At 34.9% G+C, this 72,089-nt stretch overlaps 1 protein-coding gene and 1 long non-coding RNA gene across 2 annotated transcripts; one reads left to right on the top strand and one right to left on the bottom strand.

The window, feature by feature from the left end:
* Positions 1–12,250: 12,250 nt before the first annotated feature.
* LOC142234284 (GTP-binding protein Rhes) lies at positions 12,251–71,538 on the top strand. Its single transcript, XM_075305376.1, has 4 exons — positions 12,251–13,586; positions 38,753–38,946; positions 70,174–70,357; positions 71,140–71,538. Exons 1-4 carry the CDS (start codon positions 12,970–12,972, stop codon positions 71,534–71,536), a joined length of 1,392 nt encoding a protein of 463 aa, XP_075161491.1. The 5' UTR covers positions 12,251–12,969; the 3' UTR covers positions 71,537–71,538.
* On the bottom strand, positions 40,058–40,306 carry LOC142233863 (uncharacterized). Its single transcript, XR_012721500.1, has 2 exons — positions 40,232–40,306; positions 40,058–40,168 (listed from the first exon to the last, which is right to left on the bottom strand). It is a non-coding gene; the product is annotated as an uncharacterized LOC142233863 (long non-coding RNA).
* Positions 71,539–72,089: the final 551 nt, after the last annotated feature.

Here is a 72,089-nt window from a genome sequence, read left to right as displayed (position 1 = left end):
TAACTGCTTTCAGTTTAGGATTTTTTTACTGAAACAAGTAAATTTTATTATTTCACACAAAAATTTAACTGAATGGAAATAAAATGGCTAATCCAAATTGATGGACATTTTTTCCTTTAGTTTCGAATACACTTTTTTCTGGGTGTGTGGACTAACTTACAATTTAGAAGACGGTGTTAAGAAGTTTTAAGATACCTTTCTATCGGCAAGTGTTACCGCAACCCAAGTAATTCGATTGTGGATGACAGTCTGTAATAGAAGTTTCTACGCAGTCCATGGTGGAGGGTACATAAGATTCGGCCTGGCCGAACTTACGGCCGTATATACTTGTTTCCTTTCTTTTTAATCCCTATTAGTACACATAATTCCCAGAAAAAAAATTGTATCACGTACAATACTGCGTCAAGTACATATTTCATAATGGAATTCAAAATCTTGCTAGCGCAATGTCATGCTAACACTGATACAGTACATAACATCCGCTAATATCCTTCCTTCAGGTAACCACTGAACATGACAAGCACATGGTGCCATGAACACCCAACATCGCTTTTATTACACTTGGTTTACATGCATTTGGCGGAAACCATACAGATACCATGTACCTACCATTACGGCGAGAATGTCCAATGGCTTTTGGTTTTACTTCCACCGAGATGTTGCCGGTTACAGCTTTTACTTTTTATGTAAGCTGTTTTTTTGTTTTTAGATTTTTCGATGGCATTCAGAGGGAAGTACCTCTCTACATCATGTTTGGGGCTTAATTGTTTGGGGCTTAACTGAATTCAAACGTGATTTTTTTTCTTTAAACAGCATCTATGATAGTAAGACAAGTAAGGAAAGCCCAAAGTCGGACTGGGCCGAATATACCTTTTATACTCTGCAACATTCTGTAGATCATAATTTTCGATGCGTCTTGAAGTCTTTAAAATTTGTTGGGAGCTATATATAATTTACTGTTTTAAATATCTTCTTACCACCCAAAATATCTGTTTATTTCATCTTTTTATTTTCGTTATAAAAACTAATCGTTTTACTCCAAAATAACAATCCATTTAATTTACATCTAACACCGTTCCCTTCTGACTAATAGGACACATTTTGAAGTTTCGTAGAAAAATTTTAATGTGCAATATCAGAAATCCTTATAGAACGATCTCCCGATTTTACTTCTTGGGCTTCTAGAATCAGTAGGTTTTATCCAATTAGCCCGAAATTGGAAATCTAGAGGTATTTTAGGACCATGAAGAAGTGTGTTGAAAATGGTGAGTATCGGTCCATGTTTTGGTATAACCCCATATAGACCGATCTCTGGATTGTACTCCTTGGGCTTATAGAAACCGTAGTTTTTATCCAATTTTCCTGAAATTGGAAATCTAGAGGTATTTTAGGACCAACAAGTATATACGGCCGTAATTTCGGCCAGGCCGAAGCTTATGTACCCTCCATCATGGATATCGTAGAAACTTCTTCTACGATATCCATGATCACTGCCATCCAGAATCGAATTACTTAAGTTGCGGTAACGCTTGCCGATGGCAAGGTATCTTAAAACCTCCTAACACCATCTTCTAAATTGTATGTAAGTCCATACGTGGTATATATTAAATCAAAAAAGATCGATCCAATACGTATATAATTCAGTTTGACAAAGTTAACAAAATTTTCTATAGAAATAAAATTTTTACAAAATTTTCTATAGAAATAAAAATTTTGACAAAATTTTCTATATAAAGAAAATTTTGACAAAAATTTCTACAGAAATAAAATTTTAACAAAATTTTCTATAGAAATAAACTTTTGACAAAATTTTCTATACAAATAAAATCTTGGTAGATTATTTTTGGCTCGAGTGGTAACCATGATAATGAACCGAATAAAATTTGAACAAAATTTTCTATAGAAATAAAATTTTGACAAAATTTTCTATAGAAATAAAATTTTGACAATGATGACAATTTTATTATGAACCGAATAAAATTTTAACACAATTTTCTCTAGAAATAAAATTTTGACAACATTTTCTATAGAAATAAAATTTTGGTAGATTATTTTTGGCTTAGCGGTAACCATGATTATGAACCGATGTAGACCAATTTTTGTGTGATTAGACCAATTTTGGTATGGTTTTTAGCGACCATATACTAACACCACGTTCCTAATTTGAACCGGATCGGATGCATTTCGCTCCTCCAAGAGGCTCCGGAGGTCAAATCTGGAGAACGTTTTATATGGGGGCTATATATAATTATGGAGCGATGTGGACCAATTTTTGCACGGTTGTTAGAGACCATATACCAATACCATGTACCAAATTTCAGCCGGATCGGATGCAATTTGCTTCTCTTTGAGGCTTCGCAAGCCAAATCTGGAGATCGGTTTATATGGGGTCTATATATAATTATGGACCGATGTGGACCAATTTTTGCATGGTTGTTAGAGACCATATACCAACATCATGTACCAAATTTCAGCCGGATCCGACGAAATTAGCTTCTCTTTGAGTCTCCGCAAGCCAAATCTGGGGATCGGTTTATATGGGGGCTATATATAATTATGGACCGATGTGGACCAATTTTTGCATGATTGTTAGAGACCATATACCAACACCATGTACCAAATTTCAGCCGGATCGGATGAAATATGCTTCTCTTAGAGGCTCCACAAGCCAAATCTGGAGATCGGTTTATATGGGGGCTATATATAATTAAGGACCGATATAAACCAATTTTTGCATGGTTGTTAGAGACCATATACCAACACCATGTACCAAATTTCAGCCGGATCGGATGAAATATGCTTCTCTTAGAGGCTCCACAAGCCAAATCTGGAGATCGGTTTATATGGGGGCTATATATAATTAAGGACCGATATGAACCAATTTTTGCATGGTTGTTAGAGACCATATACCAACATCATGTACCAAATTTCAGCCGGATCGGATGAAATTTTCTTCTCTTTGAGGCTCGGCAAGCCAAATCTGGGGATCGGTTTATATGGGGGCTATATATAATTATGGACCGATGTGAACCAATTTTTGCACGCTTGTTTGAGACCATATACCAACACCATGTACCAAATTTCAGCCGGATCGGATGAAATTTGCTTCTCTTTTAGGCTCCGCAAGCCAAATCTGGGGATCGGTTTATATGGGGGCTATATATAACTATGGACCGATGTGGACCAATTTTTGCATGGTTGTTAGAGACCATATACCAACATCATGTACCAAATCTCAGCCGGATCGGATGAAATTAGCTTCTCTTTGAGGCTCCGCAAGCCAAATCTGGGGATCGGTTTATATGGGGGCTATATATAATTATGGACCGATGTGGACCAATTTTTGCATGATTGTTAGAGACCATATACCAACACCATGTACCAAATTTCAGCCGGATCGGATGAAATATGCTTCTCTTAGAGGCTCCACAAACCAAATCTGGAGATCGGTTTATATGGGGGCTATATATAATTAAGGACCGATATGAACCAATTTTTGCATTGTTGTTAGAGACCATATACCAACATCATGTACCAAATTTCAGCCGGATCGGATGAAATTTTCTTCTCTTTGGGGCTCGGCAAGCCAAATCTGGGGATCGGTTTATATGGGGGCTATATATAATTATGGACCGATGAGAACCAATTTTTGCACGCTTGTTTGAGACCATATACCAACACCATGTACCAAATTTCAGCCGGATCGGATGAAATTTGCTTCTCTTTTAGGCTCCGCAAGCCAAATCTGGGGATTGGTTTATATGGGGGCTATATATAATTATGGACCGATGTGGACCAATTTTTGCATGGTTGTTAGAGACCATATACCAACACCATATACCAAATTTCAGCCGGATCGGATGAAATATGCTTCTGTTAGAGGCTCCACAAGCCAAATCTGAGGGTCCCTTTATATGAGGGCTATACGTAAAAGTGGACCGATATGGCCCATTTTCAATACCATCTGACCAACATCGATAACAACTACTTGTGCCAAGTTTCAAGTCGATAGCTTGTTTCGTTCGGAAGTTAGCGAGATTTCAACAGACGGACGGACGGACATGCTTAGATCGACTCAGAATTTCACCACGACCCAGAATATATATACTTTATGGGGTCTTAGAGCAATATTTCGATGTGTTACAAACGGAATAACAAAGTTAATATACCCCCATCCTATGATGGAGGGTATAAAAAGAGGTGTGCCAAAAATGGTGAGTATCGGTCCATGTTTTGGTATAGCCCCGTATAGACCGATCTCCCGACTTTATTTCTTGGGCTTATAGAAACCGTAGTTTTTATCCAATTTGCATAAAATTTGAGATCTAAAATTTTTTTAGGACCATTAAGAGGTGTGCCAAGAATGGTGAGTATCGGTCCATGTTTTGGTATAGCCCCCATATAGACCGATCTCCTGATTTTATTTCCTGAGCTTATAGAATCCGTAGTTTTTATCCAATTTGCCTGAAATTGAAAATCTAGAGGTATTTTAGGACCATAAAAAGATGTGCGGAAAATGGTGTGTATCGGTCCATGTTTTGATATAGCCCCCTTATAGTCCGATCTACTGATTTTACTTCTTTGGCTTATAGAAACCGTAGATTTTACCCAATTTGCATAAAATTTGAAATCTATAGTTATTTTAGGACCATAAAGAGGTGCGCCTAAAATTGGAAATCTAAAGGTATTGTAGGACCACAAATTCATGTACCGAAAATGGTGAGTATCGGTCAATGTTTTAGTATAGTCCCCATATAGACCGATCTCCCGATTTGACTCCAAGAAACCGTAATTTTTATCCGATTTTCCTGAAATTGTAAATATACTGGAATTTTAGACTCGTAAAAACGTGTATCGGATTTAGTTTTTATCGGTCCATTTGGTAAGGCCTACATATAGACCGATTTCACTTCTTGAGGGTATAGAAGGCGCACTGATCATGAAAATAGCTTGAAACTGAATGTAAAATTTCCACATTTTACTTCTCGTAATCATTTAAATAATGGGGGTGGAAAACTACAGATTCTAGATTTCAAATCAAGACGTTATTTCATCATTTTCTTGCACACTTACAAGAGATGTTAATGGTTCCTCTAAAACTCAATCAAAAATGGTTTTTTTAAATTCAGAGTTTGATATAGTCTTCATAGCTAAAATCTTTAAATTTATCTTCGAGAAGTGTACTAGTTGAACTGCTCTGTTTGGGAGAATATCTGTCATCAAATCCCCGTGACATTTCAAATAATATTTGATTCATGGTGGTGGGTATTTAAGATTCGGACCGGACGAACTTACTGCGGTATATACTTGTTTTTATTCTTTGCGTGTATGTGTTAGAGACATGAGCAAATCTGAGAAATTCCTGAAAATTTTTCTACACCCAAAGTAAAAATACTTTTCTCAGGAACGAAATTTTAGACAACTGAAATACCCCTTTCTTATAATGTATTCTATTTTCGACCAAACAAACCCAAATTTATGATATGCGACTCAACGATTGTCCCTAGTTCTTTTTTTTTTTGCCTTTAAAGAGAATTCTTTAGAGTCAAAAGAAAACTTTGCTTGTCTAAAATTTCGTTCCTCAGAAAAGAAAACTCTTCTTTCAGTGTACTTGACAGATCACCACTGTGGTATCATAATGGACTGAATAATCCAAGTGTACCTTAAATATCGGTCTGTCATTATACATAACCTAACCTATCCTTCTGGGGAGTAGCGATTTCACAAGGATATGAGCTAGATCTCGTCCAACCATGTTTCATGTTCCCCGTTCAAAAATAACATTTTGATCTTAAAATATGTTTGAGGTGATCATATTCTCTGGGTGTGGAAAAATGTACAAAAAAAAAAACATTATGTTAGTTGTCATTAAATAATCAAACTACTGAATTTTGATTACTAACAAGTATATACAGCACTAAGTTCGGCCGGGCCGAATTTTAAATACCCACCACCATGAACCAAATATTAGGGTTTCCTTTGAAATTTCAGGAGGGCTTGAGGAATTAAGGACGCTTCCCGAAGATAAATTTAAAGATTTGACCTATGAGGACTATATCAGATTCTGGATTTATAAGAACCCTTTTTGTTTGAGTTTTAGAGGAATCATTAACATCTCTTGTAAGTGTGCAAGAAAATTATAAAATAACGTCTTGATTTGAAATCTTAAATCCGTAGAAGTAAAATCTGGAAATTTTACATTGAGTTTCAAGCAATCTTCATGATCAGTGCGCCTTCTACACCCTCAAGAAGTGAAGTCGGTCTATATGGAGGCATTACCAAATGGACCGATAAAAACTTAATCCGATACACGTTTTCGTGAGCCTAAAATACCAGAATATCTACAATTTCAGGCAAATCAGATAAAAACTACGGTTTCTAGAAACCCAAGTAGTTAAATCGGGAGATCGTTCTTATGGGGGCTATACTAAAATATGGACTGATACTCACCGTTTTCAGCACACCTCTTTATGACCCGAAAATACCTCTAGATTTCCAATTTCAGGTAAATAGGATAAAAACTTCGGATTCTAGAAGCCCAAGAAGTAAAATCGGGAAATCGGTCTATATGGGGGCTATACCAAAATAGGAACCGATACTCACCATTTTTGGCACACCTCTTTATGGTCCTAAGATACATCTAGATTTCCAATTTCAGACAAATTGGATAAAAACTACGGTTTCTATAAGCCCAAGACCCCAAATCGGGAGGTCGTTTTATATGGGGACCATACCAAAACATGGTCCGATACTCACAATTTTTGGCACACGTATTTGTGGTCCTACAATACCTCTAGATTTCCAATTTCAGGTAAATTGAATAAAAACTGCGGTTTCTATAAGCCCAAGAAGTAAAATCGGGAGATCGGTCTATATGGGGGCTATACCAAAATATGGACCTATGCTCACAATTTTTGGCACACGTATTTGTGGTCCTAGAATACCTCTAGATTTCCAATTTCAGGTAACTTGAATAAAAACTGCGATTTCTATAAGCCCAAGACCCCAAATCGGGAGGTCGGTTTATATGGGGACTATATCAACACCTGGACCGATATAGCCCATCTTCGAACTTGACCTGCCTGCAGACAAAAGACGAGTTTGTGCAAAATTTCAGCACGATTGCTTCATTATTGAAGATTGTAGCGTGAGTACAACAGACAGACAGACAGACGGACAGACGGACATCGTTATATCGTCTTAGAATTTCTCCCTGATCAAGAATATATATACTTTGTATAGTCGGAAATCGATATTTCGATGTGTTACAAACGGAATGACAAACTTATTATACCCCGTCACCATTCTATGGTAGTGGGTATAAAAAGTCTGTAAGTTCTAATAGAATTATCTAACCTCCATTTTCATAAAGCTCCGTTAGTGCTACATTAACTAACGGGATTTTAAACGGTACTATGCGCATATCTGTCATCTTGCCAATATACTCCGTATTCCAGGAAACGATTTGCTTCGGCCGATTACTGTTTTGTTTTTTTTTTTTTTGCCGTATATTGGCTTCGGCCAGTAAAAACCTGCTTCGGTCGAGCTCTACCGGCCATATTCTTCTAAATTTGGCGAAAAACTAAATCTTAACCGATTTGAACCAAATTCGGCACGCCTTGCGAAAATGTTAATTTTATTGTCTGAGCAAAATATCACGCAAAACGGAGTGAAACCTTGGACCCCTCTTGTTGTACCCCCCACCATAGGATGGGGGTATATTAACATTGTCATTCCGTTTGTAACACATCGAAATATTGCTCTAAGACCCCAGAAAGTATATATATTCTGGGTCGTGGTGAAATTCTGAGTCGATCTGAGCATGTCCGTCCGTCCGTCCGTCTGTTGAAATCACGCTAACTTCCGAACGAAACAAGCTATCGACTTGAAACTTGGCACAAGTAGTTGCTATTGATGTAGGTCGGATGGTATTGCAAATGGGCCATATCGGTCCACTTTTACGTATAGCCCCCATATAAACGGACCCCCTAATTTGGCTTGCGATTGCTCCAAGACAGGGTTGGCCTGTCACAAACTGTGACTTTGCGACGGTATAATACGTATGTCGCAAAAATTGTAAACCTACACGCTCACAAAAAATCGCTTCTGTAACATATACTCCCAAACATATTTTGCTTCAAGCATATACATTTTTGGGTATTGCCCAAACATTTATATGTTTGATCTCTACCAATATATAATATGTTTGAAAGCATATTGGTCTAAACAATATATGTTTGGGTAGTCTAAGTTCCAAACATTTTGTATTTTTGCATCCAAATTCAATAATGGTGTCTTCCAAAAAACAATATGTTATTATGTGAACATATAATATGTTTGGAAGCATTTTGCACCCTAAAATATTATATGCTTAAAAAAATTCTCCCAAACAATATTGTGCTCAAAATTTTATTTATTTATTTATATATTTACAATCATAATGAATTATGAAAATAAACAGGTAATCTAGGTGCTAACAACATAGGTTTTCGACCTGAATGCCCAAATTTTGTTTCTGCCCAATTGTATATTCCCCGACATCTTTCTCACTTCCACGAGATTTTTTAGTTCTTAGCACCTTTTTCTGTAATACAAACATTGTAGAAGAAATTATTCAATTGTATGATTTTTTTTTGTTTTAATTTTACCTTTTGCCGGACGGGGATTCGAACAGCGGACCACACAGTTTGTAAGGATCAAAGAAGTAGCTGATCAATTGCCCAAGGAAAAATAAAATGTTAATTTTGTAATAACAAGCAACAACCACCAACTTAATTCAATATCGCTCCCTGTTAAATAGCGCTCCAAGCTACTAAACACATATATGTTTATAGGCTATTTCTAAATTAATATATGTTTGCATCCAAGCATATTATATTTACAAACATTTTATGTCCCAAACATAATATGTTCTAACATATTAACATATATGTCCCAAACATGTTATGCTAGTTTATGAACATTATATGCTTGTACTCAAAAATATTGTGTTTAAAAATTTGTGTTCCAAATATATAATGTTTATAGCCAAACATATGAAAAACAGTCTTTTTCATCCGTGTACTGTAGAAAACCAATTTTTGAATAGAAGAAATCCTGAACATTTTTTAATTTAGTTTGACAGTATTCCTTGTGAGTTTCTGCAGAAATTTGTGAAAGTTTTCCCATGGTCAAGCCTATTTTCTTAGGTGGTATCGAAATTCCCGTTGGTGAGTGTGCAAAATACCTTGGGGTTATATTGGACAGGAGACTGAACTTAAAGCTAAGAAAGGACGAAAAAATCACGGTTACCCTCTACTCGTGCAAAAGGCAATAGGGAAAATGTGGGGACTAAACCCGAAAATTGTGAACATTCCTAAGAATTGAAACTTCTTCGCACATACCATCGTCTTGGATATCATCGAGTTTGCTGCCTAGCTGACGCGACTAAAGTATTTTCAGTTTGCGACTTTTGTTACTTTTTCTACATTTACGACGCGTATGTGACGTTTACGACGTTTACGACGTTTACAACATTGCGACAGTCGCAAACCTAAAAAAGTTTGATACAGACCATCTCTGCCACCGTGGTGCAATGGTTAGCATGCCCGCCTTGCATACACAATGTCGTGGGTTCGATTCCTGCTACGACCGAACACCAAAAAGTTTTTCAGCGGTGGATTATCCCACCTCAGTAATGCTGGTAACATTTCTGAGGGTTTCAAAGCTTCTCTAAGTGGTTTCACTGGAATGTGGAACGCCGTTCGGACTCGGCCATAAAAAGGAGGTCCCTTGTCATTGAGCTTAACATGGAATCGGGCAGCACTCAGTGATAAGAGAGAAGTTCACCACTGTGGTATCACAATGGACTGAATAGTCTAAGTGAGCCTGATACATCGGGCTGCCACATAACCTAACCTAACCTAACCTATCTCTGCTCTAAGAGAAGCAAATTTCATCCAATTCGGCTGAAATTTGGTACATGGTGTTAGTATATGGTCTCTAACAACCATGCAAAACCCACATCGGTCCATAATTATATATAGCCTCCATATAAACCGATCCCCCGATTTGGCTTGCGGAGCCTCTAAGAGAAGCAAATTTCATCCGATCCGGCTGAAATTTGGTACACGCTGTTGGTATATGGTCTCTAATAACCATGCAAAAAGTGGTCCACATCGGTCCATATTTATATATAGCCCTCATATAAACCGATCCCTAGATTTGACCTCCGGAGCCTTATGAAAGAGCAAAATTCACCCGATCCGGTTGAAATTTGGTACGTGGTGTTAGTATTTGGTCTCTAACAACCATGCAAAAATTGGGCCATACCGGTCTTAATTATATATAACCCCCATTTAAACCGATCACCAGATCTTGGAGGAACAAAATTCATACGATTAAAATTTGGTACGTGGTGAAATTTGGTACATTGCGCTTGTATATGGCCGCTAAAACCCAAAATTGGTTCATATCGGTCTATAGTTATATATAGCCGATCCCCAAAAATAATCTACCAACATTTTAATTCTATAGAAAATTTTGTTAAAATTTTATTACTATAGACAAAAGTGTCAAAATTGTATTACTATACAAAATTTTGTCAAGATTTTATTTCTATAGAAAATTTTGTCAAAATTTTATTACTGTACAAAATTTTGTCAATATTTTATTTCTATAGAAAATTTTGTTAAAATTTTATTTCTATAGAAAATTTTATCAAAATTTTATTTCTATAGAAAATTTTGTCAAACTGAATTATATACGTATTTAATCGGCGTTTTTTTGTTTAATATATCCCCGTATGGACACTTACAATTGAGAAGACGGTGTTAATAAGTTGTAAGATACCTTGCCATCGGCAAGTGTTACCGCAACCCAAGTAATTCGATTGTGGATGAAAGTCTATAGTAGAAGTTTCTATGCAATCCATGGTGGAGGGTACATAAGATTCGGCCTTGCCGAACTTACGGCCGTATGTACTACACTAAAAAAATATTGTCGTGAGGTCAAAGATTTCATGTCTTTCAAATAAGAATGCAAATTTTGCTTAGCATAGAAGACGCATTTCTCTAATATTAAGTTTTTTTCCTTGTCATGTGATTTAATCGGGCGAAAGGTATATATATGAGAGCTATATCTAGATCTGAACCGATTTAAACCAAATTTAGCGCTCTTGACGGAACTTAATTAAAGTTCTCTTTATATAGAACTTTAATTAAACCAAAGAAAAACTCTGTCTTCCAGGGACAGTATAAATGCATATCGGGTAAAAGATATATTTATATGGGAAGTATATTTAAATCGGAACCGATTTCTTCCAAAATCAATAGTGATCGAATCTGATCCAAAACACATAGTTTTGCCAAATTTTAGGTCGACTGAACTAAAATTGAGACCTTTGATTACCAAAATGTGTTCACAGACTGACGGCCATAACTAAATCGACGTATGTTTTGTCTTCTTCTGCGTTTCCGATTTGCCAAGTATGGCCCCAGAACTATTTTTCTGAGATCTAGCTTGTGCCAATTGAAGTTGTTGGGGGAGGTATAATTTTTCTAAAGGCGCTTTAGTCTCCGCAGGGCTATTCCATCAACGCCTGAAAGTATGGAAAACATAGTTTTTTGTCTGTGTAGGTTTATGTTTATCTCTGCCCGGACGAAAAAGACTGTTTTTCATATGTTTGGGTGTAAAAATTATATGTTTGGAACTCAAATTTTTTAACACAATATTTTCACAAACTAGCATAACATGTTTGGGGCATATATGTTAATATGTTATAACATATTATGTTTGGGACATAAAATGTTTGTAAATATAATATGCTTAGATGCAAACATGTATTAATTTGCAAATAGCCTATAAACATATATGAGTTTAGAAAGAGAGACCTAGAGAGTATGCTGCATGTAAAATAATGGAAGTAACCAATTGGCGTCTTAAAAATAGATCCACACAAAGAAAATTTGATTAAAATTTGTTACCAGCACTGTATGCTCTGAGGTGAAACATAATATGTTTGAAAATACAAACAATATTTTGTTTGGACCAGTCCTGAAAATATATATGCTTGAAGCAAAATGTGTGTGGGGTATATGTTACAGAGGCGATTTTTTTTTTTTGAGGGTGTGGGTGTTAGCAACTTAAGTCCATCGTCGGTGGTGGATATCACAAAAAAGGTTTATCACAATAATTCACTCAATTCGGTACAATAAAATTGTTTCATCTATAAAAAAAATAAATTTAATCTCTTAATTTTTTTTAGTTCAATTCCAGCTCTTAGACAATTCGAGGAATACCACCTTGGGATATTTCCAACTCTTGATAACAAGGAAATACCACAAATTGATCAACCACCAAACAACATCCAATAATATAACCTATAACCATCCTAATATAAGGATTTTGATAGAGCTTAGGAAAATAAGACCAAATGACAATTCATGTGTGGTCCATCGTTGGAGCCTTGCTAAACTTTACAATGAGACCATGGCAAAGCTAATAGGATTTTAGTTGGACCATGACTACAGGAAATGAAAACTGGCAATTATTTCCACACTACCTAAGGCATTAATGACAATTTGATGGGAAAATCGAACTAACAAGAGTCAGAAATCTACGAACCCAGTACCCCTGAAGAGGGGAAGTGCTAAAATACAGTATTCGAAGAAAACAACAACATAAATGGGCCATTTGGGTGGCCTTAACTGCAGTCAAAACGAAACCATAGTCATGTGTACAAAACAAAAACAATGGAGGTGCAACTTCATGGAACATTAGCACACAAGATGGACATTTCCATTTATATATATTAAGCCAGCACTGAAGACTTCATCCTCCCTTAGCTATTCAGTAGTTACTAGCATAAAGCTTCAGTAGATGCTGTGGTAGGCAGTCACTGAACTTACAGTCACTTCATCACAGATCGAAATATTGAAAGGATATTTTACGCCAGCCGGCAATACAAGAGCCCCCACCCACTCTCCCATCATGAATGCCAATATGATACGCTGCAAAAATTGGTTTTGTGCCCGCAACAATAACAATGACTATGCGGATGTATTGTTTGGAGACTCCAATAAGGCAAGCAGCTCCACCACCTCACCACAGCAGCAACAGACGGCGACTACGACAACATCATCAGCTGGCGCCATTACAACAATACCCCCAACATCCAAAAATGATACAACAATAACAACAACAAATGCAAACATGACAAGGCAATACCATCAGCCTGTCAATGGGAAAATACCTACGGGAACCGGAAATATGGGAAACCACACATCTGCCTCAGCCTCAGGTCATGTTGGTAATGCCGTAGGTGCTGTCCCAGGAGGAACGGGTGGTGCAAGTGGTAGTGGCAGTGGATCACATGTTGTTACATTTCTCGATGATGTGCCAAGTGGCAGTAATGGCGTTGTCAATACCACAACACGTTTGATGAACCACTCCGACCTGCATTCATCTGGCCAGGAGCATCATCACTTAGCCGATGATTTAGATGTCATGGATGATGACTTTATTGCTAACCATGTTGTCAGCTCGTCCTTGTTATGCGACGATACATTGCCAGGATCAAAAAATTGTTATCGCCTAGTGATACTGGGGTAAGTTGCTTGACATGTAATAATCTGACGATTAAATGCATTCCAAAAATTTACATAAGGGTTATATTAAAATTCCGCAAAATTCCACACTGAAAAAATTCCACACAGTACAGTAAAATATACGATAGGAACTTTGCGGGGAATACACGCACAGAAAAGACATGGTTACCGCAGGTACGCAGTAAAAAATGTATTTTGGTTTCAGTGACGAAATTAATTGGTGCAAAATGTTCCAATTGAAACTGCTTCAATCTCGGAAATGATTGTGTCAATCATTACGACCAATTAAAAAATTAATTGATCCACTTAAAAATGTAATTAATCCAATTGATTTTTTAATCAATTAATTTCTCAATTAATTATTGATTAAAATTTTAGTTGACAATATATTGGAGATATTGTTTTCTGTGTATCTAATGCATTATTATTAAAATATATCGATAAGAGCCCATGACATTGTCAAGGAAATGGACATTCATCATCAACTGGGGTTGATACAATTAAATAGAAACGGAGTTCGATGTTGGAATACTACATGAGGTATCTGTAAAAAAAAAACAAGTAAGAAAGTCTAAAGTCGGGCGGGGCCGACTATATTATACCCTGCACCACTTTGTAAATCTAAATTTTCGATACCATATCAAATCCGTCAAATGTGTTGGGGGCTATATATAAAGGTTTGTCCCAAATACATACATTTAAATATCACTCGATCTGGACAGAATTTGATAGACTTCTACAAAGTCTATAGACTCAAAATTTAAGTCGGCTAATGCACTAGGGTGGAACACAATGTTAGTAAAAAAATATGGGAAACGTTTAAATCTGAAGCAATTTAAAGGAAACTTCAAAAAATTTTATTTATGATTTATCGCTCGATATATATGTATTAGAAGTTTAGGAAAATTAGAGTCATTTTTGCAACTTTTCGACAAAGCAGTGGCGATTTTACAAGGAAAATGTTGGTATTTTGACAATTTTTGTCGAAATCAGAAAAACATATATATGGGAGCTATATCTTAATCTGAACCGATTTCAACCAAATTTGGCACGCATAGCAACAATGCTACTTCTACTCCCTGTGCAAACTTTCAAATAAATCGGAGTTAAAAATTGGCCTCTGTGGTCATATGAGTGTAAATCGGCCGAAAGCTATATATTGGAGCTATATCTAAATCTGAACCGATTTCAACCAAATTTGGCACACATAGCTACAATGCTAATTCTACTCCCTGTGTAAAATTTCAACTAAATCGGAGTTAAAAATTGGCCTCTGTGGTCATATGAGTGTAAATCGGCCGAAAGCTATATACTGGAGCTATATCTAAATCTGAACCAATTCTAACCAAATTTGGCACACATAGCTACAATGGTAATTCTACTCCCTGTGCAAAATTTCAACTAAATCGGAGCAAAAATTGGCCTCTGTGGTCATATGAGGTAAATCGGCCGAAAGCTATATATTGGAGCTATATCTAAATCTGAACCGATTTCAACCAAATTTGGCACACATAGCTACAATGCTAATTCTACTCCCTGTGTAAAATTTCAACTAAATCGGAGTTAAAAATTGGCCTCTGTGGTCATATGAGTGTAAATCGGCCGAAAGCTATATACTGGAGCTATATCTAAATCTGAACCAATTCTAACCAAATTTGGCACACATAGCTACAATGGTAATTCTACTCCCTGTGCAAAATTTCAACTAAATCGGAGCAAAAATTGGCCTCTGTGGTCATATGAGGTAAATCGGCCGAAAGCTATATATTGGAGCTATATCTAAATCTGAACCGATTGCAACCAAATTTGGCAAACATAGCTACAATGGTAATTCTACTCCCTGTGCAACTAAATCGGAGCAAAAATTGGCCTCTGTGGTCATATGAGTGTAAATCGGGCGAAAGCTATATATGGGAGCTATATCTAAATCTGAACCGATTTCAACCAAATTTGGCACGCATAGCTACAATGCTAATTCTACTCCCTGTGCAAAATTTCAACCAAATTGGGGTAAAACTCTGGTTTCTGGGACCGTATTAGTCAATATCGGGCGAAAGATATATATGGGAGCTATATCTAAATCTTAACCGATTTCAATAAAATTTGGCACACTTGACTATAGTACTAATCGTTCTTCTTGTGCAAAATTTTAAGCAAATTAGGGTAAAACTCTGGCTTCTGGGGCCATATAAGTCCATATCGGGCGAAATATATATATGGGAGCTATATCTAAATCTGAACCGATTTCTTCCAAAATCAATAGGGATCTATTCTGAGCCAAAACACATACTTGTGCCAAATTTGAAGTCGATTGGACTAAAACTGCGACCTAGACTTTGATTACTAAAATGTGTTCACGGACAGACGGACAGACGGACATGGCTATATCGACTCAGGAGCCCATCCTGAGCATTTTTGCCAAAGACACCATGTGTCTATCTCGTCTCCTTCTGGGTGTTGCAAACATATGCACTAACTTATAATACCCTGTTCCACAGTGTGGAGCAGGGTATAAAAAAAAACAAGTGTATACAGCCGTAAGTTCGGCCGGGCCGAATCTTAAATACCCACCACCATGAACCAAATATTAGGGTTTCCTATGAAATTTCAGGAGGGCTTGAGGACTTGAGGACACTTCCCGTAGATAAATTTAAAGATTTTACCCATGATTTAAAGATTTTACCCATGAAGACTATATCAGATTCTGGATTTATAAGAACCATTTTTGTTTGAGTTTTAGATGAATCATTAACATCACTTGTAAGTGTGCGAGAAAATTATAAAATAATGTCTTGATTTTAAATCTTAAGTCTGTAGATTTTCACCCGAGGTGTAAAATCTGGAAATTTTACATTGAGTTTAAAGCAATATTCACGATCAGTGCGCCTTCTGTACCCTCAAGAATTGAAATCGGTCTATATGGAGGCGTTACCAAAACCGATACTCACCGTTTTTGGCACAACTTTTTATGGTCCGAGAATACCTCTAGATTTTCAATTTCAGGCAAATTTGATGAAAACTACGGTTTCTATAAGCCCAAGAAGTAAAATCGGGAAATCGGTCTATATGGGGACCAAACCAAACATGTATATACAGCAGTAAGTTCGGCTGGGCCGAATCTTAAATACCGAATCTTAAATACTAGTTTCCTTTGAAAATATCAGGAGGGTTTGATGACAGATATTTTCCCAAGCAGATCAGTTCAACCAGTACGCTTCCCACTGATAAATGTAAAGATTTTACCTATGAGGACTAGATCAGATTCTGAATTTATAAGAACCAGTTTTTGTTTGAGTCTTAGAGGAATCATAAACATCTCTTGTAAGTGCAAGAAAATGATGAAAAACGCCTTGAGTTGAAATCTAAAATCTGTGAATTTTCATCCCAATTATTTAAATGACTACGAGAAGTAAAATATGGACGTTCAGCACGTTTAATTGTAGTTCTAGAATCGGTTTATAAGGGGGCTATATCGAAAACTATACCGATACTCAATACACTGAAAAAAATATTGTCGTGAGGTCAAAGATTTTATGTCTTTAAAATACGAATGTAAATTTTGCTTAGCATAGAAGACGCATTTCTCTCATATAAAGTTTTTTTCATTGTCCAAAAGTCGATAAACTTTTCACTGAAGTCGTATTGTCCTTATAATTAAGTGATTTCACATAAAAATGGGTATCATAACATGAAAGAAAAAATGTTTGGGCTAAGGTCAATTTGAATTTAATAATTCAGAAAAATTCTTTAAATTTAATGAAATTGTCTTTAAATTTGTTGTCTTTTTGCATCTTGACTACAAAGCAAAAAATCGTTCAAATATAGGACATGTTTTTCAACACTTTATTTTAAAGACGTTTTTACTTGAAACATAGCATAATTTCTACTGAAAGTCGAGTCTTAATTAGGAAAATAAAGTTGTCGTTAACTCGTTTTTAAAGGACTTTAATTGCATACGACGAAAAAAAGCTGAAAAAGCGAAAAATTAAAATTTGCTTCCTGGAAGCAAGTACACAAAATCAAAATTTAAAAGAGAATTGTGTCCTAAAATTATCCTTTGTTGAATTCTCCGCGTCTTTGGCTCCGAATCAATACCAAAATTTTTAAAGTAAAGACAAAATCTTTGGAACCGGGCATGCTTTTTTTTCAGTGTATATTCGGCACACCTCTTTATGGTCCTTGGTATTGGATAAAAACTACGGATTCTAGAAGCCCAAGAAGTAAATCTGGAGATCGGTCTATATGGGGCCTATATCAAAACATGGACTGGTACTCACCATTTTCGGCACATCTCTTTATTTCCTAGAATACCTCTATATTTTCAATTTCGGGCAAATTGGATAAAAACTACGGATTCTAGAAGCCCAAGAAGTAAAATCGGGTGATCGGTTTATAAGGGGGCTATATCAAAACATGGTCCGATAATCGCAATTTTCGGCACATCTCTTTATTTTCCTAGAATACCTCTAGATTTCCAATTTCAGGCAAAGTGGGTAAAAACAACGGATTCTAGAAACCCAAGAAGTCAAATCGGGAGATCGGTCTATATGAGGGATATATCAAAACATGGACCGGTACTCACCATTTTTGACACACGTCTTTATGGTCCTAGAATACCTCTAGATTCCAAATTTCAGGCAAATTGGATAAAAACTGCGGATTCTAGAAGCCCAAGAATTAAAATCGGGAGATCGGTCTATACGGGGGCTATATCAAAACATGGACCGATACTCACCATTCTCGGTACACTTTTTGATGTTCCTAAAATACATCTAGATTTCCAATTTCACGCAAATTGGATAAAAACTACAGTTTTTATAAGCCCGAGACAAATCGGGAGGTCGGTTTATGTGGGGACTATATCAAAACTTGGACCGATATAGCCCATCTTCGAACTTGTCTTGCCTGAAGACAAAAGACGAATCTGTGCCAAATTTCAGGATGATAGCACCATTATTGAAAGCTGTAGCGTGATTACAACAGACGGACGGACAGACGGACGTGCTTATATCTTCTTAGAATTTCTCTCTGATCAAGAATATATATACTTTATATAGTAGGAAATCGATATTTCGATATATTACAAACGGAATGACAAACTTATTATACCCCGTCACTATTCTATGGTGGTGGGTATAAAAATGGGCCGATACTCACCATCAAATGGACAGACACACCTCTTTATGATCTTAAAATACCTCTAGATTTCCAATGTCAGGCAAATTTGATAAAAACCTACGGTTTCTATAAGCCCAAGACCCCAACTTTGGAGGTCAGTTTATGTGGGGATTATGGACTGAATAGTCTTGACCTGCCTGTACACAAAAGACGAGTTTGTGCAAAATTTCAGCACAATTGCTTCAGTATTTAAGACTGTAGCGTGATTACAACAGACCGACAGCCAGCCAAACAGACAAACGGACATGGTGATATCGTCTTAGAATTTCTCCCTGATCAAGAATATATATACTTTATATAGTCGGAAATCGATATTTCGTTGTGTTACAAACGGAATGACAAACTCACGAGAACTATTCCCCCGTCACCATAGAATGGTATAATAAATTCTTGCGATTTGCGATTCCGAATTTCGGAACATGGGGATAGACTTAAAATTTAAGTCGATTAATGTCTCGGGTAGGAACACAATGATCCTCAAAAATTATATGGGAAAATTTAGATCTGAAGCAATTTTAGGAAACTGCGCAAAAGTCAAAATTTTACTTCTACAAAAAAATTTGTCAGAATTTTACTTCTATAGAAAATTTTGTCAAAAAAAGAGTAAACCAACAATAACAACCAAAACGAATGAAGGCAGAGGAAGCACGCTCAAAAACAAATCCAGCCAACTACATTTAAATCGATGATTTGAATTGGCAAAGGAAAAGAGATATGCTTGCAAATTTGTTTAGGCAGTGGCCGACTAGCAAACCTTTTTTCGGAAGGTTCAAGTGTAGTTCACTTTGGTGTGAGTGAATTGCCCGAATTTATTCTGATAACTGGTTGATAGTTTTGCTGCTGCAAGTAGAGAATGCTGATGAGGAATGTGGTAATTCCGAAACAGCTGTACATCCATAATCTTGCAATCTATAGGGCTTTGCCCAAATAACAAGCATACTTTTCCTCTGTTGGTTAAGCTACACTTGTAGTTTAGTCAATGCATGGTTTTAAGCTGAAACCAAAAACAACAATAAAAATTTTATTTCTAAAGAAAACTTTGTCAGAATTTTATTTCAATAGAAAATGTTTTCAAAATTTTATTTCTTTAGAAAATTTTGTTAAAATTTTATTTCTATAAAAAATTTTGTCAAAATTTTATTTCTATAGAAAATTTTGTCAAAATTTTATTTCTATAGAAAATTTTGTCAAAATTTTATTTCTATAGAAAAATTTGTCAAAATTTAAGTTCTATAGAAAATTTTGTCAAAATTTTATTTATATAGAAAATTTTGTCAAAATTTTATTTCTATACAAAATTTTGTCAAAATTTTATTTCTATAGAAAAATTTGTCAAAATTTCATTTCTATAGAAAATTTTGTCAAAATTTTATTTTTATAGAAAATTTTGTGAAAATTTTATTTCTACAGAAAATTTTGTCAAAATTGTATTTCTATAGAAAATTTTGTCAAAATTTTATTTCTATAGAAAATTTTGTCAAAATTTTATTTCTATAGAAAATTTTGTCAAAATTTTATTTCTATAGAAAATTTTGTCAAAATTTTATTTCTATAGAAAATTTGGCAAAATTTTATTTCTATAGAAAATTTTGTCAAAATTTTATTTCTATAAAAAATTTTGTCAAAATTTTATTTCTATAAAAAATTTTGTCAAAATTTTATTTCGCATCGCATCGTCTTTGAAGACGTATTAATAGATCAGCTGGATATATTGGTAGCTTTTGCAATACTTTTTGATGGTTTAATGTCCAAACATGTAAATTTGGTTAGAAATTTAGTTACAATAGCCCGAATAGCCGCTTCATTGGGTCGATTAAACGAACCAAAAAATGGAAGAAGCGCCTAATGAACATTCCTAACAGAGCGCGCATGCACTCAAAAAAATATTTACGTGATATTAATGATTACGCAACCTAATTTTAGGATGCGAAATTTACAAAATATTAAGGACAAATTTCTCTAAAATAATGAAATTGTAATTAAAATAAAGTTTATAATCTTTGCTTCAAAATTTTTTATACCCTCCATCATAGGATGGGGGTATATTAACTTTGTCATTCCGTTTGTAACACATCGAAATATTGCTCTAAGACCCCATAAAGTATATATATTCTGGATCGTGGTGAAATTCTGAGTCGATCTAAGCATGTCCGTCCGTCCGTCCGTCTGTTGAAATCACGCTAACTTCCGAACGAAACAAGCTATCGACTTGAAACTTGGCACACGTAGTTGTTATCGCTGTAGGTCGGATGGTATTGAAAATGGGCCATATCAGTCCACTCTTACGTATAGCCCCCATATAAAGGGACCCTCAGATTTGGCTTGTGGAGCCTCTAACAGAAGCATATTTCATCCGATCCGGCTGAAATTCGGTACATGGTGTTGGTATATGGTATCTAACAACCATGCCAAAATTGGTCCACATCGGTCCATAATTATATATAGCCCCCATATAAACCGATCCCCAGATTTGGCTTGCGGAGCCTCAAAGAGAAGAAAATTTCATCCGATCCGGCTGAAATTTGGTACACGATGTTGGTATATGATCTCTAACAACCATGCAAAAATTGGTCCACTTCGGTCCATAATTATATATAGCCCCCATATAAACCGATCCCCAGATTTGGCTTGCGGAGCCTAAAAGAGAAGAAAATTTCATCCGATCCGGCTGAAATTTGGTACATGGTGTTGGTATATGGTCTCTAACAACCATACAAAAATTGGTCCACATCGGTCCATAATTATATATAGCCCCCATATAAACCGATCCCCAGATTTGGCTTGCGGAGCCTCAAAGAGAAGAAAATTTCATCCGATCCGGCTGAAATTTGGTACACGATGTTGGTATATGGTCTCTAACAACCATGCAAAAATTGGTCCATATCGGTTTTTAATTATATATAGCCCCCATATAAACCGATCCCCAGATTTGGCTTGTGGAGCCTCTAAGAGAAGCATATTTCATCCAATCCGGCTGAAATTTGGTACATGGTGTTGGTATATGGTCTCTAACAATCATGCAAAAATTGGCCTACATCGGTCCTTAATTATATATAACCCCCATATAAACCGATCCCCAGATTTGGCTTGCGGATCCTCAAAGAGAAGCAAATTTCATCCGATCCGGCTGAAATTTGGTACATGATGTTGGTATATGGTCTCTAACAACCATGCAAAAATTGGTCCACATCGCTTCATAATTATATATAGCCCCCATATAAACCGATCACCAGATTTGGCTTGCGAAGTCTCCAAGAGAAGCAAATTTCATCCAAGCCGGTTGTAATTTGGAACATGGTGTTAGTATATGATCTTTAACAACCGTGCCAGAATTGGTCATATCGGTCCATAATTATATATAGCCCCCATATAAAACGTTCTCCAGATTTGACCTCCGGAGCCTCTTGGAGGAGCAAAATTCATCCGATCCGGTTCAAATTAGGAACGTAGTGTTAGTATATGGTCGCTAACAACCATACCAAAATTGGTCCAATCACACAAAAATTGGTCCATATCGGTTCATAATCATGGTTGCCACTAGAGCCAAAAATAATCTACCAAAATTTTATTTCTATAGAAAATTTTGTCAAAATTTTATTTCTAGAGAAAATTTTGTTAAAATTTTATTCGGTTCATAATAAAATTTTCATCATTTTCAAAATTTTATTTCTATAGAAAATTTTGTCAAAATTTTATTTCTATAGAAAATTTTGTTCAAATTTTATTCGGTTCATAATCATGGTTGCCACTCGAGCCACAAATAATCACCAAGATTTTATTTCTATAGAAAATTTTGTCAAAAGTTTATTTCTATAGAAAATTTTGTTAAAATTTTATTTCTGTAGAAATTTTTGTCAAAATTTTCTTTCTATAGAATATTTTGTCAAAATTTTTATTTCTATAGAAAATTTTGTGAAAATTTTATTTCTATAGAAAATGTTGTTAAAATTTTATTTCTGTAGAAAATTTTGTCAAAATTTTATGTCTACTTTGTCAAACTGAATTCTATACGTATTGGATCGATCTTTTTTGATTTAATTTATACCACGTATGGACTTCCATACAATTTAGAAGATGGTGTTAGGAGGTTTTAAGATACCTTGCCATCGGCAAGCGTTACCGCAACTTAAGTAATTCGATTGTGGATGGCAGTGTTTAGAAGAAGTTTCTACGCAACCCATGATGGAGGGTACATAAGCTTCGGCCTGGCCGAACTTACGGCCGTATATACTTGTTTTTATTTTCGGCATATATTTTCGTATAATATATTTTGTCCATTAAAAATCAACAAAAAATTAAATATTCTCATAATTTGCAATCCCAGCGGAAATGAAATTTATTTTTATTAATTTTAAATTTTTTTATTAATTTTTTTTTTTTTTTTGTAAAATGTAAGTGTCCAAAATTTGCACTTAAAATAGCCTGATTGCGTACATTCTAATACTTGTCCACAACGACTGCATCGGAAGTAGAATAAAAACATTGGGGGATCCCAAGATGCGCTTTAGAAGAAATGTTTGTGGACTTGTCCAAAAGAACTGAATCGGGAGTGGAAAAAATCATTGGTAGTTCCCACGATGCGCTTAGAAGAAATATTTGTAGACTTGTCCAAAAGGACTGCATCGGAAGTTGAAAAAAGTCGATGGGGGATTCTGGTATGGGCTTTAAAAGAAATGTTTGTGGAACAACTTCCAATTTTTTTTGGCTGGGCAGGTAAATATTTTTTTTTTTCAGTGCACATGCCCATTGGGTGAAAAATTTAATTTTCATTAGTTTGTACTTTTTAATAGATTTTCAATTCCTATTTTTTCGGACATTTAATGGTCCAAAAATTTCAATTCGATTTTAATCGGCCAAGTAGCGTATTTTTTAAGACTCGTCCAAGAGAACTTCATCGGAATTGGAAAAAAAAAATGATGGAGGATTGCGGGATGATCTCTAAAAGAAATGTTTGTGGTACAATTTCCAATTGGTTTGTGCTGGGAAGTTCACAATTATAAAATCCTCATAGTATTCTCTTACACTTTCATCCATCATAATTTTATTTATTCCATGTAAAATAAAAATATATTTTCATTATATTATAATTACAGTGTTAATCTATGAGCTCAGAAACTGCATCTAAGCATTGCCAAGAGTGCTAGTAAAAATATTCTATGTTTTCTAGTTAATCTCGTATGATATAAGAGTTTTAAACCTAATCAGTTTGTAATAGAAGTCACCTAAGAGGTATCAAAAGAACATTTACTGGTTGTGGATATCCTGCATCATGATACTAATAACGATGAACTAATTACATCTCATAATTGATTTTAAAATCGCTTGTATATCATAAAGAAAATTATTTTGAAATTGAATTATCCCATGATGCATTTAACCAAAGCTAAGATAATATGGCAAATATACGAGACAGATGGTGAGGATTAATTCAGTTTGCTGCTTTCTTTTCTACAAACAAGGCAGAATCTTATGAGGCCCCCACCATGGATTTCATACAAAAGTTCTACTGAAACACTGCCACCCACAATCGAAGTACTTGGTTTGTGATAACAGTTGTCGATGGCAAGGTATTTAGAGGCTTTTTAAAAATATATTATAAAATATGATTTTTTAGCTATTATCTTTTTGTTTCACTGTAAAACATCTACGGCTTGGTCTATATTTTAACAATGAATAGTCTTACAGATGGACAACGCTTGCAAATTATTGCATTTTATTATCAACACACTCAAAAAAAGTTTACTTGGATCCAAAGATTTTGACCTTACCTTAAGGATTTTGGTATTGATTCCGAGCCGAGGCTTCTTTAAAATCAAGAAATTGTTTAGCGACCTATCTGGCTTTAAATCTAGGACCAATAAAATTAAAATTAGGATACAGATCTCATTTATCAAATTTTAATTCTCTTTTCGCGGTTAATTAATAAAGGTACTCACGTACAAAACATGCCAGTTAAAAAATCCAAATTACAACGTATACTTCAATTTAAAAAATGTTTTCTTAATTACAAAAAAACTTTAAACCAAATACGCTAAATCCTCAAAATAAATCTTGGCCTATATTTGAAGCGTTTTGTATCTTAAATCTAAAGTTTCAATATTTCAGTTAATTTAAGGACAACTTGTTTAAATCAAAAATGTGTTTATTTTTTACTTTATGGAAAATTAGCCTTAGTTCAAATACATGCGACTTTAATTTATAAAATGTGTGTCTTAAATTTAATGAAAAACAAGTATGTACGGCCGTAAGTTCGGCCAGGCCGATGCTTATGTACCCTCCATCATGGATTGCGTAGAAACTTCTTCTAAACACTGCCATCCACAATCGAATTACTTAAGTTGCGGTAACGCTTGCCGATGGCAAGGTATCTTAAATCCTCCTAACACCATCTTCTAAATTGTATGGAAGTCCATACGTGGTATAAATTAAATCAAAAAAGATCGATCCAATACGTATAGAATTCAGTTTGACAAAGTAGACATAAAATTTTGACAAAATTTTCTACAGAAATAAAATTTTAACGACATTTTCTATAGAAATAAAATTTTCACAAAATTTTCTATAGAAATAAAAATTTTGACAAAATATTCTATAGAAAGAAAATTTTGACAAAAATTTCTACAGAAATAAAATTTTAACAAAATTTTCTATAGAAATAAACTTTTGACAAAATTTTCTATAGAAATAAAATCTTGGTAGATTATTTGTGGCTCGAGTGGCAACCATGATTATGAACCGAATAAAATTTGAACAAAATTTTCTATAGAAATAAAATTTTGACAAAATTTTCTATAGAAATAAAATTTTGAAAATGATGAAAATTTTATTATGAACCGAATAAAATTTTAACAAAATTTTCTCTAGAAATAAAATTTTGACAAAATTTTCTATAGAAATAAAATTTTGGTAGATTATTTTTGGCTCTAGTGGCAACCATGATTATGAACCGATATGGACCAATTTTTGTGTGATTGGACCAATTTTGGTATGGTTGTTAGCGACCATATACTAACACCACGTTCCTAATTTGAACCGGATCGGATGAATTTTGCTCCTCCAAGAGGCTCCGGAGGTCAAATCTGGAGAACGTTTTATATGGGGGCTATATATAATTATGGACCGATATGACCAATTCTGGCACGGTTGTTAAAGATCATATACTAACACCATGTTCCAAATTACAACCGGCTTGGATGAAATATGCTTCTCTTAGAGGCTCCACAAGCCAAATCTGGGGATCGGTTTATATGGGGGCTATATATAATTAAAAACCGATATGGACCAATTTTTGCATGGTTGTTAGAGACCATATACCAACATCGAGTACCAAATTTCAGCCGGATCGGATGAAATTTTCTTCTCTTTGAGGCTCCGCAAGCCAAATCTGGGGATCGGTTTATATGGGGGCTATATATAATTATGGACCGATGTGGACCAATTTTTGCATGGTTGTTAGAGACCATATACCAACACCACGTACCAAATTTCAACCGGATCGGATGAAATTTGCTTCTCTTTTAGGCTCCGCAAGCCAAATCTGGGGATCGGTTTATATGGGGGCTATATATAATTAAAAACCGATGTGGACCAATTTTTGCATGGTTGTTAGAGACCATATACCAACACCATGTACCAAATTTCAGCCGGATCGGAGGAAATTTTCTTCTCTTTGAGGCTCCGCAAGCCAAATCTGGGGATCGGTTTATATGGGGGCTATATATAATTATGGACCGAAGTGGACCAATTTTTGCATGGTTGTTAGAGACCATATACCAACATCGTGTACCAAATTTCAGCCGGATCGGATGAAATTTTCTTCTCTTTGAGGCTCCGCAAGCCAAATCTGGGGATCGGTTTATATGGGGGCTATATATAATTATGGACCGATGTGGACCAATTTTGGCATGGTTGTTAGAGACCATATACCAACACCATGTACCAAATTTCAGCAAGATCGGATGAAATATGCTTCTGTTAGAGGCTCCACAAGCCAAATCTGAGGGTCCCTTTATATGGGGGCTATACGTAAGAGTGGACCGATATGGCCCATTTTCAATACCATCCGACCTACAGCGATAACAACTACTTGTGCCAAGTTTCAAGTCGATAGCTTGTTTCGTTCGGAAGTTAGCGTGATTTCAACAGACGGACGGACGGACGGACGGACATGCTTAGATCGACTCAGAATTTCACCACGACCCAGAATATATATACTTTATGGGGTCTTAGAGCAATATTTCGATGTGTTACAAACGGAATGACAAAGTTAATATACCCCCATCCTATGATGGAGGGTATAACAAGTATATACAGTAGTAAGTTCGGCCGGGCCGAATCTTAAATACCCACCACCATGAATCAAATATTAGGGTTTCCTTTGAAATTTCAGGGCGGTTTGAGGACAGATCAAGCAGAGCAGTTCAACCAGTACACTTCCTGAAGATAAATTTAAAGATTTTAAATACGAAGACTATATCAGATTCTCGATTTATAAGATTTGATTTGAAATCTTAAATCCGCAGATTTTCAACCGAAAAGTAAAATCTGGAAATTTTACATTGAGTTTCAAGCAATTTTCATGATCAGTGCCCTCAAGAAGTGAAATCTATCTATATGGAGGCATTATCAAACGGACCGATAAAAACTTAATCGGATACACGTTTTTGTGAGCCTAAAATACCAGAATATTTACAATTTCAGGCAAATCGGATAAAAACTACGGCTTCTACAAACCCAAGGAGTTAAATCGGGAGATCGTTCTTATGGGGACTATACTAAAATATGGACCGATATTCACTGTTTTCAGCACACCTCTTTATGACCCAAAAATATCTCTAGATTTTCAATTTCAGGCAAATTAGATAAAAACTACTGTTTCTATAACACCAAGACCCATAATCGGGAGGTTGCTTTATATGGGTGCTATACCAAAACATGATCCGATACTCACAATTTTTGGCACACCTATTTATGGTTCGAAAATACCTCCAGATTTCCAATTTCAGGCAAATTGGATAAAAACTACGGTTTCTATAAGCCCAAGAAGTAAAATCGGGAGATCGGTCTATATAGGGACTATACCAAATTTAAAATTTCAGGCAAATTGGATAAAAACTACGATTTTATAAGCCCAAGACCCCATATCGGGGGGTCGGTTTATATGGGGACTATATCAAAACCTCGACCGATATAGCCCATCTTCGGACTTGACCTGCCTGCAGACAAAAGACGAGTTCGTGCAAAATTTCAGCACGGTCGCTTCATTATTGAAGACTGTAGCGTGATTACAACAGACAGCCAGACAGACATTCATACAGACAGACAGACAGACGGACAGACGGACATGGTTATATCGTCTTAGAGTTTCTATTTGATCAAGAATATATATACTTTATATAGTCGGAAATCGATATTTCGATGGGTTACAAACGGAATGACAAACTTATTATATGGTGGTGGGTATAAAAAACGAGGCATAACATAAAAAAAATATTTTTTTCTTATTATACCCTCCGCCATAGGATGGGGGTATATTAACTTTGTCATTCCGTTTGTAACACATCGAAATATTGCTCTAAGACCCCATAAAGTATATATATTCTGGGTCGTGGTAAAATTCTGAGTCGATCTAAGCATGTCCGTCAGCCCGTCCGCCTGTTGAAATCACGCTAACTTCCGAACGAAACAAGCTATCGACTTGAAACTTGGCACAAGTAGTTCTTATTGATGTAGGTCGGATGGTATTGCAAATGGGCCATATCGGTCCACTTTTACGTATATCCCCCATATAAACGGACCCCCAAATTTGGCTTGCGAGGCCTCTAAGAGAAGCAAATTTCATCCGATCCGGCTGAAATTTGGTACATGGTGTTAGTATATGGTCTCTAACAACCATGCAAAAATTGGTCCACATCGGTCCATAATTATCTATAGCCCCCATACAAACCGATCACCAGATTTGACCTCCGGAGCCTCTTGGAAGACCAAAATTCATCTTATTCAGTTGAAATTTGGTACGTGGTGTTAATATATGACCTCAAACTCCCATGCAAAAATATAAACCGATCCCCAGATTTGACCTCCGGAGCCCCTTGGAAGAACAAAATTCATCCGATTCGGTTGAAATTTGGTACGTGATGTAAGTATATGGTATCCAACAACCATGCAGGAATTGGTTCATATCAGTCCATAATTATATATAGCACCCATATAAACCGATCCCCAGATTTGACCTCCGGTGCCTTTTGGATCTGGTTGATCCGTTCATCCGATCTGGTTGAAATTTTGTACGTGGTGGTAGTATATGATATTCAACAACCATGCCAAAAGTGGTCCATAGCAGTCAATAATCATACATAGCCCCCATATAAACCGATCCCGAGATTTGCTTCTGGAGCCTCTTGGAGGAGCAAATTTCATCCGAAACAGTTGAAATTTGGTACATTGTGCGAGTATATGGCCGTTAACATCCGTGCCTAACTAGGTCCATATCGGTCTATAGTTATATATAGCCCTCAGATAAATCGATCCCCAATCACACAAAAATTGGTCCATATCAATAATTGTATATAGCCCCCATATAAGCGACCCCCATATATCAATTCTGGCTCCCTACGTATCGTGCAAAAGTCCATATCGATTTGAAATTATTTGTAGACTTACCTACACATACTTTTTTTGTCCAATGTATACCACGTATGGACTAACTCACAATTTAGAAAACGATTTAAGATACCACAACCCATGTAATTCGATTGTGGATGACAGTCTTTCGTAGAAGTTTCTACGCAATCAATGGTGGAGGGTACATAAGATTCGGCCTGGCCGAACTTACGCCCGTTTATACTTGTTCGGCTTTATGCTTGTTGTAAATTTCGGAATTATTGGTTAATTATATACATGCTAGGATTATCACCTATTAAGCAGTAAGTTAATAGAATTTTGGGACGTGATAACACGCTTGTACTTTTAAGATAGAAACAGTCATAAACTACAGTCTATTACAGGTTTGTGAATGCTAAATTTAATTAAAATAAAACCTCATAACACATATGTATGAAATTACTTATTTGTAGGTAATTATGTATATCTCCAACACTGGTCTTGTGTTGTTACATTAACAAGAAAATACTTTTAATTTCGGAAGGGTAATTATCTGCTAGGTACTAGTAAATGCCATGTGGGCTTAATTCATTTTTTCTGTCCTGCCAAAAGAGGACTATTTAGTATATGGAATACAGTGAAAGAAATGTTTTTGTACATTTAAAGATTATTATTAATTTCTTAAATAGAAAGGAGGATGGGAAAATGAACGACTTCGTACCAAATGTTGCATTTAAGGGGTTCGATACATATACGTTATTTTTATACCCACCATGGCTAGGCTAGGCTAGGTATAATGGCACTTAGACTATTCAGTCCATTGTTATACCACAGTGCTGAACTTCTCTCTAATCACTGAGTGCTACCCGATTCGATATTAAGCTCAATGACAAGCAGCGTTGCCAGAATTGTTTCACCAAAAACCGCTAGATTTGTCCAAAAAAACTAGCCAAAAATGTTAAAAAATAGCTAGAAAAAAACTAAATTTTTTTGTATCAAAAGTCACATTTTTGATTGAAATTTAACAAACTTAAAGGCTTTATTTCACTTAAAATGCATATTATTTTAATTGTATTCATTTTATTTCCATTTCTGTGAGACTGTAAGAAAATCTATGTCATAATAGCTCTGTTTGCGTAATCGATACATTTTGATTACTATCAGAAATTTTTACTGGAAGTCCTTCATTTATATTTCCTAGTAAAAACTTTTTTCCCGGTAAACTTGCAATTATCAGCTGGTTAATCATCAACAAGTCCAATGTCACATAGAACTGTATTAGAAAATATCAATATCTTTCGTTTTAACTGAATTAATGATAAATTCGTGAACGTATACACTTCTACTAATATTACCCAAGAGAATAAAACACATTCTAACTGTCTTGCAAGTTTATACTGAATAACTTTTATTCGAAAATTTCCCATACAAACCTATTGTCCAATTTTCGTAGATGTAAATCCACTCCATTAATAAATAGCAGATTTGTTTTGATCCTATCACTACGAATTTTTTATTGCATTTTTTTTTTGATGTTAAAAAAAATAATACCACATTCAAAACTTTATTTCCTTAATTATTTCTATGTTCGGCTCCAAAGATTTTGTACACTAATGATTTTGGTATTGATTCAGAGTCGAATTTGAATATATTCGTTTTTTCAGCTTTTTCTTCATGAGCTATCACAGTGCTTTAAAAACGTGCTAACGACAACTTAAATTTCCAAATTCAGACTAAAATGTTGAAAAACCTCTTCCATTTTTTAACTCTATTTTGGTTTGTGGTCAAGTTACAAAAACTCCACAAATTTAAAAACTTTTTAATTAATTTTAAGAATTTTTAGAATTGATAACAATTTACCGACAGTTTATATAAGGAATTTGTATGGTAATAGTAGATTTAAAGTTTACGATAACTTTTATGAATACGAGGAAAAAACTTTACAACAAGGTGTATTTGCTGCAAAAATGCCCGCATAATGGCTGGAATAATTATTAAGGCTTCAATTGAGCTTTGAAATATGCGGAAAACCTTATTCTGGCAGCAAGACTTAGATAAAAACAAAGTTTTATCCATATTTCAATAGGAACATGTCGAAAATAAAAAAGCCAAAAATAGCTAAAAGGGTCATGAAAAAAGCCAGAAAAAATGCATTTTTTCCCGCTAAACGTCTTCAAAAAAGCCAAATCTAGCGGGAAAAGAGCTAAATTGGCAACGCTGATGACAATGGACCTACTTTTTATAGCCGAGTCCGAACGGCGTTCCACATTGCAGTGAAACCACTTAGAGAAGCTTTGAAACCCTCAGAAATGGGGGTAACATATAGATCTGGGAGATAAACCGCAGTTGCATATTTAAGAAAATTAAGGGGTACATGTCTATGGGTGCTTTGTGTCAATCTGACTATTGCTCATAGTCAATGTTGCCAGGGAAAATGTTCGGTTTACCCTACAAGGACAAAAAAAGTTTCCTACTTTCCCATACATTCACAAACAATTTTCCCTACTATATTTTTCGTTAAATTTAAAAAAAATTTACAAAACAAAAATAGTTCCAAGTACTTTATTATCTTAAAACATGAATATGCAACGTATATAACTTAGAATATAAATTTGTATTACCACCACGGTTGCCACAGTTGGTAGAATTCTACCCAAATTAGTAATCTTTTTTGTTAAATCTCTATTTTTAATTTTGGAAAAAGTTTCTATAAACAAATTTTTGTGAGAAATTTTTCTATAGAAATAAAATTTGAGAAAAAATTCCATAGAAATAAAATTTTGACAACATTTTCTGCAGGAATAAAGTTTACCACACATTGTTAAAGATCAAACCTTGCCGGCTTCTAATTTACCCCTCTAGAGCCCCCAAAATGAAAATTTTTATTACAAATTGTGTTGAGTGAAAATGTCCTACATTGTGTCCCTACGTCCCTACAAGACGCTAAATATTAGAAAAACCATACATATAGGGAATTTCCCCTACTTCTAGCAACACTGGCTGTGTTGATATTGCACCAACAGAGTTAGTATGCCACTAATATTAAGCCCATTATTAAAAAAGAGAAAATCGTTAAATTAGTGTGGGTAATAAATATAAATTTGTAAAAATCGAGCAATATTCTTATGTAAGAGCTACAAGTACGTATAAGTACGATCGGCTAGTACATCAAAATTTGAAATTTGAGTAACATTGGTTAATAAATAAGAGCCAAATTTGGGAAAATCGAGCGATACATATATATGGAAGCTATATCTAAATCTGAACCAATTTGCATAATATTTTGCGGGTTTGATTAATAACACAAAAGGTTACCTTGTGCAAGATTTGAGTAAGATCAGTTAAGAAATGAGGCCTGTACGGTCAAACATAAGGTTATTATGGGCGATTTTTTCAAAATCGGGTGATACATATATGGGAGCTATATCTACATCTGAACCGATTTCGATGAAATTTTGCACATATAGTTAGTACTATAGAGCACTGGATCTAGCCAACTTTTAGTAAGAGCGTTTATCAACCGCTCTATGGCAAAATTTGGGAAAATCGGGCTATACATATATATGGGAGCTATATCTAAATCTGAACCGATTTCGATGATTTTTTGCACATATAGTTAATGCTATAGAAGACTACATTTAGCCAAATTTGAGTACGATCGGTTGATAAACCGATTTCGATGAAATTTTGCACATATAGTTAGTACTATAGAGGACTGGATCTAGCCAACTTTTAGTAAGAGCGGTTAATAAATAAGGGTTCTATGGCCAAATTTAGAAAAATCGGGCGGTACATATATATGGGAGCTATAGCTAAATCAGAACCGATTTGGATGAGATTTTGCAGACTTGAAGGGCGATGGAAAAAATTACCTTTTGCCAAATTTGGTGACGATCCGTTTGAAAAAAAGCGCAACGTGACCCCATTTGTCGAAATCGGGCGATACATATATATGGGATCTATATTTAAATTTGATCCGATTTCTTCCAAATTCAATAGCGATCGTCCTTGTGCCCAAAAAACTCCCTGTACCAAATTTCATCAAAATCGGTTAACAATTGCGACCGGAATCCTGTGAACAACAAATACATGGACAGACGGACGGACGTACGGACGGACACCAAGCGCTAGATCGACTCAGGAGGTGATTCTGAGTCGATCGCTATATATTTTATGGGGTCTAAAATCAATATTTCTGATAGGCAAATTTTTTGGCCGATCGAACTTATTATACCCTGACCACTATGTGGTTTAGGGTATAAAAAAAGAGAAAATCGCTCAATTAGTGTGGATAATTAATCCAAATTTGTAAAAATCGAGCAATATTCTTGTGTTAGAGCTACAAGTAACATACGTATAAATACGATCGGCTAGTACATCAAAATTTAACATTTGAGTAACATTGGTTAATAAATAAGAGTATTATGGCCAAATTTGGGAAAATCGAGCGATGCATATATGTGTAAGCTATATGTAAATCTGAACCAATTTGCATAATATTTTGCGGGTTTGATTAATACCACAAAAGGTTACTTTGTGCAGAATTTGAGTGAGATAAGTTAAGAAATGAGGCCTCTATGGTCAAACATAAGGTTATTGGGGGCAAATTTTTCAAAATCGGGCGATACATATATGGGAGCTACATCTGAACCGATTTCGATGAAATTTTGCACAGGCCGTTAGTACTATAGAGGACTGGAGCTAGCCAATTTTGAGTAAGATCGGTTAATAAATAAGGTTTATATGGACAACTTTCGGAAAATCGGGATATACATATATATAGGAGCAATATCTCAATCTGAACCGATTTCGATGAAATTTTGCACATACAATTAGTGCTATAGAGGATTACATGTGGCTTACTTTGACTACTATCGGTTGATAAATAAGGGTTTTATGGGCAAATTTAGAAAAATCGGGCGGTACATATATATGGGAGCTATAGCTAAATCTAAACCGATTTCGATGATTTTTTGCATACATAGTTAGTGCTATAGAAGATTACATTTAGCCAACTTTGAGTACTATCGGTTTATAAATAAGGGTTTTGTGGCCAAATTTGGGAAAATCGGGCGATACATATATATGAGAGCTATATTTCAATCTGAACCGATTTCGATGACATTTTGCAGACTTGTAGGGCGATGGAAAATATATTTTTTTTGTGCCAAATTTGGTGACGATCCGTTTGTAAAAAAGCGCAACGTAACCCCATTTGTCGAAATCGGGTGATACAAATAACATGTATGGGAGCTTTATCTAAATTTGATCCGATTTTTTCCAAATTCAATAGCGTTCGTCCTTCTGACCAAGAAACACCCCGTATCAAATTTCTTCAAAATCGGTTAATAATTGCGACCGGAATCGTGTGAACAAGAAATACATGGATAGACGGATGGACGGACGGACACCAAGCGCTAGATCGACTCAGGAGGTGATTCTGAGTCGATCGGTATATATTTTATGGAGTCTAAAATCAATATTTCTGGTAGGCACATTTTTTGGCAGATCAAACTTATTATACCCTGACCACTATGTGGTTTAGGGTATAAAAATACTTGGATCAATTAATATTGTGATTCAATACTTTTTCTGTGTAGTATCCGGAGCCGGAGTCGGAGTCTGAAGATTTTGCTGGAGTCGGAGTCGTAAAAATTTTGCTCGACTCCGGCGAAACCAAATTTTTTAAAACACTTCACATTTTTGTAACTAAGCAAGTTTTTACGCAAATTGTTTTCCATTGCGTTATTCATTCGATCAATGTACAACACGATTGTAAATGAAAATCAACTTCCAATTACGGCTATCTTTTTATGTTTCCTAGAATGTTAGACTAGCAGATGGGCTGGATCGATCCATTTTAATGCCCATATCAATTTGAAATATTTCGAACAATCGATATTATTTTTATTTTAATTTTATTTTAAGGCCATATACATATGTGGAATATTGACAGAAAATTTTTTCAAAGTTGTTTTTATAGAAAATTTTGTCAAAATGTTATTTCTATAAAAAATTAATTCAAAATTTTATTACTATAGAAATATTTTTTTCTATAGAAAATTTTGTCAAAATTTTATTTCTATAGAAAATTGAGTTAAAATTTTGTTTCTATAGAATATTTTGCAAAATTTTATTTCTATAGAAAATTTTGCAAAATTTAGTTTATTACACAAAAATTTTTCCCAATTTTCTATTGATAATTTTATTTCTATAAAAATTTAAGTCAAAATTTTATTTCTATAGAAAATTTTGCCAAAATTTATAGTAATAGATTTTTCTATTAGAAAATTTGGTCAAAATTTTATTTCTATAGAAAATTTTGTCAAAATTTTATTTCTATAGAAAATTTAATCAAAATTTTTTTTCTGTAGAATATTTTGCAGAATTTTATTTACTACACAAAAATTGTTCTAAAATTGTATTTTTATTGATAATTTTTTCAAAATTTTATTTCTATAAGAAAAAATTGTCAAATTTTATTTCTATAGCAAATTTTCTCAATTTTTTTTTTTAATGATATTCAAAATTTTATTACTATAGAAATATTTTTTTTATATAAAATTTAGTCAAAATTTTATTTCTATAGAAAATTTAGTCAAAATTTTGTTTGTGAATCTTTTGCAAAATTTTGTTTTTGCTACAGAATTTTTATACCCTTCACCACTACTGTGGTACAGGGTATAATAAGTTTGTGCATTTGTCTGTAACGCCAAGAAGGAAAAGTCTGAGACCCATCGTTTAGTATACCGATCGTCTTCGAATTAAATTCTGAGTCGATTTAGCGATGTCCGTCTGTCCGTCTGTCTGTCTGTCTGTCTGTCTGTCCGTCTGTCCGTCTGTCTGTCTGTCTGTCTGTCCGTCTGTCTGTCTGTTGATGTATTTTTGTGTGCAAAGTACAGCTCGCAGTTTTAGTCCGATTGTCCTAAAATTTGGTATAGGGTCCTGTTTCGGCTCAAAGATGATCCCTATTGATTTTGGAAAAAATCGGTTCAGATTTAGATTTAGCTGCCATATATATTTTTCACCGATCTAGTCATAATTGGCGTGTATATCGAATATTTTATGAGTCTCTAAAAACTTGCAAAATATCAGCCAAATCGGTTCAGATTTAGATATAGCTCCCATATATAGCTTTCACCCGATTTACACTCATTTGCCCACAGAGGCCAATTTTTTGCTCCGATTTAGTTGAAATTTTGCACAGGGAGTAGAATTAGCATTGTAGCTATGCGTGTCAAATTTGGTTGAAATCGGTTCAGATTTAGATATAGCTCCCATATATAGCTTTCGCCAGATTTACACTCATATGACCACAGAGGCCAATTTTTTGCTCCGATTTAGTTGAAATTTTGCACAGGGAGTAGAATTAGCATTGTAGCTATGCGTGCCAAATTTGGTTGAAATCGGTTCAGATTTAGATATAGCTCCCATATATAGCTTTCGCCCGATTTACACTCATATGACCACAGAGGCCAATTTTTTACTCCGATTTAGTTGAAATTTTGCACAGGGAGTAGAATTAGCATTGTAGCTATGCGTGCTAAATTTGGTTGAAATCGGTTCAGATTTAGATATAGCTCCCATATATAGCTTTCGCCCGATTTACACTCATATGACCATAGAGGCCAATTTTTAACTCCGATTTAGTTGAAATTTTGCACAAGGGGTTGAATTAGCATTGTTGCTATGCGTGCCAAATTTGGTTGAAATCGGTTCAGATTTAGATATAGCTCCCATACATATGTTTTTCTGATTTGGACAAAAATTGTCAAAATACCAACATTTTCCATGTAAAATCGCCACTGTTTAGTCGAAAAGTTGTAAAAATTACTCTATTTTTCCTTAACTTCTAATGCATATATATCGAGCGATAAATCATAAATAAACTTTTGCGAAGTTTTCTTAAAATTGCTCCAGATTTAAATGTTTCCCATATTTTTTTACTAACATTGTGTTCCACCCTAGTGCATTAGCCGACTTAAATTTTGAGTCTATAGATTTTGTAGAAGTCTATCAAATTCTGTCCAGATCGAGTGATATTTAAATGTATGTATTTGGGACAAACCTTTATATATAGCCCCAACACATTTGACGGATGTGATATGGTATCGAAAATTTAGATCTACAAAGTGGTGCAGGGTATAATATAGTCGGCCCCGCCCGACTTTAGACTTTCCTTACTGGTTTTTAAATTGTATTTCTATTGATAATTTTTTCAAAGTTTTATTTCTATAAAAAATTTTGCCAAATTTTATTTCTATAAAAATTTTATTCAAAATTGTATTTCTATATATATGGTCAAAATTTGATTTCTATAGAAAATTTTGCCAAAATTTTATTTCTATAGAAAATTTCGACAAAAATTTTTCCAAAATTGTATTCAGTGAGCATACAATTTTGGAAAAATTGCTGCTAAGTCGAAAACTTGTAGAAATGACTCAAATTTTCAAATTTTTCAATGAATGAATCATAAATGCATTTTTGCGAAATTGTCATAATAATTATAAATATTTTCCAAATATTGCCCGAGTTTTGTAGACGTCTGATTTGAGATTTTATCAAAATGTAGATCTAAATACAAAGTTGTGCAGAGTATATTATAATCGGCCGCCCGACTTTAGACTTTCCTTGCATTTTTATTTTTCGTTAAAATTGTGTTACGTCCCATAACGTTAGATTTAAATTTTATGTACATAGATTTTGTAGAAGTATATACAATTTTGTCTAAATCGATTCAGATTCAAATTCATGCTTATGGAAATATAAACCTTTATATAGTTCGCAACAAATTTAAAGGATTTAAAGGATTTGAGGATCAATAATTTTGGTCCACAAATACATATACTGTTTGTATCTTCTCATATTATGATGGGTATTTTATATCATTATTTTATTTATTAAACATTGCCCTAAATTTGAAATATAGAGTTCAATTGGCATCTAATGTGAAATTAAGACCTTTTTTGCACACATAAATAAAAACGATACTTTATATCGACCCACTTACGGTACCCCCACAATAGAGCTACAAATTAGTGGTATTAAAATGAGATTTAGTTATATTACCCGGAGTCGACTCCGGAGTCGGAGTCGAGCTGATGAAAAATGCTGGAGTCGGAGTCGAGCAAAATTGGCTCGACTCCACAGCCCTGGTATCAAGTACTCAAATTCAAAATTTAAAGATAATTTCATGTTAATTGCATCTTCAGTGCAATTCTTCGCTATTTTGGCTCGCAATAGATACCAACTTTATTAGTATTAAGATAATATCTTTGAAATCGGACAAGATTTTTTCCAGTGTGATTCTATCCAAACTCCTCATTAATTTAACAATCGTTTGACTTTATCTTTACTACCTCTCTCTCTCTCTCTTTCTATTGCAGATCTTCACGTTCTGGTAAATCATCAATTGTGGCACGTTTCCTGGGAAACCGTTTTGAAGAAGCCTATACACCGACCATTGAAGATTTCCATCGTAAATTGTATCGTATACGCAATGAAGTTTATCAATTAGATATTCTGGACACATCCGGCTACCATCCCTTTCCGGCAATGCGTCGTTTATCCTTTCTGACCGGTGAGCATGTTAATAAAAAAAAAAAAAAAACACGAAAACAAACACAAAAATCAACGATATCACATGGCCGTACATAAACTCTGAACGTGATTGATTCTTGTTCAGACTACCAAAAGTTTTTTCTTTTCTCATTATCCACAATTATAGGGCATGGAAGCCATGGATTAGTTGGACGGACTAGAAACAAACGTCGAAAGATTTATGTGACACACAGTAATCTCATAATTAAAAGAAAGTACCAATCCTCCAAACGTTTATTGTCATAACACTAATATTGGATTATTGTTTTCTTTTTTAATAAAAAAAATCTTTCGACTTACCATGGCTTTGGACCTTCTATAAAAATAGCAAAGATTCTATTGCCTTGGGGCCAATATTTACCAGGAAAATACATAAATGTCTTTACACAACAGTTGGTAATTTGTTAGTAAGCAACGAGGGTAAACGCTTAGGGATATTCGTAGAATCATGCAATCATTTCAAAGCATTGTTTTATCCTCCACCATGCACTGAAAAAATATTGTCGTAGACACCAAGATTTCTTGTGCTTAAACTACGAAAACTGTTATCCCCTCTATTATCGTTAAGGTATTGCAGATGGACCAAATCCCACACGCAGAGAAGTTATGTAATCACCTCAATCATGTTTCAAGAGTACACCCAGAAAAAATGACCCATTCTTTAAGTTAAAATGAACTAATTGTGAAGAAAGTTGAACTTCGTATAGCGCCAAAGACATTTTTATTTTTTTGAACGATGTGATTTTCGTTGAAATTAGTTAGAATGCATTCCATATATTAGTTAACATTTTCCTATATTTATGTACCACTATACTACAGAATGAAAAAATTTAACTGAATTGAATTCATATATGGAATGATTTTATTGAACTTGTTTCATTCATTGGGACAAATCTTACATATTTGTGGTAAATTTTTTTAGTTCAAACTTAGAACTGCTTACCTTCGTTTTTAAATACAATTTTATTTATTTATATAGGCAATTTTTTCTTCAATAAAATACACGGTTTATTAATATATTAAATATATTTATTAAGAATCAACAGCATCGACTGACCTTGAAATATTAGTTTATTATTCCACTATTTCCAATTTCCATGTAATGTCATCAACTGTAAAACGCATTTTTCCTTCTTCTTGTACCTTTCACTTTTAATAAGTTGCTGCGTAACGAGTTTGTCCTCCTTTTACAATTTCAATACCTACAAATAAAAAAAAATCATAAACCAATTTTTTCACAAAAGGTTAGCGTCACGGAATGTTACCTGTTAATTGAAGATTCCAAAATGAAGACGAATGAAGGGGTTATTATTCTGTTTTCTTTCTTTATACACCATCACGATCATAATTTTTTCTGACTAATTTAAAATAACAAATATTTTATATTTTATTTATTATATTATTTTACTATATTATTTTTTAACAATTCCTCCGTATACCATAACAACGCGATTCAAACTAAAAAACAACCCACGCGCAAACATACCGATTACATCGATGACAGTTATCGATTACAGGTAGATAAAAGAAATATAGGAACATTTCCTATATTCTAACAAGTGTGTCTCCTTAAGTTTTAAAAGGATTGAATACTTCTTAGTACAAATGAACTAAAATATTTTTCTATGCCAAGTGTTATTCGTATGTATGATAAGCTTTCTATAAAAAAGGAAGTGAATTATCATTTTATAATAAATTTTACTAAATTTGAGGAAACTTGGCTTTAGTTCATAGTTTGTTTATTTTTACGAATGCTTTGTTATCAGTGAATAAAATTTTCTTGTTCAGTAGGAAATTCTTATACCCAGCGAAGAAAACAGTATTAGTAAAATTCCATGCCTTATTCTAGTTAATGAACTATTCCTAACTGCTTTCAGTTTAAGATTTTTTTACTGAAGCAAGTAAATTTTATTATTTTAAACAAAAATTGAACTTAATGGAAACAAATTGGCTAAACTAAATTGATGAACATTTTTTCCTTTAGTTCCAAAGGCACTTTTTTCTTGGTGTAAGTTAGGTTAGGTGGCAGCCCGATGTACCAGGCTCACTTAGACTATTCAGTCCATTGTGATACCACATTGGTGAACTTCTCTTTTACCACTGAGTGCTGCCCGATTCCATGTTAAGCTCAATGACAAGCGACCTACATTTTATAGCCGAGTCCGAGGCGTTCCACATTGCAGTGAAACCACTTAGAGAAGCTTTGAAACCCTCAGAAATGCCACCAGCATTACTGAGGTGGGATAATCCAGCGCTGAAAAACTTTTTAGTGTTCGGTCGAAGCAGGAATCGAACCCACGACCTTGTGTATGCAAGGCGGGCATGCTAACCATTGCACTACGGTGGCTCCCAAGAGTAACATGTTAGTTTTGACGATGAACATAGAACATTTTTGTCGCAAAAATGTTGTTTCATTGGAAAACATATATATGGGTTGCCGAAATCAGTTTTTTCGGAATAAAAAAAAATATGTTTACGACGAACATGTTCCATGTTCACCGTTCAAAAATAACACTTTGCTCTTGAAATTTGTTTAGGGTTATTATATTTCTTCTCTGAGTTTGGTCTTCAATATTTGGATAATTTCTGTTTTGTTTTTACCGATCCGATCCGGTTGAAATATAGTACGTGGTGTCAGTATAGGGTCTCTAACAACCATGCACAACTTGGTCCATATCGGTCCATAATTATATATATCCTCATCCTCAGATTTGACCTCCGGAGCACCTTGGAGGAGCAAACTACACCCGATCCAGTAGAAATTTGGTATGTGGTATATGGTCTCTAACAATCATGCAAAAATTGGTCCTTATCGGTCTGTAATTATATATATGTTATGTAATGCCAAGAAGGAAAAGTCTGAGACCCATCTTTTAGTATACCGATCCTCTTAGAATTAAATTCTGAGTCGATTTAGCGATGTCCGTCTGCCTGTCTGTCCGTCCGTCCGTCAGTCTGTCTGTCTGTTCATGTATTTTTGTGCGCAAAGTACAGGTCGCAGTTTAAGTCCGATTGTCCTCAAATTTGGCATATGGTCGTTTTTTGGAACAAATACAATCGCTATTGATTTTGGAAAAAATCGGTTCAGATTTAGATATAGCTGTCATATATATTTATTCCCGATCTGGTTATAATTGGCGTGGTTATCAACCGATGTTCCTCAAATTCCGTATATCCGAATATTTCATGAGTCTCGAAAAACTTGCAAAATATCAACCAAATCGGTTCAGATTTAGATATAGCCCCCATATATATCTTTCGTCCGATTTAGACTCATATGGCAACAGAGACCAAGTTTACTAGCAATTTTCGTGAAATTTTGCACAGAGAGTAGAATTGACATTCCACCAATGCTTGGTAAATTTGATTGAAATCGGTTTAGATTTAGATATAGCTCGCATATATATCTTTCGTCCGATTTGAACTTATATGGCCTCAAAAGCCAGAGTTTTGTCTAAATTGTTTCAAATTTTGCACGAGAGGTACGTTTAACGGTATCGTTATGTGTGCCAAATTTGGTTAAAATCCGTTCAGATTTAGTTATAGTTCCCATATATATCTTTCGTCCGATTTGCACTTATATGCCCTCAAAAGCCAGAGTTTTGCCCTGAATTGTTTCAAATTTTGCACGAGAGGTACGTTTAACGGTATCGTTATGTGTGCCAAATTTGGTTAAAATCCGTTCAGATTTAGATATAGCTCCCATATATATCTTTCGTCCGATTTGGACTTATATGGCCTCAAAAGCCAGAATTTTGTCCTGACTTGCTTCAAATTTTCCACAAGGAGTACGTTTAATAGTATCGGTAAGTGTGCCAAATTTGGTTGAAATCGGTTCAGATTTAGATATAGCTCCCATATATATCTTTCGCCCGATTTACACTCATATGACCACGGAGGCTAAAGTTATACTCCTATTTACGTGAATTTTTGCAGAGATTGCAGAATTATTATTCTAACTATGCATGTCAAATTTAGTCAAAATCGGTTCATATTATATATAGCTCCCATATATACGTACACCAGAGTTGGGGAAATATGGTAGACTTTTTCATATTTTAGACCCATTTTCAATGGGATTTTCCTCCAATTGATTGGATAGTTTCCACAGAGAATACAAATATGGCCAAAATTCTCACACTTTACACAAAATTCTGTAATGATTTCCCCATATCTTAGCCATATCCTACATACTGCAATGCCAAAATTTCCACAGAACGGATGAGTTTTAAATAAGGCTCCAAGTCGCCCGACTTGACCAAATAATACATCACGAACCACACTTGACCACATATCTTGGCTAGACCTAACCAATATCCTAGTAAAATCGCCACTGATGAGTTGCAAATTTCTCTCGCTTCATATGTCCCATATATTTTTACTAACATTGTGTTTCGTCCCAGGGCGTTATCCGATTTAAATTTTAATTCTAGAGATTTTGTAGAAATACAAAAAATTGTCTCCATTAAAAGAATTTGTATCTGGAAATGCAAACCTTTATATAGCTCCCAGCAAATTTGAAGCAGTTGAGATGGTAACACAAGTGTTTGTCTACATAGTGGTGCAGGGTATAGTATAGTCGGCCTTATACTATACCCTGCACTTTAGACTTTCCTTACTTGTTTTTTACTAACATTGTGGCCCGTCCCGGTCATTAACCAATTTAAATTTTGATTCTAGACATTTTGCGAAAGTTTAAAAAATGTTGTCCAAATCGGTTCAAATGAAAATGTTTGTATATGGGAATAAAAACCTTCATAATAACTCCCAACAAATTCGAAGGAGTTGAGATGGTAACACAAATTTTGGTCTACATCAGAGCTTCCCAACCCAATTTGCTTCGCGTCCCCCAAAACAATGTATCAATTTCGTTTTCAATAAGACAGTACAACTGCACTGAAAAGGGAACCCACCAGGAAAGAACATTTGAGTTAATTTTAGAAAATTTTAACTAAACTGTATTAGAAGCGCAGATGTCACGCCGATTAAAAAAAGTAAGTAAATAATTTTCAACTAATTTAAGAATAGTTATTACACAAAATTATTATTTTTCACTTATTAAAGAAAATTTTGTAGTTTGAAGGAAAAAAATTGGAGTTCAAAATTGCAAAAATGTCTTTAGTGCCATACGAAGTTAAAGATGGGCGCATTATTGGTAAAATTTACAAATTTTAAGAAATTCTGAAATATTTTGTGGGAGACACGAATTTAGTTAATATCTATGCTCCGTTTGTGTATAATTTTTTCCTCTGTTTTAGTTAATTTAACTAACATACGCAAAAAATGATTAAAGTCATGTAGATTTCTTAAAACGTAATAATTCCTTGAACTAAAATAGAATTAAATCGGTTTTAGTGAAATATAGGCTTCACTTTTTTTTTTTTTTTTTTTGAGTGTGTTTCTGAAGAAAATCTTTTTAAAGATTCTTGGCAATTTTTATAGCAGAAGACACATCAACTTTTGACCACCTGACGGATTTGTTAATGTTCTTATCTATTAAAGAATTCGATAATATGAGGTTGTTTTGTTTTGTAGAAGGAAATTTATATACATAAAATTATTATATGCATTTGTCGTTGGGGATTTTTCATGGCGAAAAATTTTTTTGGGAATATACTTTCAAATTTTTGGGGATCTTGCTTGAAAAAATCTGGCAACCGTGTGCCACTTTTGGCATGGCTACCACCACGTACCAAATTTCAAGCACGTACCAACCGTATTTCAACCAGATCGGATGAATTTTGCTTCTCCAAAAGGCACCGGAGGTCAAATCTGGGGATCGGTTTATATGGGGGCTACATATAATTATGGACCGATTTTGACCAATTTTTGCTTGGGTGGCCTCAAACACCCAAGCAAAAATTGGTCAAAATATATTAACACCACGTACCAAATTTCAACTGAATCAGATGAATTTTGGTCTTCCAAGAGGCTACGGAGGTCAAATCTGGTGATCGGTTTATATGGGGGCTATATACAATTATTGACCGATGTGGACCAATTTTTGCATAGTTGTTAGAGACCATATTCTTACACCATGTACTAAATTTTGTTATGTATGTATGTTTATAAGTTACGCTTCAAGCATAAGAGTTATGTTAAGGTATAGTACTCTATGATAATAATAAAGAGAGTCAGTCTTGAATCAACCGCTAACCGTGCTGTTTCAATCGGACTTATCATTGGCGACGAAGAAAAAACGATTCCACGTGTGCAAAACTATATTAACAACAATGACATTTTTTGGCCAAATTGAGTATTTTAATATTGGGGAAGATTTCGATTGTTACATCGATCGCATGGCCCATTTATTAAAATTGAACAAGGTGACAGATAACGCCTGCAAAGTGTCTTTTCTGATTAGCACGGGAGGTGCCGATTTATATAAAATTATTAAAACACTGGCGGCACCAAAAGTTCCTGAGCAGTTTTTGTATGAAGAGTTAGTAGAAAAGCTCCGAAAGCATTTTCTGCGTAAAACAAATGTGACAGCAGAACGCTTTAAATTTCTAAACAGGAATCAACTTCCTGAGGAAACTATTCAAGAATACATAATCACAATTAAAGGTCTAGCAACAACTTGTTGCTACGGAAGTTTTCTTGAAGAGGCTTTAAAAGATCGTTTGCTAATGGGAATCCGCAACAAGAATATTCAAGCGAAGTTGATTGACCTGTGTAAACCAACATTCGAAGCAACATGTGAAGCCGCCTTAAATATGGAAATGCTAGAAATAGAGGTCAGAAATATGGGAAATGAAGTGGAAGCAGTCTACATAAACAACGTTGGTGGCAAAAAGAATCGAGACGAAAAAATGGATGCATCAAATAGACGAAGATTGCAGTGCTATTTTTGTGGTCGGTTTGGTCATATTCAAAAGTTTTGTAATTTATATAAGAAAAACATATTTAGTGGTAAGCAAACGTCAAATAAGCATGTAGTTTATAGAAACAGTGGTAATCGGAACAACGGTAGAGATTATATTAGTAATGTATATGATGAGTGTAGTGCGAATGAGAGGGATAACAACGCTCAAGAATCAGTTTTGTGTAATATGAGTTCGGAATTAGGCTATTTAAATGTTCTGAGTGGAAATGATCCCGCTCTGATTGTTAGTGTTTTTTGTAATGACATTCTTCTCCGAATGGAAATTGACACTGGTGCTTGTGCATCAGTAATATCTATGGATACATACAAATTATTGTTTTCGGAGTGGGAGTTGCACTCAACTAAGAGAGAATTAAAAGTAGTCTCTGGGGAGAATGTTAGTGTGGTGGGTTTCATTGTTGTTTCTGTGAGAACTGAAAACAAACAAATAGAAATCCCATTAGAACTTTTTATTATTAATAGTTCTCGCAATTTTGTTCCTTTAATGGGTCGTTCATGGTTGGATAAATTGATTCCGGAATGGAGAAGTTCGTTTGGCTGTGGTGTAAACTCCATACATTTTGGAGAGAATGAGAATATGACTTCACTTTTGAAAACATTCGATGGTGTTTTAAATACTAATTGTGGTGGTCCCATTAAACAGTTTAAAGCAGATATAGTGCTTAGAGAAAATGCAGTGCCTATTTTTTTTAAATCTTACACCGTCCCCTTTGGTCTTAGGGATAAAATTGAAGAGGAGCTTGATAGATTAAAGCGTGAAGATATTATATACCCTGTGAGGTACAGTAGGTGGGCATCGCCAATAGTAGCGGTACAGAAAACAAGCGGACAGATAAGAATATGTGTTGACTGTAAAGTTACGATAAATCGTTTTATTGATACGGACCACTATCCACTACCAAGGTGTGATGATATTTTTGCTCAACTTTCGGGTTGCATTTACTTTTGTGTTTTAGATTTGGAGGGAGCATATCAACAGATAGAGGTTTCAGAGCAGTCCCAGGAATACCTAACTATAAACACACACAAGGGTTTGTTCCGCTATAGAAGATTGGTTTTTGGTGTTAAGAGCGCTCCTGCTATTTTCCAGTCTATTATGGATACCATTTTGCATGGAATTAATAAGACTCAATGTTATTTGGATGACATAATTGTAGGGGGATCATCTTATGAGGAATGTAAAGGAAATCTCGGTAAGGTGTTGATCAGACTCAAAGAGCACAATGTCAAAATTAATTTAAACAAGTGCCAGTTTTTCAAAAGGCAGATTGATTTCCTTGGGCATTCAATTTCAGAAGGGCGCATTTCTCCTGGCATTGGGAAGCTTGAAGCACTGTTGAATGCACCTAGGCCTGATACGCTCACAAAGTTGCGTTCTTATTTGGGGTTTCTGAATTATTATACCCATTTTATTCCTAATTTATCCGCTGAATTGAGCCCTTTATATGAGTTGACTAGGAAGGGAAGAGAATTTAAATGGTCAAGGGAATGCGAAGAATGTTTCAATAGAAGTAAATACTTGCTTCAGAACAATAATGTTTTAGTTCTTTATGATGCGGAAAAACCTATAGTTATACAATGCGACGCTAGCCCCTATGGATTGGGAGCAGTTTTGTCGCATGTTATCGATGGTGTTAACAGACCAGTATTATTTGCTTCGAGCACATTAACAAAGGCAGAACAAAACTATTCCCAATTACATAGAGAGGCTTTGGCGATAATATTTGCAGTTAAGAAATTTCATAAATACATTTATGGAAGGCCGTTTGTTATACAAACGGACCATCAACCGCTCAGAGAAATATTTAACCCGACGAAGGCTACATCGGCAATAACCGTGGGCAGGTTGGTGAGATGGTCAGTTATATTAAGTATGTATGATTACAGAATTGAATACAAAAGATCTAGTATAATGACGAACGCTGATGGCCTTTCCCGCCTGCCCATAGGTGAGACAACAGGTGAGGGTGAGGAATCGATAAATCTTATTGAGGACTTCCATGTTAATAACATACGAATAGATCGGGTTGAGTTGGAGACACGAAGAGATGAGATCTTGACAAATGTAAAGAGGATGCTACTGGATGGTTGGTTATTCCCAGTACCACTCTCTTTGAAATGCTTTTACAATAAGAGACATTCCCTAAGCATACATGATGGATGTTTATGGTACGGTTATCGACTGATAATACCAACCATAATGAGATCGAATGTTTTGAGTACCATACATGAATCACATATTGGAATTGTGAAAACGAAATTAATTGCAAAGAGATATGTATGGTGGCCAGGCATAGACCGTGACATAGAAGAATATATTTCACAGTGTGACACATGTCAAGTTATGCTCTCAAAACCGATCTCATCTTCTGTTAGTAGTTGGCCCAAATCCACCCACTTTTTCGATAGAATTCACATGGATTTCTTTCATTTCAGAAACAAGAATTTTTTGTTAGTTGTGGATGCTTATAGCAAATGGTTGGATATAAAGGAAATGACTAGTACAAATTTGGAAAGTTTAGTGTCGAAATTGAGGGAAATTTTTGCATATTTTGGTTGCCCTCGAACTATAGTGTCGGACAACGGTCCCCCATTTAACTCTGAAGGTTTTATAAAATTTTGTTCAGATAATGACATCAAATGTTTAAAAAGTCCACCATATCATCCTCAATCTAACGGCATTGCCGAAAGGTCGGTCCAAACTGTTAAGACTTATTTGAAGAAATATTGCATTGACCCAAAAACTTCTTCGCTACCTCTAAGCACAATTGTATCTAATTTTCTCTTAAAATACAGATCAACACCATCGACTGTAACCAAAGAAAGTCCTAATGATCTGATATTCTCATTTAAGAAGCACGTAGTTCCATGGCCGGATTCCCGTGATCTCCAAAACACTAATTTGGTATCCAAAAGAAAATATGAAACAGACCTCAGTCAAGCAAGAGTCGACAATAAAAAAGACAAAATGTTACCTAAACTAAAAACTGGAGAACATGTTTATTATAAATTAAGTACTAACACTGACATCAAATGGGTTCCGGGGATTGTTGTTCGGAGTTTGGGAAAGGTCATGTACATTGTTAATGTTAATGGCTATCATCGCAGTGCACATATATCCCAACTTAGAAGAGCCAAACATAAGACAGTTCAATATGTTCCATTACACTGCGTAGACGAAGAGAGTGAGAATGAGAGAAAGAGAAAGCGATCAGAAGGGGACGATAGCGGGGTTATTCTTCGTAGGTCATCTCGACTAAAACAAAAGAGATGCGATTTGGAAGACGATTGATAGCATTCTTTATTTAACAATACCGTTTGTATTTATAGCTCTATTACATTCACTAAAATGAATATAATGTGAGAAATTTATACTTTCAAATGTTATTATTATTATTGTTGTATCCGTTGTTAATTATATTATTGTTATCATCATATAGTTAAATGATTATTATTATTATATAGTTGTAAATATGTTCTGTTTATATGTGTATATATACTTCAAAACTAAGTGGAAAGGAATGTTATGTATGTATGTTTATAAGTTACGCTTCAAGCATAAGAGTTATGTTAAGGTATAGTACTCTATGATAATAATAAAGAGAGTCAGTCTTGAATCAACCGCTAACCGTGCTGTTTCAATCGGACTTATCAAATTTCAGCCGGATCGGATGAAATTGGCTTCTCTTAGAGGCTCCGCAAGCCAAATTGGGGGATCGGTTTATATGGGGGCTATATATAATTATGGACCGATGTGGGCCAATTTTTGCATGGTTGTTAGAGACCATATACTAACACTATGTCCCAAATTTCAGCAGGATCGGATGAAATTTGCTTCTCTCAGAGTCCTCCCAAGCCAAATTTGGGGGTCCGTTTATATGGGGGCTATACGTAAAAGTGGACCGATATGGCCCACTTGCAATGCCATCTGACCTACATCAATAACAACTACTTGTGCCAAGTTTCAAGTCAATAACTTGTTTCGTTCGGAAGTTAGCGTGATTTCAACAGACGGAAGGACGGACGGACATGCTCAGATCGACTCAGAATTTCACCACGACCCAGAATATATATACTTTATGGGGTCTTAGAGCAATATTTCGATGTGTTACAAACGGAATGACAAAGTTAATATACCCCCCATCCTATGGTGGAGGGTATAATTAGCATAAGCGTAAGCGTTAAAAAAGTAAATTCACTGAAAAAATAATTTAAAATTTAGATTGCGTAATCTTTAATACGCAACCTAAATTTTAGGATTTACAAAATATAACCCAGCAAAAACTGGATAAGCACTAGTGATTCTTTAAGTAATACTGGTAATCAAAAAGTTACTACTTGCAGTATTACCTGGGATTTAAAAATAATAACTGACCTGTGTAGGCAAAAAGTGATTCTTTCTATTAATACCGGTAATCAAAATCATATCTAGTGGTCCGGGTTTGGCTCTACAGTGGGCACCGTTAAAGGTAGCGATAAGTAATGCCAAATTAAATTTCAGAAAAAAATTGCTAATAAAATATACCTTTCTTTTCTAAAGTTGTATCGTACATAATTTATATTACAAAATAACATCATTGAATAGATCCATGTCGTGGAGCGTGTTATAGTGTGTTGGATTACAAAACAACAGGACAAATTTCTTTAAAATAAAGAAAGGACAAATTTCTTTAAAATAATGACATTGTAATTAAAATAAAGATTATAATCCTTGCTTCAAATTTTTATACACTACGCCACACTGTGGAACAGGGTATTATAAGTTAGTGCATATGTTTGCAACACCCAGAAGGAGACGAAATAGACACATGGTGTCTTTGGCAAAAATGCTCAGGGTGAGCTCCAGAGTCCGTCTGTCCGTGAACACATTTTTGTAATCAAAGTCTAGATCGCAGTGTTAGTCCAATCGACTTCAAATTTGGCACAAGTATGTGTTTTGGCTCAGAATAGAACCCTATTGATTTTGAGAAATCGGTTCAGATATAGATATAGCTCCCATATATAGCTTTCGCCCGATTTACACTCATATGACCACAGAGGCCAATTTTTTGCTCCGATTTAGTTGAAATTTTGCACTGGGAGTAGAATTAGCATTGCTGCTGTGCCCGCCAAATTTGGTTGAAATCGGTTCAGATTTAGATATAGCTCCCATATATAGCTTTCGCCCGATTTACACTCATATGACCACAGAGGCCAATTTTTAACTCCGATTTAGTTGAAATTTTGCACGGGGAGTAGAATTAGCATTGTAGCTATGCGTACCAAATTTGGTTGAAATCGGTTCAGATTTAGATATAGCTCCCATATATATGTTTTTCTGATTTCGACAAAAATGGTCAAAATACCAACATTTTCCTTGTAAAATCGCCACTGGTTAGTTAAACAGTTGTAAAAATGACTCTAATTTTCCTAAACTTCTAGCAATTATATATCGAGCGATAAATCATAAATAAACTTTGCGAAGTTTCCTTAAAATTGCTTCAGATTTAAATCTTTCCCATATTTTTTTACTACCATTGTGTTCCACCCTAGTGGATTAGCCGACTTAAATTTTGAGTCTATAGATTTTGTAGAAGTCTATCAAATTCTGTCCAGATCGAGTGAAATTTAAATGTATGTATTTGGGACAAACATTTATAGTCCCCCACAACATTTGACGGATGTGATATGGTATCGAAAATTTAGATCTACAAAGTGGTTCAGGGTATATATAGTCGGCCCCGCCCGACTTTAGACTTTCCTTACTTTTTTCATTAAATTTAGGATATAAATTTTGTAAATTGGCATCCCTCCTTTAAAGTCGCATGTCTTTGCACTAAGGCTAATTTTCCATAAAGTAAAGAAAGATTTTTGATTTAAGAAAGTGTCCTTAAATCAACTGAAATATTGAAACTATAGATTTAAGATAAAAACGCTTCAAATATAGGCTAAGACATATTTTGAGGATTTAGCGTCTTTGATTTAAGGTTTTTTTAGAATTAAGAAAACATTTTTTTACTTTGAAGTATCCGTAATAATTTGGATTTTTAAACTAACATTTGTTTGAACGTGAGTACTTTTATGAATACATCACGAAATGAGAATGAAAATTTGATAAATGAGATCTGTACCCTAATTTGATTTTATTGGCCCTAGATTTAAAGCCAGATAGGTCGCTAAAAAATTTCTTTATTTTAAAGAAGCCGCATCTTTGGCTCGGAATCAATCCTTAAAGGAAGGTCAAAATCTTTGGATCCAAGTAAACTTTTTTTGAGTGTAGATAAATACAGATTTTTTTTCAGTGTAAGTGCTACAAATAGAATTAGATTTTCCAATCCCATATTATCTGCCATATTTATTCGCTGCAAATAATTTTCCCCTCATTCGGAGATAATTGGGAATATAAAAATAACGAAATTATTATTTCCAGATATAAACCAGGCGAACAAATTAACTAAGTTTTCTGTTTGCTGAATTTTGTTGCTTGACCAATTTTTTCGATAACATCAACCAGTGGACAAAGGCAAAAATTAAAAGCAAATGCTTCTGCATATAAATTTAGTTACTTAGCAAAAAAAGGCATGTCCATATGCATGCTGGTTGGGGCGGGGGGGTGCGGGTAAAAGAGCACACCATTAAAACACAAATGTCTACAAATCAGGGTTATTATAAGCCACCTAAATATAGGAGAGCACCATCTACAAATACCATCTAGGAGCAATCACAACGTAAATAGATACACATTTCCGGCATTGTCATGCCATACGATTGGATGAGATGGAAGGTAGGTAGCCAGGGCTGCCAAATTTGCCGATTTATCGACATTTTGACGATTTTTTAGTCAAAAAATAGCAAATGCCGATTTTCCGATTTTTTGCCCCCAAAAATGACGATATTAGCTCGGTTCAAAAATTTTGACTAGAAGCAGTTCGTTTACACATTTAGAGCCAGCAAAAGAAAGAATACATTTGACAATAGTCAGATATAGAAATTGCTAGCTTTTGCTAGAGATTTCATACATGTAGGAGCTATACCTCATTTTACATATACCGTATTAGTATCACAGCTGCCACTCGTGCCATAAATAATCCACGAAAATTTGAAGAAAATTTTATGACAAAAATATCTTGAAGTTACAAAAATATCTTGAAGTTGTTGATCAAATTTTTGTAATTAGTACACGCAAAAAAATAATTCTTTCCTCCCAAACGAAATTTTAGACAAACAAAGTTCGTTTCTCATTTGCTTTTCGTTGAAAGGAAGTATATTTGGAAGAAAAGTATATACTTTTTGTGATAAACGTTTATTCTTTTCCAGGATGTAAAAACAATTTCATAAAGACTACCTCAAAAAAAATTTTTTCTAGCTAATTGCATTTTCCCTCACATTTTTCTCACTTCCACGAAGTTTTTTAGTTCTTAGCACCTTTTTCTGTAATACAAACAATGTAGAAGAAATTATACGATTTTATAAATTTTTAAATTTTTTTTACCTTTCGCCTGGACGGAGAATCGAACCGCGGACCATGCACTTTGTAAGTCAACACACTAACCACTGAGCTATGTACCTGCTATGGTCATCAATAGATAAATATCCATATAAGTTATATTTATATAGCATAGCTTGCGGCGCCCACGAGCCGAATAAACAAAGTTTATTTAACAGAAAAATACATTTAGTTGGGCACCGTGGAGCAGTGGTTGCTACGTCCGACTTGCATGCCAAGGGTCGTGGGTTCGATCCCTGCTTCGACCAAAGTTTTTTTTGTTTTTTTACATATATTCCAGATATGGTCGGAAGATTCCGAAAAAATGTTCAACATTACATTCTACTATATTAAATTTTTATTATGAACTTTAAAATGTGTCTTATTAAAGACCTAAAGTCAGAAAAGAACAGTGTTTGATATAAACGAAATGGACTGTGTTGTTGGTTGAAAAATAACTTTTTTTATTGAAAAAATAAAAATTTTGTAACAAACGAATTTTTTTGGTGATAAAAGTGTATACTTTTCGAAGCAATTCAAAAAACTCTAACAAAAGAAAAACGTTTTCGGTACACGTTTTCCAAACGTTTTTTTTCTTTGCGTGTATATACAAAAATTTTGTTTTATTCGAAAGAAATGTTTTATATGGAATTTAAAGAACATTTTGTTAAAATTTTATTTCTACAGAAAAAGTTGTCAAAATTTTATTTCTATAGAAAATTTCGGCAAAATTTTATTTCTATAGAAAATTTTGTCAAAATTGTATTTCTACAGAAAAAGTTGTTAAAATTTTATTTCTATAGAAAATTTTGGCAAATATTTATTTCTATAAGAAAATTTTTCAAACTTTTATTTCTACAGAAAATTTTTTTAAAATTTTATATCTATAGGAAATTTCGTCAAAATTGTATTTCTATAGAAATTTTTGTCAAAATTGTATTTCTATAAAAAAAAATTGTCAAAATTTTATTTCTATAGAGATTTTTGTCAAAATTTTCCTTCTATAGAAAATTTTTGCAAATTTTTATTTCTATATAAGTTGTTGATCAAATTTTTGTGGTTAGTATATACAAAAATTTTGTTTTATTCGAAAGAAATGTTTTATATGGAATTTAAACAAAATTTTGTTAACATTTTATTTCTACAGAAAAAGTTGTAAAAACTTTATTTCTATAGAAAATTTCGGCAAAATTTTATTTCTATAGAAAATTTTGTCAAAATTGTATTTCTACAGAAAAAGTTGTTAACATTTTATTTCTATAGAAAATTTCGGGAAATATTTATTTCTATAGAAAATTTTGTCAAAATTTTATTTCTACAGAAAATTTTGTCAAAATTTTATATCTATAGGAAATTTCGTCAAATTTGTATTTCTATAGAAATGTTTGTCAAAATTGTATTTCTATAAAAAAAATTGTCAAAATTTTATTTCTATAGCGATTTTTGTCAACATTTTGCTTCTATAGAAAATTTTTGCAAATTTTTATTTCTATATAATATTCTTGCAAAAATTTATTTCTATAGAACATTTTTGGCAATTTTTTATACCCTCCACCATAGGATGGGGGTATATTAACCTTGTCATTCCGTTTGTAACACATCGAAATATTGCTCTAAGACTCCATAAAGTATATATATTCTGGGTCGTGGTGAAATTCTGAGTCGATCAGAGCATGTCCGTCCGTCCGTCCGTCCGTCTGTTGAAATCACGCTAACTTCCGAACGAAACAAGCTATTGACTTGAAACTTGGCACAAAAAGTTGTTATTGATGTAGGTCGGATGGTATTGCAAATGGGCCATATCCCCCATATTTTGTTATCGAAGCCTCTGAGAGAAGCAAATTTCATACGATCCGGCTGAAATTTGGCACATGGTGTTAGTATATGGTCTTTAACAACCATGCAAAAATTGGTCCACATCGGTCCATAATTATATATACCCCCCATATAAACTGATCCCCAGATTTGGCTTGCGGAGCCTCTAAGAGAAGAAAATTTCATCCGATCCGGCTGAAATTTGGTACATGGTCTTATTATATGGTCTCCAACAACAATGCACATAATTGGTCCACATCGGTCAATAATTATATATTGCCCCCATATAAACCGATCCCCCGATTGGTTTGCGGAGCCTCTAAGAGAAGCAAATTTCATCCGATCCAGCTGAAATTTGGTACATGGTGTTAGTATATGGTCTCTAATAACCATGCAAAAATTGGTCCACATCGGTTTATAATTATATATAGCCCCCATATAAACCGATTTGACCTCCGGAGCCTCGTGGAAGATCAAAATTCAACCGATTCGGTTTAAATTTGGTATGTGGTGTTAATATATGGCCTCAAACACCCATGCAAAAAGTGGTCGAAATCGGTCCATAATTATATATAGCCCCCATATAAACCGATCCACAGATTTGACCTCCGGAGCCCCTTGGAAGAGCAAAATTCATCCGATTCGGTTGAAATTTGATACGTGATGTTAGTACATGATATTTAACAACCATTCCAAAAGTGGTGCATATCAGTCCATTATCATATATAGCCCCCATAAAAACCGATCCCGAGATTTGTTTTTGGAGCCACTTGGAGGAGCAAATTTCATTCGAGTCAGTTGAAATTTGGTACACTGTGCTAGTATATGGCCGTTAACAACCATGCCTAACTAAAGGGCGATACGGTCAAAATTTGGTCAAGGGAAAACGCGTGTAAATCGGTGAAATCGTTTATTTAAAAAATCAAATTAAATTTCTTTTTCAAGTTCAATTAGTATAAAATTCAGGAAAAATATTCAGTTAGGCTTTCGCTTTTCCAAATCCGAATTGCCGGGCCTCACGCTTGACACCTGCCATCAGATTTTGTACAGCCACCTTGTCCACCTTCTTCGCCGCAGAAAGCCAGTTTGCCTTGAACTGCTGCTCGTCCTTAGCAGTTTTTTGTGGTCTTCTTTAGGTTCCGCTTGACAATAGTCCAGCATTTATCATTTGGGCGGAGCTCTGGCGTGTTGGGAGGGTTCTTGTCCTTGGGAACCACCTGCGCGTTGTTGGCGGCGTACCACTCCATGGCCTTTTTACCGTAATGGCAAGATGCCAAATCCGGCCAAAACAGTACGGAACAACCGTGTTTCTTCAGGAAAGGCAGCAGACGTTTATTCAAACACTCTTTCACGTAAATTTCTTGGTTGACAGTCCCGGAAGCTATGAAAATGCTGATTTTCAAGCCACAGGTACAGATGGCTTCCCAAACCAGATATTTCTTTGCGAACTTTGACAGTTTTATGTGCTTGAAAATATCTGCTACCTTTCCCCTTCCTTTTGCCGTATAAAACTCCTGTCCCGGAAGCTGCTTGTAGTCGGCTTTGACGTAGGTTTCGTCGTCCATTACCACGCAGTCAAACTTCGTCAGCATCGTCGTGTACAGCCTCCGGGATCGCGCTTTGGCCGTCGTATTTTGTTTATCATCGCGATTTGGAGTCACTACCTTCTTGTAAGTCGATAGTCCGGCTCGTTTTTTGGCTCGATGCACGGTTGTAGACGATACACCCAGCTTATTTGCGGCATCTCGGAGAGAGAGGTTAGGGTTTCGCTTGAAACTACCGGCAACTCTCTTTGTCGTCTCAGCGGCTTCCGGTTTTCGATTTCCCCCCGATCCAGACTTCCTGGCTGTCGACAAACGTTCCCCAAACACTTTAATTACATTTGTAACGGTTGATTTGGCAACTTTTAGCGATTTTGCGAGCTTTGCGTGCGAGTAGCTCGGATTTTCGCGATGCGCGAGCAAAATTTTGATACCCTGCTCTTCTTGCTTGGACGGCATTTTGACAAGTGAAGAGTGAATTTCAAAATCAAAATAGGAGCAACATTCTACACACACACCTTCAAAATGAGGGGTGTTCAGGTTTTTTAAATGCAAAATTGAAAGAAATACGTCAAGTTTATATTGACCAAATTTTGACCGTAACACCCTTTAGGTCCACATCGGTCTATAGTTATATATAGCTCTTAGATAAATCGATCCCCAATCACACAAAAATTAGTCCATATCAAGTTCATAATAGCGCCCATATAACCGACCCCCATATTTCAATTCTGGCTCTCTACGTATCGTGCAAAAAGTCCATATCGATTTGTAATTATTTGTAGACTTACCTATACATAACGATGTTAAGAAGTTTTAAGATACCACAACACAAGTAATTCGATTGTGGATGACAGTCTTTCGTAGAAGTTTCTACGCAATCCATGGTGGAGGGTACATAAGATTCAGCCTGGCCGAACTTACGGCCGTATATAAGTTAGGTTAGGTTAGGTTAAAGTGGCAGCCCGATTAGATTCAGGCTCACTTAGACTATTCAGTCCATTGTGATACCACATTAACTAAAAGTACCTATTACATACGGACACTTCTAGTTTTAAGCGCTGAACCTTCTCGATTATTTTTCTTCGCTGAACCAACCAGATTGTTCCGAAAAATATATACCGTATATACTTGTTTTCTTTTATTTTTATACAAGACTGAATTCATTATGATTTTGTAGTTGAAATGCATAGTTGTGTTCATTTTCTGTTCTTTATATGAAATAAATATTTTAGTTTTTAACAAAAAAATTATTTTGGTTTTACTATTATTAACATTGCAGATTTTTTTACGGAAGTGACGATTATGACGATTTTTTCGGAAAAAAGTGACGATTATTTTTGAAATTTTATTGGCTGCCCTGTAGGTAGCCTCATGCACATCAACGGTAGAACTTCATCACTCTACTCACGACACCATCCAAAATGTTGACTCTTCATACATAATGCATTTAGACGACCATATTCAGCAGATGCCATCTACAATAGGGAAAGCCAACAGTTTTCTTACAACAAACGGCAAGTCATTCAATAAACAACACACAGGGATACAGATGGGTGACTTTCCTCTCTCTCTCTCTCTATGTGTGTGTGTGTGTGTATGGGCCATAACAGGATTAGTAAATAAAATTACGATTTCTTGATTACATTTCACTGTGAGAGAGCCTATAGGCCATAAAGTCTTTTTGATGTAAACATTTGCCCTCATACAAAATGTTAGGGTACGGTCACATTGGGCAAATATTTGACAAAAGTCAGAAATGAATATGTCACCGTCATATCGCATACATATTTATTAAAATAAAATTAGTGGTGAGTTTCGAAATAGTAAAACTGAAAGTTGTCCCAACATTGAAATGAAATAATGGCCCAAATGTTGGAGGCGAAATAAAGCCTTATAAATAGCATGCAAAAAACTACGGCGCTATGAATATAAGCCCCATGAAAATAAGCCCTATAATCCCAATGAAACAGGTCCACAAATGTGGGGTGTAGTTTCATAATGAATACGAGTCCTATGAATATTAGCCCCAACAAAATGTAACTTTAGCATGAAAATCGACCCCAAAATAAAACTTTTGATTTGAAAGACCATGTGAAAATGAACCCTAACTGAGGGAAAAATTTTTAACAAAAAAATCTTACTCAGTACGAATCTCTTGGGTATCGCGTTAGCCCACTTTGGACTCTGCCCATAAAAGAAAGTCTTAGACCCCGACTGAAAGCCTCCCACCCAAAAAAAAAAAAAATCTGGTGCAATACAATACTATTCAGGATAACAAAAGTATGTATAGTCGACATTATTGTCAAATCCCAGAATGCGAAAATAGGCACCAATTGAAAACGAAGCACAATACCAAAACGGAATTCGGGGTTTATTTCCATTTGAAATACTGGGGTTTATTTTCATAATACAAACGGGCTCAAACATAAAATGAAATTAAACATAAATATTTTGTGTTGTTGTTTTCCATGTAATTTTTGGGGTCCTACTTCATTTAGGTTTTGGGGCAAATCTTCCTGCGGCCCATATGCATAGCGCCTAAAACTCAAACAACAATGAAAAAAGGCCCACGAAACATAATATAGAGTTCCCTGGGGTTTTATTTTTTATTATATTTTGTACAAGCGTAGTCCGGACCAACTTCGTTACGCCTTTTCAAGCATATTTGTAGGAACATGCGTTAACTTAGTAAACTGAAACCAAATTCGAAAAGATTTGAATTCTTCTGAAGAGTAGGGTCAGGGCAAGTGTGACACCAAAATTTGAAGTGCTGATTTTTCACACAATGGTTTCCACACACGAACCTTTTATTTTTTCAAACAAATCGGACAACATGCTTTTTCGTTTATATACACCCTCGTAAAAAATCTTCTCTAACATATGTTCCAATTTGAGCCCAAAAATTGTATATGCTTGGAATAATTTTCTCCCACAGAAGATTGTGCTCAAAAAAATTATTTCTGCCTAATTGCATATTGCCTCACATATTTCTCACTGTAATACAAACAATGCTGAAGAAACTAATCAATTTTATAAATTTGTTAAATTTTACCTTTCGTCTGTACGGAGAATCGAACCGAGGACCATACAGTTTGTAAGCCAACACTATCCACTAGGCTACGTAGCTGTTATAGTCACCAATAGACAATTATCGTTATAAGTTACATATATGTGGGCGCTGTAAACTATGCTATGTTTACAGCGCCCACAAGCCGATGCAAACAAAACATTATTCAATAGAAACATACATATGTTGGCCACTTGGAGCAATGATTAGCATGTCCGCTTTCATGCAAAGGGTCCTGGGTTCAATCCCTGCTCCGACCGAACACCATTTTTTATACCCTCCATCATATGATGGGGGGTATATTAACTTTGTCATTCCGTTTGTAACACATCGAAATATTGCTCTAAGACCCCATAGAGTATATATACTCGTATTCTGGGTCGTGGTGAAATTCTGAGTCGATCGAAGGATGTCCGTCCGTCTGTTGAAATCACGCTAACTTCCGAACGAAACAAGCTATCGACTTGAAACTTGGCACAAGTAGTTGTTATTGATGTAGGTCAGATGTCCATATCGGATAACTTTCACGTATAGCCCCCATATAAACGGACCCCCAGATTTGGCTTGCGGACCCTATAAGAGTAGCATATTTCATCCGATCCGCCTGAAATTTGGTACATGGTGTAAGTATATGGTCTCTAACAACTATGCCCCCCATATAAACCGATCCCCCGATTTGGCCTCCGGAGCCTCATGGATGAGAAAAATTCATCCGATTCAATTGAAATTGTGTACGTGGTGTTAGTATATTGTCTTTAACAACCACGCATAAATTGGTCCACAATTATATATAGCCCCCATATAACCGATCCCCAGATTTGGTTTTCGGAGCCTCTAAGAGAAGCAAATTTCATTCGATCCGGTTGAAATTTGGAAAATGGTGTTAGTATATGGTCTCTAACAACCGTACCAGAATTGGTCCATATCGGTCCATAATTATATATAGCCTCCATATAAACCGTTCTCCAGATTTGGCGTGCGGATCCTCAAAGAGGAGCACATTTAATCCGATTCGGTTTAAATTTGGTGCATGATGTTAGTATTGGTCTCTAACAACCCTACCGGAATTGGTCCATATCGGTCCATAATTATATATAGCCTCCATATAAACCGTTCTCCAGATTTGAACTCCGGAGCCGCTTGGAGGAGCAAAATTCGTCCGATCCGGTTAAAATTTGGAACGTGGTGTTAGTATAAGGCCGCTAACAACCATACCAATATTGGTCCTTGTCGGTCTATAGTTATATAGCCGATCCCCAATCACACAAAAATTGGTCCATATCGGTTCATAATCAAATTTTATTTCTATGGAAAATGTTGTTAAAATTCTATTTCTATAGAAAATTTTGTCAAAATTTCATTTCTATAGAAAATTTTGTCAAAACTTTATTTCTATAGAAAATTTTGTCCAAATTTTTTTGTATAAAAAATTTGTTAAAATTTTATTTCTATAGAAAATTTTGTCAAAATTTTATTTTTATAAAAAAATTTGTCAAACTGAATTATATACGTATTTAGTCGTTCTTTTTTAATTTAATATATACCACGTATGGACTTACTTATAATTTAGAAGACGGTGTTAGGAGGTTTTAAGATACCTTGCCATCAGAAAGCGTTACGGAAACCCAAGTAATTCGATTTGGATGGCAGTGTTTAGAAGAAGTTTCTACGAAATCCAAATCCACATAAGCTTCGGCCTGGCCGAACTTACGGCGGTATATACTTGTTTTTTAGTTCAATATAAAGGTTTGGGTTTGTTGGGATCTGATTTCTAGGAGGCTTATTTCCAAACTGGTCCTGGAAAATAAGTCGCCAAAATGTAAATGAAATAATGTCTCAATTTTTGGGACATTCTTCGAACTTGACCTTCATGCAAACAAAAGGTGAATCTGTGCAAAAATTCAGGACAATAGAACCATTATTGAAGGATGTAGCATGATTACAACAGACATACAGAAAATATTTAATTATTTAAATCTACTTGTACGGCATTACCGTGAAAAAAAGGCCTTACGGTTTTGCTCAAGTGTAAAGGTTGTAAACAAATTCACCCGAATTTTTAGGGCGGTCTTTTTTTTTGGCAATATTTTTTGATTTTAATAAAATAAAGACTTTGAAAAGTTTGCAAAAACAATTCGCGCGAATTTTTTTACAACCTTTACACTCGAGCAAAGTCTTTAGTTTTGTTTTTTGCTATTGTAAAAAAATTGGAGCGAATTGTTTACATCCTTTACATTCGAAGAAACCAATTTTCTATTGGGGGAATAAATCATTAAAATAGGTCCCTTTACATTCGAGCAAAATCCTTATTTTATTCCACAATTCAAAAACATTATGTGGGAGTGTAAGGGTTATAAAAATGCCTGCGAATTTTTTACAAAAAAAAATCAAATCAAAAAAGTTTTTGTAAAAGTTTCATGGTGGTGGGTATTTAAGATTTGTCCCTGTCGAAGTTTTAGCAATAAATAATTGCATGACAATCGTTTTGATCATATAGTGGCCCAGTGTGACCCTACTCTTAGTGTAATGTCCATAGAAAGAATGGTTGTATGTATGTATTAGATAGGGGACAAAGCGGATGTCCTGAAGGAATGAATTCAAACATATAGCATTTATTTATTTTCTTTGAATGGCAAGGTATAGAGATCAACAAAGTACCATTCTGTTATTAAAGTTTTGGTGTTTAACGAATCGATTCAAAATATTTTCCAATTCCATTCAACAAAGTCTGTCCGTCCCTATGTTTGTTCACGTGTCCTATAATCAAACAATGAAATTTTATCCCAAGACGAATTCTATTGAAATTAAAAGCAATTTTTTAGATGTACAGTATGACTGATATGTATTGCAATCGACTTCAGGTTGCTATCATTTCTAAACTGCTCGTCTGAAAGCTGATTGTATTCATGACGGCTTGTGCATGGGGTAGTCCTACTTAATTGTCCAAAGACGTGTCCTTTGTAATGAGACCAAGTCGTGTCCTTTGGAGTAAATTTACTCCGTCAATGACAAACCCATGTTAAAGTGGGCTGATGCATTTCCCGTAGGGTTCCACGATGTTTATTTAGTTCTTAGCACTTTTTTCTGTAATACGAACTATTTAGAAGAAATTTTTCGATTTTATATATAAATATATTTTTTTAATTTTACCTTTGCCCAGATCGAACTGCGGACCATACCGTTTATAAGCCGACACACTATCCACTGGGCTACTACGTAGCTGTTATTGTCATTAACAAGCTGTTGTCGTTATAGCCATTAACGCACAAGAAACCCCTACAGCCAAGCAGTTTTATTTATAGAGCACAGTTTTGGGCATCCACAAGCCGATGTAAAAAACCTTTGTATAATAGAAACATACCTTTAGTCGGCCGCTTTCTTAAAACCGATGTACATAATACAATTTTTGGAAACGGAAAGAATGTACATAATTTTTTAAATATACAAAAAAATTTCACAAGATATCGAAGGTTCGCCATATTACATTTTGAATACGAAACCTCAAAATGTGTCACCGTGGTGCAATGGTTAGTATGCCCGCCTTGCATACACAAGGTCGTGGGTTCGATTCCTGCTTCGACCGAACACCAAAAAGTTTTTCAGCGGTGGATTATCCACCTCATTAATGCTGGTGACATTTCTGAGGGTTTCAAAGCTTCTCTAAGTGGTTTCACTGTAATGTGGAACGCCATTCGGACTCGGCTATGAAAAGGAGGTCCCTTGTCGTTGAGCTTAACATGGAATCGGGCAGCACTCAGTTATAAGAGAGAAGTTCACCAAGTTCACCACCTAACCTAACCTAACCTAATGTGTCTTATTTAAGATATAAAGAATACACAATCGTGGTGTTTCTAGACATCGAAAGGGCATTCAATAACGTCCATTCGAGCTCGATATTAAATGAAGTGACAACTTTGAATGTTGATCCAGGTATACTTAGGCTGTTAGACGAACTTCTAATGAGGAGACGTTTTTCAGCCACACTAGGACAAGCAAACATACAAAGGTATGTGAACAGAGGCACTTTCCAAGGAGTAGTTCTATCACCTCTTCTTTGTAAAGTTGCTATAAACTACCTTCTGGTTATCCTAGAAAAAGAAAGGATAAAAGTGGTGGCATACACAGATGATGTGGCTGTAGCAGTCAGGGGAGATATTATACAGAGAGCCATCCGGATGACTGAGAAATGGGCGAAAGAGAATGGGCAAAAAAATCGTTACCAAAAAAGTAGTGAAAATGTACTTTTTGGATCCGGAAGTGGTTCCAAATTGACGCAGAAACGACGAATTTAACATTGGCTTGTCATAGGACGGATGTCAACAGCCGCTGCTCTAAATTTGCATCACTTCTTAAGGTGTGAGGTGAATTTGGTGTTTTAGATGTGAATTAAGAAATTTTTATGATTTTTAATGCATTATAACGCTTGTGGAAGCTGGAATGTTTGTCATCAAATATTTTCAAAAATTCGCAATTTTTCTAAAAGGATTTAACATATTTTTCGGAAAAATTTAAAAAATGTGTACCATTTTATTAATTCTTAATCTGTCTTTAACCTATTTGTCTTTAACCTTTAATCTGTCTTTAACCTATTTCCCTTTAAAAATATGAAAAAAGCGAGTTATAAAAAAATTGGATCAAATGAACTTCCTGTGCAATTAAATTAAAGAACATCTTTGGGAAGACATTTTTGGAAGTTCTTTTAAAGTTGTGCCTTGAGAAGGACTTCCGAATTTTTTTTGCTGGGTAGTCATACACTGCAAACATCGCAAAACTCCCACGGTTAAGCCCATATCCTTAGGGGATATTGAAATTTCCCTTTGGCGAGTGTGCAAAATACTTTGGCGTTATTTTGGACAGGAAGCTGAACCTTAAGCTTAATATTGAAGAAATGGCGAGAAAAGCCACGTCTTTGTACCCGTGCAAAAAGGCAATAAGAAACAAGTATATACGGCAGTAAGTTCGGCCAGGCCGAAGCTTATGTACCCTCCACCATGGATTGCGTAGAAACTTCTACTGAAGACAGTCATCCACAATCGACTTACTTGGGTTGCGGTAACACTTGCCGATGGCAAGGTATCTTAAAACTTCCTAACACCGTCTTCTAAATTAGAAGGTAGTCCATACGTAGTATATATAAAACTAAAAAAGGCCGCTTAAATACGTATATAATTAAGTTTAAAGTTTCTATAGAAATAAAATTTTGACATTTTCTATAGAAGTAAAATTTGGAAAAAAATTTCTATAGAAATAACATTTTGACAAAATTTTCTATAGAAATAAAATGTTGACAAAATTTTCTATAGAAATAAAATGTTGACAAAATTTTCTATAGAAATAAAATTTTTACAAAATTTTCTATAGAAATAAAATTTTGACAAAATTTTCTATAGAAATAACATTTTGACCATGTTTTCCATAAAACTAAAATTTAGGTAGATTATCTTTGGCTCGAGTGGCAACCATGAATATGAACCGATATGGACCAATTTTTGTGTGATTAGGGGTCGGCTATATATAAATATTGACAGATATGGACCAATTTTGGCATGGATATTAGCGGCCTTATACCAACACCACGTTGCAAATTTCAACCGGATCGGATGAATTTTGCTCCTCCAAGAGGCTCCGGAGATCAAATCTGGGGAACGGTTTATATGGGGGTTATATATAATTATGGACCAATATGGACCAATTCTTGCGTGTTTGTTAGAGACCACATTCTAACACCATGTTCCAAATTTCAACCGTATCGGATGAATTTTGCTCCTCCAAGAGGCTCCACAACCCAAATCGGGGGATCGGTGTATATGGGGGCTATATATAATTATGGACCGATGTGGACCAATTTTTGCATGGTCATTAGAGAACATATACCAACACCATGTACCAAATTTCAGCCGAATCGGATGAAATTTGCTTCTCTTAGAGGCTCCACAACCCAAATCGGGGGATCGGTGTATATGGGGGCTATATATAATTATGGACCGATGTGGACCAATTTTTGCATGGTCATTAGAGAACATATACCAACACCATGTACGAAATTTCAGCCGAATCGGATGAAATATGCTACTCTTCTAGGGTCCGCAAGCCAAATCTGGGGATCGGTTTATATGGGGGCTATATATACTTATGGACCGATATGGACCAATTTTTGCATGGTCATTAGAGAACATATACCAACACCATGTACCAAATTTCAGCCGGATCAGATGAAATTTGCTTCTCTTATAGCGATTGCAAGCCAAATTTGAGGGTCCGTTTATATGGGGGCTATACGAAAAAGTGGACCGATAGGGACCAATTTTTGAATGGTTGTTAGAGAACATATACCAACACCATGAACCAAATTTCAGCCGGACCGGATGAAATTTGCTTCTCTTAGAGCAATCGCAAGCCAAATTTGGGGGTCCGTTTATATGGGGGCTATACGTAAAAGTGGACTGATATGACCCATTAGCAATACCATCCGACCTACATCAATAACAACTACTTGTGCCAAGTTTCAAGCCGACAGCTTGTTTCGTTCGGAAGTTAGCGTGATTTCAACAGACGGACGGACGGACATGCTTAGATCGACTCACAATTTCACCACGGCCTAGAATATATATACTTTATGGGGTCTTAGAGCAATATTTCAATGTGTTACAAACGGAATGACAAAGTTAATATACCCCCATCCTATGGTGGAGGGCAGGGATCCGGAGCGGAGCGTGGAGCGGAGCGGAGCAAGCCCTTTTTTTGCCGGAGCGGGAGCGGCATTTCTAAAATCCGGAGCGGAGCGGTTTCCAAATGAAAAACCGCTCCGCTCCGAATAAAATATTACTTGAATGAAATGTGTAACTTTGAAATTACACTGTGTAGGTAATTTCAAATTTAGTTAGTACTTAGCGTAGTGTGAGTAAACGTTTAAAATGTACGATATGTATTTTTGTACGTACGTACATTGGGGAAAACACAACGTGTTTTTTAGTAATTGTTTTCAAAAACGGCAAATGTCAAAATATATATCTAGTATGTGTTGTAAAAGTAACAACAGTACTTTCGATCAATTTCATCCCGTATTACTACAAAGATGTTTGTAATGAACGTCAAATAAATGCAATTAAACGATCTTATTTATATTTAATTTTTTAGTTTTCTACACTGAAAAAAATATTGTCGTGAAGTCAAAGATTCCATGTCCTTAGAATAAGAATGCAAATTTTGCTTAACATGGAAGACGCATTTCTCTAAAATAAAGTTTTTTTTTCTTGTCCAAAAGGCAATAAGCTTTTGAATGAAGTTGTAATGTCCTTATAATTAAGTGATTTTACTTAAAAATGTGTATCATAACATGAAAGATACAATTTTTGAGGTAAGGTCAACATGACTTCAATAATTAAGAAAAATTCTTTAAAATTAATAAAATTGTCTTTAAATTTGTTTCCTTTTTGCATCTTGCCTACAAAGAAAAAATCGTTAAAAAATAAGACATGTTTTTCAACAATTTATTTTAAAGACGCTTTTTACTTGAAACATAGCATAATTTCTACTGGAAGTCGAGTCTTAATATGGAAAAAAATAACTCGTTAACTCGTTTTTAAAGGATTTTGATAACAACTGACGAAAAAAATCTAAAAAAAATAAAAATTAACATTTGCTTCCTAGAACCCCCAAATTTAAAAGAGAATTACGTCTTTAAAGTATCCTTACTTGTCTTCTCCGCTTCTTTGGCTCGGAATTAATACCCAAACTGTTAAAGTAAAGACAAAATCGTTGGAACCGGGCATGCTTTTTTTCATTCACATTTGCTTTACTATTGTACTATATCCTAGCATTCTCTTATTTCTGATATTAGTTCTCGAAAATTTAATTAAAATTATGGCTAGTTTCAATTTTGGTTGAAAAATGTGCGCATATACATTTATTATACAATAAAGGGGAAAAAAGCGAAATTAGGTAACACTAGATCTGAGTAAGAATATTCGTAGGTATACCACGGACTGATGTCGATGGAGGTTGTTGCAAACATAAACATACACACACACATTACAAATATAACAAAACCTCTTCTCTACGTCTGTTGCAAAACAAAAAAAACTTTCGGAGAGTAGTTACTTATACTCTGTGTATAGACTTTCAATTCCAATCAGCGTTGCCGTTTTGGTCCGATCGGACCAAAATTGGTCCAAAAGATTTCTAATTTTTAAATTTAGTCCGATGGTCAGACCAAACAGAATTTGGTCCATTTTGGTCCATTTTCATAAATTTGGTTTCTATCACATATTAAATAGTAGATGGTGCACCGCAAAGAATATTGTCGGGAGGTCAAATATTTCACATGCTTAAAATACGAATACGAATTTTGCTTAGAATAGAAGACGTATTTCTCTGAAAAAAAGTTTTTCCTTGTCTAAAAGTCTCTAAACTTTTCAATGAAGTCTGTTTGTCCTTATAGCTAAGTGATTCGACATAAAAATGTGTATCCTAACATGAATGCAAATTTCGTTTTAATGAAGTCAAATTGGATTTAATATTTCTGAAAAAATCTTCAAAATGAATAAAATATTTCAACACATTGTTTTAAAGTCATTATACCCTAAACCACATAGTGTCAAAAAATGTGCCTACAAGAAATATTGATTTTAGACCCCATAAAATATATACCGATCGACTCAGAATCACCTCCTGAGTCGATCTAGCGCTTGGCGTCCGTCCGTCCATCCGTCCGTCTGTCCATGTATTTGTTGTTCACAGGATTTCGGTCGCAATTATTAACCGATTTTGATGAAATTTGGTACAGGGAGTTTTTTTTGGGCACAAGGACGAACGTTATTGAATTTGGAAGAAATCGGATCAAATTTAGATATAGCTCCCATATATATGTATTGCCCGATTTCGACAAATGGGGTCACGTTGCACTTTTTTTACTAACCGATCGTCGTCAAATTTAGCACAAAATAATCTTCTGTATCACCCTTTAAGTCTGAAAATTTCATCGAAATCGGTTCAGATTTAGATATAGGTCTCATATATATGTATCGCCCGATTTTGTCAAATTAGGTCATAAAACCCTTATTTATCAACCGATCTTACTCAAAGTTGGCGAAATGTAATCTTCTATAGCACTAACTATATGTGCAAAAAATCATCGAAATCGGTTCAGATTTAGCTATAGCTCCCATATATGTACCGCCCGATTTTTCTAAATAAAATAAAACTCAATTGAACAAATAATACAATGTTTGTACTATAATTTTCTCGAAGAGGAGCGGAGCGGAGCGTGGAGCGGAGCGGAGCGATTTTTTTTTTCTCGGAGCGGAGCGAGGAGCGGAGCGGTTTTTTTTCTCCGGAGCGGGAGCGGAGCGGAGCGGAAAAAATGGACCGCTCCGGATCCCTGGTGGAGGGTATAATAAACTTTTGACAAAATTTTCTATAGATATAAAATTTTCACAAAATTTTCTATAGCAATAAAATTTTGAGAAAATTTTCTATAGAATTAAAATCTTGACAAAATTTTGTATAGTAATAAAATTTTGACAAAATTTTTATAGTAATAAAATTTTGGTAGATTATTTTTGCGGATCGGCTATATATAACTATAGACCGATATGGACCAATTTTGGCATGGTTGTTAGCGGCCATATACTAGCGCAATGTACCACATTTCACCACGTACAAAATTTCAACCGGATGGAGTGAATTTTGCTCTTCCAAGGGGCTCCGTAGGTCAAATCTGGGGATCGGTTTATATGGAGGCTACATATAATTATCGACCGATATGGAGCAATTCCTGCATGGTTGTTAGTCATCCATGAGGCTCCGCAAGCCAAGTGGGGGGATCGGTTTATATGGGGGCTATATATAATTATGGACCGATGTGAACCAATTTTTGCATGGTTGTTAGAGACCATATACTTACACCATGTACCAAGTTTCAACCGGATCGGATGAATTTTGCTCCTCCAAGAGGTTCCGCAAACCAAATGTGAGCGTCGATTTATATGGGGGCTATACGTAAAAGAGGTCCGATATGACCCATTAGCAATACCATCCGACCTACATCAATAACAACTACTTGTGCCAAGTTTCAAGCCGACAGCTTGTTTCGTTCGGAAGTTAGCGTGATTTCAACAGACGAACGGACGGACATGCTTAGATCGACTCACAATTTCACCACGGCCTAGAATATATATACTTTATGGGGTCTTAGAGCAATATTTCAATGTGTTACAAACGAAATGGACTATGATTTTGGAATAAAAAGTATTTTTTAGTGCAAAAATAAAAGAAAAATGTGACAAAGGCTTGAACTTTTTGAAAGAATTCAACAAACTGCAAGAAAAAAACAATGCGTGAATACTTCTCTTTTATAACATATGCTAATTCCATCGATTCATGCATTGAAATAGCGAATTTAATTTTATGTCTTTATCTTCTCATTTCAGGCGACCTCTTCATATTGGTCTTTAGCATGGATTCACGAGAATCCTTCGAGGAAGTTGTACGGCTAAGAGAAAACATATTGGAAACCAAGTGGGCAGCTTTAAATCCTGGATCTGGGTTCAAAAAGAAAGCCCTACCTAAAATACCTATGGTGTTGGCGGGAAATAAATGCGATAAAGACCAAAGGTAAATGAACGCAAACATAAAAATTTTCGTTAACATTGTATAGATATGTTATAACATTTGACATATTCATTACTTCTACATTTTGATTAGATCATTTCAAATTTGACTTTTGACACCTTTGAACAATTTGGCTCTCGATTTTGCCACTATTGAAAAGTCGAATTTTGACATTGCAACTTTCCCCTTTTTGAGTTTTTCACAACTTTAAAAAAGGTTATGTAAAGATTTTTGAACTTTTTTAAATAAGTTGTCTCTCGATTATTAAAACGTCGACTTTTAACGTCACTACATTCGACTATTTTATGAATTGTACATCATAGTCGCCTTTCAGTTCAAATTCGACTTTTCGATTCTTTAAATTAAAAAAAGTTAAATTTATGATTTGTCGACTTTTCAAAATTTTTAAAAAGTCGACTTTCAACTTTAGCGATTAGCGAAAAGTCGACTTATCTTTTTTTTATGAATTTTCTCTAACATTCCCCTTTAAATTTAAATTCGACTTATAAATATTTTCACAATTTTCGACTTTCTTAATCGATTATCGACTTTAGCAATTTTTGAAAAGTCTAATTTCAATTAAAATTCAGGTATTCTAGTTTTTCAAAAAAAAAAAAAAACAAGTATATACGGCCGTAAGTTCGACCAGCCCGAATCTTATGTACCCTCCACCATGGATTGCGTATCCCTTATTTTAATGTCTTTCTTTATATTCATATTCCTCCCCTAGTGAAATTCTACAAACTGAAATTTTTATCTGTTTTTTCTTTTCTAACATCAAACAGAACGGTTCAACTGGATGAAGTAATGGGCTATATTGCTGGTCAGGACAACTGCTGTGTCTTTGTGGAATGTTCGGCTAAACAAAATTTCCGAATTGACGATTTATTTTATGCTCTTTTCACCGCCTCAAATCTACCATTGGAAATGGCACCCAACCATCATAGACGAGTGGTTACGGTTTTCGGAGCACCATCACCACTACCACCACACTCATCGGCGGGAGCTACCAAGAAGAATGCTCTCTCCATTAAAAGGCGTTTCAGTGATGCCTGTGGTGTGGTTACGCCAAATGCCAGAAGGCCTAGTATTCGTACAGATTTGAATTTAATGCGTTCCAAGACAATGGCCATGAATGAAGGTGAAAGTTCGGTGACACGAAAAAAATGTATCATAATGTAATTTGGATGAAACGAATAGGCCATTAAAAAAAGGGGGCTATGGCAAGAGTATCGCTGGCAACGGACACAATCTTAACCAAAAACGACGGAAACTATGTTACACCAAACATAGGACATTTCATATTGTGATAGTAGTTGAATGAATATATGTAAAGATAAAAATATGCGCACATACATACAGCCAAAATGCAAAGAAGAAATATTTTGGATTTTATTACATATAAATAAAGAGATAAGTATGCAAGTATTGTTATTTTTATGGCATCGCAAATGAACAAAACAAAAACCATAAATTAAAATTAAAAACAGAAATAATTTATTATTCCATAGCAAATGACAAATTCGTTCATTGTTATTGATTTGTTATTGAAAACTATTGACATGCAAACGCATACATATATTTATAAAATATAAATTCTTTAATTACCCATTTGTTAATTATTGATAAAAAAATAATAATTTTTATAAAAACAGCAAAGCGAACATGAACATGAAGGAAATTTAAAAAATTTAAACAATAAAACCAATAAGATTTAATCATTAGTATTGTTAAA

Source organism: Haematobia irritans, chromosome 4 (genome assembly GCF_050003625.1).
Source record: "Haematobia irritans isolate KBUSLIRL chromosome 4, ASM5000362v1, whole genome shotgun sequence".
NCBI lineage: Eukaryota > Metazoa > Arthropoda > Insecta > Diptera > Muscidae > Haematobia > Haematobia irritans.
Note: the sequence above shows the minus strand (reverse complement) of the source record. Positions and strands in the feature narration are given on the sequence as shown.

Coding starts and splice junctions, on each gene's coding strand:
- LOC142234284 (XM_075305376.1), top strand. CDS start 12,970: ATGAATGCCAATATGATACGCTGCAAAAATTGGTTTTGTGCCCGCAAC. Junction 13,587..38,752: donor TATCGCCTAGTGATACTGGG/GTAAGTTGCTTG, acceptor TTTCTATTGCAG/ATCTTCACGTTCTGGTAAAT. Junction 70,358..71,139: donor AAATGCGATAAAGACCAAAG/GTAAATGAACGC, acceptor AACATCAAACAG/AACGGTTCAACTGGATGAAG.